Genomic DNA, 69784 nt, shown 5'->3' with positions numbered 1-69784 from the left:
TGGGTGTGCATGTGGAGAAGCTTCCATGGATGACAATCCTGCAATGGCCTTCGTGCTGCGTGTCCAAGTTTATCAGTGTCAGAAACATCTTCCCGTCTCCAGTCACGGGAGAGATTCATTGCACCATCTTTAAAATAATCCTTTCCTCTGGCCAAACCAGCCACGTTGATTCCCATGCACTTCAAGCCATCAGTTCCACCCAGCCTAGGACCCGTGAGTAGAGCTCACCTAAGATGCTGGAGATGGGCTCTGCCCCATATAGAGGAGGACAATCAAGATTTAACACCTATGAGTGACTTCTAGGGGGATGGCTGGAGGTCACGGGGAGCTTGAACATGCCCAGGGAGATCAGTTGTGACCATGGAGGGACACCAGGACACAGATCCCCATGTTGGCTCTTGACTGGTGCAGACCCAGCCCAGCTCACCCCAAAGGGATACACAGGACCAGCACGAGAACCATCCAGCCTTACCTTGAGGTAGCTACAGGTCTCCTGGTTGGAAGGTGGAGATGATTTCAGGGCTCTGCTGAGACTATTCTGGGGATAAGGTATAGAAAAGATTCATGCAGGAGCTGAGAGGCACCAGCAGCTATTTAGGACCAAAAGGAAAATAAAAAAAAAAAAAGTGAATCATTCTGTTTCTAGCACTTTCTGTCTGAGACACCTGTAGCCTAACCTTGCGCTAATCCTTCCCCAGAAAGGAAAGGTTTTCAGCCAGCCCATGAGGCCTGCAGGGCTGTGGGGTATTGGTGAAGCCTACTGCTGAGCAGAACCCTCCAAATCGCCCCGACTCTGATGGTAGGGCTCCCAAAGTTGTCAGCAACCCGAATATTGGGGCCGTGCTGACCGAAATCAGAGATCGAAGAGAGTCAAGCCTTGGTTCTGCTGCACAGCCCCGTTCCCTTTGTCAGGACTTCGGGGTGAATCAGCCGAATTTGGCTGCTGCTTCTAAATTAGTCTCTGCTCCTTAAATTGGAGCATGCGGTGTTCTGCTCGGTTCTTAATTGGAACCTGGGTGCTCAGGAAATATCAGTGCCTGGGTAAGAGTTTAGGGACAAATCCAACTGGGTAAGCGTGCCAGGGACTCGAGACCTTGGACTCTAAATCGATGGCAAGGAGGGAGCCGGGCTGCTTGGTCTGGGGAAAGTTGATGTGGAAATCAAAGAAAAGATGAGCAGAAAGGGCTCAGAAATCTGTGCAGTGACCACTCCTTCATCAGGCGAACACCGGGAGCGATGCTGACTTTGAATGAAGCGTACGGGGAAAAGCTGCGGAAGGAAATGCCATTTAAAAGCTGAAATTAAATACTTTGACCTGCCAGGACAGGATGTTTCAAATGATACTTAATTTCCCAGGTTAGGATGTCTATAATGCTTCAGAGTAAGTTAATAAGTTACTAGATTTTAGTCTAATTCTGTATTCCCTGGTTTTATTTCATAGGAGGTTTTGAAAAGCTCTAGTTTAGGAAGAAAAAGCAAGACTGAAGGTTTTCCTTCCTGGGCCAGACCCATGGAATTTCGGTGCTGGGGACCTGCAGTCCTACGATGGCTCCTAAAGCCTATTAGATTCTGGTTTTATAGTTTGGAAGAAGCCAGAAGAGTCCTCAGATGCAGACACTACATGCAGGGGTACGTCAGAGTTTGGGTAAACAACCCAGCCAGGCACCCCCAGCATGAAATCCCAGAGCCACAGGGAGCACCAAACCATCAGCCACTTCTGGGAGATCTGGGCTCCCCCAGGATCTCAAGGAGATGGAGCTATGCTGGCCGGGGTCCTGAAGGGGCAATGAGTGCCCGTGGTGAGGTGGGCAGCCAGGCAGACCCAATCACACCCATCTCACTTGCTTGAGCCTCAACTATTCACCTCCATGAGAAGTTGAAGTCAGATGGAGACGTCTGGGCTGTCGTTACTACACCATTTCTGTCTTTTTTATCTGATTTTACATCTCTTTGAACGTCTGCTTGCATCCTTCAAGCCTGGTCCGTGCCCTCCCTGTGAGGTCACTCTGTGTTTGGCTGGTTTACTTTCAGGCACACCAGGATATCTTTGTGCTTGTGATTGCACACAAGGTCTCTTCACAAACACAGGAGGATCCCTAGCACCAAAACTTCCAAGCCTCAAAGCTTGCAGCCCCAAATCTGACTTGTTTCTGGCTGCCCAAGTGGCACCTATGGGTGCGACTCCCACTTGGCTACCCCAGGATGGGCCCATTGGGTTCATTCTTTGAGCCAGTTGGAGACAGTATCCTAGGAAATAAAGCCAAACTGGCAGCTCTACCTCCCACAGCAGGGCAGAGTGCCTGCAGTTGCCATAGCAGTGGGCAGCACCCTCTCCCTGCAGCCCTCCTGGCAGCCTGCTTGATTTTTGGCTATCGTTTTCCAAGCTGCTTTGAATGCAACCAAAAAACGAGTTGGAGGGAGGAACAAAGCAAAATGCACCGAGTTGGATTCCCCTTGCTTCTCCCCTTGGCATGGGGCACATGGTGGGGGGGATATGGAGAAGGTAACTGGGCAAACTGGCATGACTGGGTGGTCATAAGATTTGCTGCATCCCTCAGGGCGTGGTGTGGTGATACAACACCTCTGTGACTTGGTTGCTCAGCATTGGAGGTGAGATGGAATGCTTTCACTCATGGGATGGGCTGGGGAATGGATCCTGGTCCCCCTCTCTTTATATACACCCCCTGAAAGTGATCAGATCCCCACTACGGGGTAAAGATGCCTTTTTGGGGAGCGTGTTTGCCTTCCCCTCCTGAATGCCTGGATGTCATTTCTGCAGCCACTGGGTCCTTCATGGAGGGCTTCCACTCATGAATCAGTGCTGGGACCCACTCCGAGCAACACGGTCATAAGTAAACTTCATTAAAAGAGGAAATAAAACAGTAAGGTAGAAACGCTCGGGCTGGTTGACACAAAGAACAACTGGGAAAGGATCTAAAGATGCGATGAGATCGGGCAGTAGAAGGGCAGATAAAATACAGTGTTGATAAATGCAAAGTCATGCACATGAGGAAAACAACCTTAACTACCTACATACCACGATGGGCTCCAAATTAGCTATTACTGCTCAGGGAAGAGCTCTTGGAGCTAATGTGGGTAGTTCTCTGGAAATGTCAGCTCAATGTTTGGCTGCTGTCAAAAAGGCAAATCGGACGTTAGCAATGATTAAGAGAGGAACGGGGGAGAAATCAGAGCATGTCATTACAGTCCTGTGTCAATCCATAGAGTGCCCATGTTCGATATTCCCATCAGTTATGCTCTGAGCTGAACGAGGAGAGGCATTGATACCTGCAATGATACCCGTAAAGGGACATATGAGGATCTCTGAAGGCTCCAAGCAGAGCGGGGAAGAAGGGAAATGGTCCTTTTTTCTTTTTCCTAAGAGCTGGATGAGGCAAAACCCCAAATCGGGGACAAAACAGTGTTTTGTTGTGTTTAGGAGCTCCCTAATCTGGGATGTGGAGACCCAACGTGTTTGGAAAAGACAGAGTAGACCCTGAAGGGTGGTTACATGGGATGGCCGATGCATCCTCAGCTCTATTAGTCATGATGCTAGAGGGAAGAGGAGTCAATTCAGCATGGGCGATGCCCTGTTATTGTTTATAGTCCACATGTAGGCATCTGCTTCTGGGAAGTGGGACGTGCTGAGTGTCCCAGAGGCCTCATGAGATTCAGTGGGGCAGTCGGTGCTGGAAACCCCTCTGCAGCCAAACCTGGAAATCCTTACAGCCCTCTGTACCTCTGAGCAGGTGTCCAAGGGGCATCCCTCTGTTCCAGGCATTGGGAGAGCTGTTTGTCTCCTCCTCTCCCCTTGCTTCACCCATCTCTGCTTCAAGAAGGCTCTCAGGACATGGGGAAAAAAAAAACAAAAAAAAAACAACAGAGAGAAGGCACCACGGGCTCTCCGGATGAGGGCTTTGGGGAGAGGGTGTTTGCTGTTAGCACTTTGGTTAATGCCTCCACGCTCCCTTGTCTTGCGGTGGCAAACAATAAAGCTCAAGGTGAGCATCACCTCTGCCCTATCTCTTAGATTCGCCTCTCTCCTGTCCATCCATCACACGCTTGCTCTCCTGCAGCCGATTGCAGCCGACCTGCATCAGCTATTGATTTATTGACAGAGGCCGGGTCTGGAAGATTCAGGGAAGCAGCTCCCCACAGAAACGCTTTTCAGAAGTAGAGATTTGATTTTTTATTTATTCTTCTCTTCAATGTATGGATTTAACAAGCTCTAGGCAACAAAGAACTTACTCCTCCAGCACGCAGGCTCTCACACTCCCTCCATCTCCTCCCTTTCTCTGGCAATAAAGTCATCTTTAAGGGATTACTCTTTAAGGGCACCAGCCCTGGGCGTACACAGAGCATCCCCTCAGCACTGGCCTTGTTCAAAGAGGAAAATATCGGTCTCTGGCTGCTATGTGCTGATGGTGAGACAAAAATTGCCTTTCTGGGGGAAGGAGGGGCAGCACTGAGCTCCTTGCCCTCCCAGCATGCGTTCCCAAAGCATCATCCAACCTTCAATCCAAGCACGGTTCTACTGATAGACCCCCAAAAGTCCTCCCCAGCCCGAATCTGTGCCTCTCTTCTGCCCCCGTTGTGGGGGCTGGGGGCTGGCACTGGGCCCAACAACCCCTCGTCCACCCCAAAACAGCCTTTTTTTTTTTGACCCGAATCTCTGCTTTCACTCCAAATACACCACCTGCACTTCGGTTTGTGGAAGATGTTCCTCTCTCTGTGCACTTTTCAGGCAAGTGAGAACCTCACTGTCAAAGTGCAGCTTTTCCCATCCCCTGTCCCCACCACCACCTTAAGGAGGTGACCCCAACCCTGCTGCCCCCTGGCTCCAGAGGGGGATTTATTGCACCCACCCCTTCCAGATCTCTTGTTTTGAATAGTTAATGATGGGTGATTTCATTTGCGACCGCATTAACCATCTGATTACTCTCCTGCGGAAGACTAATTTACAGACAATGGAGACAGATGCTTCCCAAACCATCAGCCAAAAGGCCTAATTCCTGCACAGCCAACTTTTTTAATTTACTTCCTTGCTGATTAAAAATAAATGCTCTAAGCCATTGCAGGTGCTGTGCCGCCGGTGCTGGAGGTGCACTGAAGGAAGGGAAGCTCTCTGTGGCAGCTCCCGCAGCACCAAGGGTGGGATTCACCCTCATGGAGAGCAGCTTCTTGAATTCAGGCTCAGGGCGATGCTCAGGAGCTGCTCCTGAAGTGGAACGGATGGGGACTTCCACTGTGATGAATGCTGTCATCCATTTAGGATCAGATGTGCTTCCATCCCACTACACCATCCAAATCTTTCCTTGCTGGAGGTGGGACCCAGCTGCTCCGGGCCTGGGATGGACACGGTTCCCACCGCGATCCCTACAACTCCCACTGGGAAAACTCATCCTGCAGCCCTCGTCCCCACATCCTGCACTGCTGCACCAAGGTCAGCAGCGTTCTGCAAGGGCGTCTGCAGCCGTACTTCACTCTGCCTCCCCCAGCTCCTCCAGGCTGCATTGCTCGTAAGGGCTTAATGATCGCTCTTAGATAACTTCATTGGCTGAGAGGCACTGGATGGTTTTGCTGCATAGCAGCCACAGGTGGAGCTCAGCGTGGGTGAGAAGGGGCCTATGGCATGGTCAGCACCCTGAGGGGTGGCTGGGGGCAATATGGGCAGGAGTGTATTCCCTTGCATGGGAATGAAGCAGGGGATGTGCACTCTTGGCTGGGTTAAGGTGCAGCTTGCAGCTCTCCAATGCTTTCCGCTCACAGAGACACGATTTCAATCGTTCCTCCCATTCTCTAGCAAGGAGGTGGCGATGGGATGGAGCTGGAGCTGCAGTGGGTGCTCTGAGCACAAGAGCAGCTCAGAGCTGAGATTTCCTCCGTGGTCCACGGGTTGGAGAGCCAACAGAATGAGGATTTTCCCCACGTGGCGACGCCGCATCGCATCGGATGGTCTCATCCAGACCACGGGGTCCAACCCCACTGCTGCAGCTCTCGGAGGACCAGGCTGGTGGGAGAGCAGCCCATTGCCATGGAAACGGTACATCCTGTGGCGATGAGCATCCCAGCGTGGGGTTTTTTTTTTTTTCTTCTTTTTTTTTTTCTTTTTCCTTTTTTTTTTTTTTTTCCCCTTCCTCTCTCTTCTGCGAGACCTCGGCATTGATCCGGGAACGTGCTCTTCGCATGTATGATCCATGCAAACACCGTGTTCCTATTGATCAGGCTCCTTTGCTGCTCGGGGTCTGTGCTGGCAGCAGAAACAAAGGCCAGAGGAAGGAGGGGAGAAAATTACCCAGCGCCGTACGGAGCAAATAGCACCGGCAGCGTTGGCAGGGGCTCTCCAGAGCCGTCCCCTCGTCCCTTCCCACTCCTATTTGCTCCTCGTTCATCTCTTCTCCCTCTTCCCTTTCTCTTCTCGCAGGGCCAGCACCCACACCGAATGCCCTTGGCTGCGTTCTGCCCTTGTGCCATCGCCACAGCCGTGTGCCCATGCCCGAGATGAGACCTGGGCACACTTTTAAGGGACCCAAAGAGGGTTTGTGTGGGGCAGCACTGGGCTTGGGGGAGTGCGAGCCCTAATCTCCCAGAGCAAACAGGTCTCTGTGCCAACGAGGTCACTGTTATCCGCTCCTCAACCTTATCCCTGCATGGGACCCCAGCATGGAGAAAGGGGACACAGTGTGTGTGTGGGGGTCCCAAACCACCCCCCCCCATCATCTGAGATCCGTGTGAGCCTTCATCATTACAGCAGCGAGTCAATAACAATTAGACCTAACAGCCACTCAGCAGAATTGACGCAAATTATTTTAATTTTATGTTTCTATTGACGAGCCTCTCCAGGTTGGCACCTTCCCCCCACCGCCTCCTGGGTCCCATCCTGGTGGCACTCACACGAGGATGGACAGAGGGGGACAACAGTGCAAGGACCTGCATCTAAAGCTGCATCTGCAGGAGATGGGCTGTGTGCACGCGTGTGCTTCCGTGTGCTTGTATGCACTTGCATTTTCCTGCATGTACATTCGTGTTTCTCTGCCCTTCCCAAGCAGATGGTTTGCAGTTGGAGATCCGCCTCAGGCACAACCCGGGGGCAGAAGCTGCTGTTGGGCTTTATTTGCTGGGGGCTTTTTTTTTCACAAGGAGGAGGGCAATCTCGTCTTCCTTTTTTTCATGTCTTATGTGCAGATTTCTGGCTCACTCTGTGTGCATGCACCACGTCAGATTTTGCTGCTAGAGGTACTTATTTCTCCTGCTGCCCTAAAGAACTGTCATGAGATTGCTATCATATCCATCGACGTATTCATGTTCATATTTTTCCTCCCCACTCACTGAGCAGAAAAGCCAAGAGCACGTCCAGCTCCACATCCATAGGGATGCAGAGCTCTGGGAGCAAGGGGTGACCTCCAGCTGTGGGTCCCAGGGGAGGGGGTCTCAGCTCTTTTCCTCCCTTTACCTCTCAGATTCTGCAGCCCCTCTCAGAGCTGGCACCGCAGCGCAGTAAATCGCCCCATCCCTGCTGACCAGCGTCTTTTCTCCGCTCCTGTCATTAGGGCGATGCAGCCCATTCAGCTCGTGACAGGTGCTCAATTGCTCTTAAGTGGCTCCCGGATAATTGGGGAGGTCTTTAGCTACTTGTAACTTCCAATAACAAACAATAGAGAGGGGGAAAAATATCCACGCTGAGCACTTAACCGGTGGCCTCACTGTCGAAACCGCATTAGGGCTCTCCTCCACGCCATGGGCCACAGCTCGTGTGACACCATGACACCCAACGAGCCAGTGCCACCCCCTCGCCATCACTCCAAGTGGGGGCTGATAGAGACTTGAAGCCCACGTTGGGGTGTTAGGAGATAGGGGCTGCGTGGGGACATGGAATGGGGACATCCTCCTGTGTATTTTGGGGTGGAGAAAATGCGGGGCCCTTCCGAACTGCAGATCCCCAAAAATAAACTCTTGAAAACACACCTCTAAGCTGCTTGTCCCGCCCAAGCAGAATCCATCCTTTGTGTCAGGGAGGTGTGGTTCATGTGGTGGGGACCCTGAGTAGCAAAACCATGCTCTGCCTTCAGAAAAGCTCCACTCAGTACCACCCAACTCAGGTCCAGAGGTCGAGAACTCATTGTTTGTGCCCCAGCTCCATTTCCTCGTTAGGATCCAGCTCTGGGGGACCATGCAGAGGAACAGCTCCAACCGAGGCACTGCAGAGCTGCGCCGTGTACAGAGCGTTCACAAGAGCTCTGCTGCTTTCCATGCCTCTAGAGCATCTCTCTGGCAAACTTAAGTCACTCCATCTATCCAAAGCTCTTAAATGACTGAGTGAGGAGGTGAGGAGGCATTCTGGGGCATGCTGGGCTCATCCAGGGCCACGTGGGGCAGGCTGGGTTTAGTGCTGCCCATCCCATGGTCAACCTTGACCTTGGCCAACAGTGATCAAAATCCCCATGGGTGAGAATCTCCGTGCCCACATCCCAGTTTTTGTGAATGCCCCCAGAAATGGGGACTCTCGGCCATAAATAGGCATTGATTCCCCAACAGAAGAAAAGGGCAACAAATATTATTCCCGATGAATAATTCAAGCAGCTCTAAGGCACGCGTTGAGCGTTCATTACCCTCCACGAGAATCTGGGGGATACGGCTTGAAAGGCCCTATAAAAGGGAGCAGGGGAAGATTTATTTTTAAGGTTCAGCAAATCCCGATAACCCCTGGTGGGAGGGGTCGTGCCCAACACTGTGTGGGTTTCTGGATGGCTGTCGTGCTGCTGAGCCCCCACCGCCGCCCTCTCGACTCTCTGATGCTTTGTTAAAAAAAGAAAGCACTTACCGTGCTGTTGGGGGATCGGTCCATTCTCCTTTCTTCCACGCCGAAGCTTTCAGGGATGAAAGCGCTCTAAAGTGCTGGGAGCTGAGCACTGAATAATCCCCCTCCTGCAGCTCCCTGCCCGCTCAGGAGGCGGTGGGAGGGTCACTGTGGTCTGTGGCACGAGATGAGGACAAACTCGAGTTCCTCGCCGCGTGGTGAGGGTCACAGATCTTGGTGACAGTTTGGGAAAAGGTATTTGTGTACCGAAACTCACTGAGGTTGGAAAAGATCTTCAAGATCACCAAGTTCAACCATCAGCACGACCTACCGAGACCCATCTCTAAGCCCTGTCCCTTAGTGTCACCTACACATCTCATTTCCATCGCTTCCATTGGCAGCTTGGCTGCCTTCTCCATGAAGAAGTCCTTCCTAACATTCAGAACGTGAAACAAAACTGGCACGAAGACAGAGCCCTGGGGGGGACACCACTGAGAACACCACTGGGGACAGCACTGGGGACAACCATGGAGGACCAGCAGCCAACTGGATTGAACCCATTCGCTGTGACTCACTGACTGTGACCATCCAGATGTGATGGGTGATCCAGGGGTGATGGGTGATGCTGGGGGTACTGAGCCCTTCGGTGATGTGACCTACCCGGCAAAGTGGGGAACACAGCCAAAACTACGCTGCTCGGGCAAGGTATGCTTGAAGCGAGCATCTTTCTGCCTCCCCCAGTGTTTTCCATCACATCCCCCCATTTTCTCTGCCAATAAAGCCTGCCTCAGAGATTGAGCCCGTGATCGATGCCGGCAGGATCCATCTCCCATCGCCTGAGCAGGACTGGGTGGGTTGGATGGTGAGCACAGCCTCCTCGAGAGGACCATTCATCCTGCGTATCGGACACAGGCCGTCAGAAGGGACAGATGGCTCTCTGGAGGTGGCAAAGCTTCTCTGCCAGCCATCGATGTGATGGGGATTGGGCTGGATTTAGCACCTCATTTTTGGGCAGCAGAAGGCCGCAGCTTGGCCGGGGGAGGCTGACCTGACTGAGCAGTTCTCAGCTCAAAAGCCCCGCTGCACAGAGCGGGCTCAGCTCATCGAGTTTTCAGCCCTGGTAAGCACTCCTGCCCTTTGAAACAGCACTGCACCAGTGGTTGAAATAGGTGTGCATGGGGGTCTATGCTTCTACAGTGCAGGATGCAGTCTGAACTATGGACCAGGAGGAGCCCCATGCAGAATGGACATCTCCTCCACGCTTCACCCTTTGGTTACCCAAAGATGCATGGTTTTCTGCCCAGGGTCTGTAGAAGTCAAGAGGAGATTCCCCATGGCTTCCCACGTGCAGGGGATGTGAGGGGCTTAGGAGCAGTGCAGGGGACTGCTGCACATCCATCCCTCTGCAGCTCTCAGTTGTGTCAGAGCAGGGAAGGAGCCCAGTGGTGACTGGGAGCCCAAGTGATGGAGAACCCATCTCCAGCGCTAGATAACTGCTGATGATTAATTACCCTTCCTATTAATAGCATTCATCCTTAGCTTGAATCCAAGGGCCTCATTAGGTCTTTATCTACAAGCAGAAACCCTCCTCTATGTAGGCATTTAGGGGATGGCCCCATCCTTCCCCTTTGCCATGCCCCGAAGCTCAGCTGGAGGGCTGCAGGGACCCCTGATTGAGCTTTTGTGGCCAAAGCCACAACCACAAAGGCAACATGGGACACCCCCCCACTCCCAGACCGGGTCCCACACAGCACAGGATGCTCCCACCCCCTCACCCAGCGCTGCATGATCAACTGAAAGGTGGAAAAAGGTAATTAATCTACAGAGAAAAAAGTGTTAATACCTCTAAGACACCGGGGACACTGGCTGTCAGCTTCCACCAATTAGTCACCTAAAACCCTGCCTGTATGATCTCTGTGGTACAGCTGAGTTGATTACTCTAATTAATTTTGCATTGATCTGCATGGATCTGCAGCACCGGGGCCTATCACAGGTGGAGGAGGAGATGGATGTGAGGAGGAGGGAGCACGGCTGCTCTGCTTCCAGCAGCCCTGACCGCTCGTCCTGCTCCCTGCTCCTGGATCCAGGCAGGGACTGGGGGCATCCCAAACCACATCCTGCTTTTTGGGGGGTACTTTTTGCTGTCTCACACCCAGCAAAGCCCCACGTGCCCCAAAATCCCATGCACCCCAAAGCCACAAAGCTGCTCCGAGCATCCCACAAAACCCCATTCCTTGAGAGGACCCACTCGTAGCACTGTCCGTGCTGCCCCACTTTATGTTTTCTTTTCCTCCTTTGGAATTGTTTTCCCTTCCCAAGGCCTTGCAGGATGTGGGGACGCTGGCTGCAGTGCTGGAGGTTTTGCCACCTAATTTCCCATCTCCGTGCCGCTCCGGGTACCGGTACTCATCCTCCATCCCAATGCCCAGCCCTACAGCCCCGCTGCAGGGCCTGCACCAGGATACCAGTCACTCCCATCCCTCCATCCCATCCCTTGGATGTGATTTTTGCTTTTTACCACGGAGGCAGCAACGAGTTTTTGCAGGAATGCGTCCGCTCTCAGCAGCACTTTGATCTGCTCTTATCATTCCTCATGCACTCACAGATGCGTGCATCTCCCCACCATGTGCACACACACACACACACACACACACGCAGACAAACACCTCTTCCTTCCTGGACTCGTGGACCAAAATCTCTCCCAAAACCTGGGGTTAGACCCAGGTGGTGCAGCTCAAGGTTTTTTCATCCTAAAAGAGGAAAATTGAGGCGTGGAGAGCTTTAACCCCTTCTGGATGGGATTGAATGAGAGTGGAGCATCCTCCTCACCCAGCCCTGACACACGAAGGGTTAAGCACTTCCTTCATAACCATAATTTCCTGGGATTAATATTAAAAATCTTTCTAATGGCTCCCTCTTGTTTACTAAATAGCCAGCACAGAGATAAGTTATCAACCACAGCTATAATTCGTTATTAATCAAATATTCAAATCAGTGCTGCAGTCGGCCACAATAGGATGCACACATAATTCTCCCGCTCTGGTAATAATTAATCTTTTTCCCCCTCTTTTCTTCCCTTTCACTTCGGACTCTTGCAAATATCTTTTGGTGTTAAGAGGTCCCCGGGGAGACCTGCCTCTAAATGAGGTGTAAAAATCTAAGCCGCACAAAAAATAGCATGCGGCTGGGATCGATATCCTCTTCACAGCTACATCGATTAACAACAATATTCTTCATTTATTAATTATGAAGGGGAATTTTCCATCCTTGCATCTCTTTCTGTGCTCGCTGTCCGGGCAGGTTGGCAACCCCCCCCCCCCCCCCTTTGTATGTTGGGTGCTGGTTGGGTGGGAGATGGACGGCGTTGGGTTGTTGGGGGATGGATTGGTGCAGGGGGCGGGAGGTGGGATGAGTCCCCACGTCACGAGTGGGCAGTGGAGCAGGGGAGGGAAGAGGCAGAGCTCAGAGCTGCGCCTGACAGCTCCGTTTCCAGCAAAGCCCCTTTCATTTGAAGCCCGTCCAGTTCCTACAATGGTCTTTTGTTGGGCTCTAGAGGAAACGTGCAGAGCCCTGAGGGAGCTTGGACCCTCTGGGTGTTTTCCTCCCCGGAGTTGGGCAGACGATGCTCTGAGCTGGAGGATTCCCACGGCGCAGAGCATCTCCTGTTGGAAAACCCTCTCTCCATCTCCCATTGGGAAACCCTTCCTCCTCCATCGGCACGGAGGGATTTTTTCTCCTCTCTTCCCCATTGTAGTCCGATGGGAGCTGACTCCTGCTGCTTTCCGAGGCCCTCGTGTTCTGCTGCTTTGCTCCTGGAGATGCTCCCTGAGCAAAACCCCTCTGCAAGCAGCAATGGACGCTGCCTCCCCCAGCACTCATGCTTGGATGGGGCTGGGGGTCTCCAACCCTCCCCCGTGTGCCCTCACGCACAGCTGCTGCACACCGTGCTCCGAGGTGCGTGATCGTTACTTAAAGTGAAAATTACCACCGAGCTCTATTAGACTTTAAAATAAAAATTAGAGATTTTTAACATAGATTTTCCCTAACGAGGGGCATGACGGATGGGCGTATCGGAGAGCGCGTGAGCCGAGTGCTGCTAAGTGAAATGGAATGGTGTTCGGCCGCATCCCACTCCCCGCCCCACTGCTCTCCCCCCTCTGTCATCCACACCACTGCCATCCACCCGGAGCAGCCCTAAGATGTGGGCCAGGACACAGCTTCCCCGCCAGCTTAGTGTGAGTAAAGACATTTCCTCCCTCTCCACACATATTTCCCCTATATCCAAGAGAGCACAGGAGCAGGAGCAGGTTTAGATGGCAAATCCCCGTGAAGAACTCAGCATGGCTGAAGAACTGTACTTTTTTTCTCCAGATGACCAAAACCCAAAAACGTTTTGATAGCGATAAGAGGTCACAGCTGGGAATGTAGGACAGCAGCCCTTTTTAGGTTGGGTTCTCTTGCCCAAAGCATTGGTGAACCAACTTTTGGGGCTCTCAACAACATAGCATTTTCACGGGGAATGAGGACATGAGGGCTCTGTCATTTCTCTAAGATCCGATTGATGCTTTTTCCAGCTTCATTAAGCATGCTACTTTTACCTGGTGCAATGCGATGCTGCCCCTCTGTCAGGAGCAAAGGGGCTGGGATGCGCTTAGAGCAGCCACTCTCAACGTGAAGTTCTGCTTAATTTCTGCTTTATCTCTCCACGCACCTTATCAGCCATTCCCAGTTATCTGCCTTCCCGATCCCTCCCCTTGTCAGCAATCATGAGGATGCTGAATGCAAAGATCCTTTTCCATCAAAACCTCAGCACAGGCGATGTTGATACGGCTCTCCCCGTCCCCTCCCCGTGGGCTCAGAGCTCCCAGCCCTATCTCCTGCAATGTCACTGAGTGCTGCACCCACCCATGCACTGCTGGGGGGGGGGGGTTCCTCCACCCCATGCTCACCCCTAATTCAGCCCCATGAGCTGCACAAGTAGGGTCACTCAGCCTGGTCTCACCATGGTATGTCCTCAGGTGAATGAGGGACGTCCTCAGCCTCCCAGTGTCACCACGACCCCATCCCTCCCATCTCCATCCTTGGGAACCTCACAACTTGAAGGGACCCCCCTACACCTCCTGTTGTCCCAAAGGAGCCACGTGGTCCAAACCTGAGGGATGAACCCACGACGAAGCAATTCCACAAAGGGATGTTGACTTTCCCCTCTTCCTCCAGCTGGAAGTGCCACCGACATCTCCAGCTGCAAGGTCCCCGCTGTCTCCTCCAGGGTGAGACCAAAGCAGGGTGACCCCGCTCTTAGAAACGATGTGGGACCAGGATGTGTCTGTGGGGCAACGGTGTTGGGGGAGAGGAGGCGGCAGTGGTGTGAGGGGAGAGGAGGCAGCTCGGGGGGCTCCGACGTGAGGTTAGCACTGAATCCGCAAAAATCACCGTACCTTGAAAAGTGCTCAATACGCCTATTGATCAGTCCTTCCGCCTCGATCAGTTTGCTGGTGTGTGCTGCCGCAGTGCTGCTTTCGGGAAGGGAGGGAGAGGCAGAGGAAGGAGGCGAGAGAACGCCTGTGTTGAGGGTGCTTGGGATATCTCCATCCCGAATCTGCATTCTCCTTGGGGCCACCTCTTGCCATCCGTTGGCCTCTGGGCCACCTTGCCTCCTGCAGGACACGGGCTGAGCTGCAGCCTCCCTTGTTGGCTCGAGGGAGGTTTTCAAGATAGGAGGGTGGAAGAGCAATCCAGAAGGCCTCCTCTCTGTTGGCCAGCAGCTTCCTTCCCAAAGCCTCCTCGGATGCCCACGGCCAGGTATCCATCCAGAGCTAAGGGCAGAAGGAAAGAGCTAAAAGAGAGGGATGTAGGGGTGGGCTGCTCCCTGGCTTGGAGCTCACAGAGGGCACCCAGGTGAGTGTGGGGAGCTCTGCAGAACCCATTGCTGCTCCTTAACACAGCCCTGCACGGGAGCAGGTATGGGGTTGGGGTGTCCTATGCTGCCTGAGGACCTGGGGACCCGTCAGGCGCCCAGAAGCATCCAGACAAAGAGTGATGTGATGGAGCAGAGAGAGAAAAGTGGGGCAGCCTCAGAGGGACCCTATAGACTTAGGCATGGGATGATGTGAATGCACATCCATGAGGCCAAAAAGCATTAGGTTTGCACACAGCCTGGGCAGGGCCACCTGTGTCCTGCACCTTCCTCATTACCTGAACACTCTCAGCAGCCTGAAGGCTTCTGCTTGGAGCTTGTTCATGGAAGAAGCTATGTTTCTGCTTGGAGGACTGCTAAAGCACTCTGGGCTCAAGAGTGGAGGGGGTAAAAACCCACCCCTAAAGGTCACAGAGTTAATTTCCAGCTCATGTCCCCCTCTCACACATCGCTGATTAATAATTGAAGAAAATGTATTTCTTTTTTCGGCTTGGCATAAATCAAAAATAAACACTGCATCCATATTCTGCCCCAGGGAGAGAACAGGCACGTGGGCTGAGAGATGCTGAGCCAGCCCCACAGCGACGTCCCCTGGCCCCTCTGAGCTGCCTCGGAGCTGGGGGAGGATGGGATGCCAGTGGGGGGATCTTTGGAAGAACCTGGTGTTGGTTTTGAGTTTTTCCTGTTGAAATTGGTGTTAGAATACTTCTTGAGGTGAGGCCTGAAAGGAGTAGGTGTCTTGCTCCCAGGTTCTCCATCTGCCCTCCTCCCAGGCCCTCCATCCCTCCTGCTCCCATTCTCAGTGCATCTCTCCTGGAGGGTTTTGCCTGGAGTATGCTCCCTTTCCACCCTTGTGTGCCCCCATCCGTGCCTGTTTCTCTCCACCTGCCCTGGCTCCCTGCTGCCTGTCCCCACAGCTGTCTGTAGGACCTGGCCCCCAGGATTTGGGATTTCTGTGACACTGATTTGCTGTGAAACTGCTCATCTCACACGTGGGCATCTGTGGGGTCTCAGTGTGTGCAGGTACAGCACTTTCGGTGCAAAAGGATGATTGAGTCTTCTTGCATCCGAGCAACAGAGCACAGTCTAAGTCTTAGAAATGAGACAGGGAGGGAGGGGGGGGAAGAGAATGAATCAGGACCACCTGAAGCCCTTTGTCACGAAGATGGAGTTGTGCAGCTACGACACTGAAGACAGACTCAGGTTGCAAAGGGACCTTGAGATGGAGGAGCTGCTGAAGAGCCATCACCATCACCTGCAGCACTCTTCCATCTGGGATGGGTCTGGGGTCTGCATGGCACAGAAACCCCCCCGGGGAGCCCATCTGCTGCAAGAAATCCCGAGGATGTGGCTGTCTCCGGGACAGGGCTGCTTTGATTTCTGGCAGCCACCTCCCTGCTCCCTCCCCTTTTGGTTAAATAAAGCTTTGGGCTGTGATGAAGCCCATTAAAGTCAGAGGCGAAGGTGTGGGATTGAAATGTAGGACAGCAGCCGCTGCAGAATGTGGTTGCGTGGGATCGATGACGAATCAATACCCAGCTCTGCTTTGTGGGCTCCCGCCAGCTCTGCCGGCCAGCGGCCCCGCTGCGTGCCCCGTGTCCCCACAACACTCACAATGGGGGACAGGGATGGGGGTCAGTGCTGGAACCAGTGGGGACTCTACGTGGTGGGGCAGAGAAGCGATGCTGGGGCGACGCTCTGGTTGTGCAGCTCCTCACTGCCCCTTTGTGCACTGCAGGATGGTTTTAGGGCTCATCCCCTCTTGGGTTCCCAACAACGGTACCGGGGTAGGACTGGAAGCAGTGCTGCATCCCACCAACGCGTGTCCAGCAGGAGGAAGAAGCATCCTTCAGCACATTGCCCACCACGGGGCGGCCCGGCGGGGACGTGCAGACACAAAGGGATCTATCAGAAATGATAGTTTAATTGGAGGGAGGTGAGCACAGCACTATTTAACCACCGCTGCGCATTGATGGATTGATCCCAGCCTAGTTACGCGTGGTTTGTGACATGATGAGGGCTCCCCACCACCCCCCCATGGGGTTTTGGCCACGCGTTGGGTGCTGCTGCCTGGGCCATGGGTGCCACCATCACACACCCCGTGCACCAACAGCTGCGGAGTGCCGACCCGTTGAGATGTCCCCTTCAATTCTGGGGGGGTCAGTGACCTCCTGTGGGAGAGGGGATGGAGGGGAATCTGCAGAACGGCCACGAAACGCTCGGTTTTGTCACCCCAGCGAGCACGGCAAAGCCGTGCCGTGATCAATCAGGGCTGAACATTAATTATGATTACACCCTGGGATCTGGATGGTGATTGATTCATCGGTTCCCAGCCCCTCGCAGCAGCAGCCGCCCCATAGGAGCTGCAGAGCAGTGCAGCAGCCGGGTGAGATTTGGAGACAGGGGCACGGAGGGTGCTCAGGAGAAGCGAGAGGACACTGCTGGGGAAGAGCCAGGTCCCTTCTCCCACAAAACCCAAGCACCCACTGGGGATATCACATCACAGCCTGCAACCATTGGGGACCCCCAGAACAGATCCCGGGGTGTGACTCTGTTTGCAGGAGTGGGGCAGGCAAAGCTGCTTTGTCGCAGGGGCTGTGCCCCCCCCCACCCCCCATCCCTCCCCTCTGCTGATTCCAATCGACTTGCTATTGAAATCAATGCTGGCCGTACCAAGCCCTGCTCTGATGGGGAGGAGGAATGGGCTGTGTGACCTCGGAGGGATTTTTTCCATCATTAGGCTCCTGAAGGAGATGCCTTAGGGCTGCACATGCTTGGTGCATCCAACAGCGCTTCCCAACCCGGATTCACTACCCAGGGTAAGGAAAGAAATCCTCCCTAGGCACCCCAACGTGGTCACTGAGCACACGGTGCAGTGGGGACGCAGGGATCTGGGACCCCTTCCTGCAGCAGCCTCCCCTTGTTTCAGCTTTAGGGCTGTCCTTCTAACCCCAGAGTTTGTCCTAAATTGAGGGGTCACCCATTGGGATCTCCCATGGTGGTCCTCCTTTGGAGTCTCCCATTGGGCATCTCCCACGCTGTTCTTGGTGCTCTTCCATTCCATTGGGGTCTTCCCTCGGAGGTCTCCCAGTGGGGGTCACCAATTGAGGGTCTTCCATTGGGATCTCCTATTGGGATCTCCCATTGGTGCTCTTCCAGAGGGGTTTTTCACTGGAGGTCTCCACGCACCGTTGCTGGAAAAATAAAAACACAGGCATTGTCATAAAGAGCAAATCCACGAGCAAACATCCGTTCAATTTGCTCATGTGCTCCTGGAGCCTGTCTACATGCTAATTTGGGGTACTAGGAGCAAGCTCACCCATCCCCTGTGGCAAAACCCCATAAAACGATGCCCAGGTGCTGAGCCAAGGTGCCAGGGCTGTGGGAAAACAAACCATTTCGAACAACCCGGTATTAATAGGATATTGATAAGCAGAGCAGGGCGGCAGAGGAGGGAAACAAGAGGGGGAGGAAAAAAACACTTCCTCGTGAATCTCCAGGGGAAATTTTTCCAAAGGTTAAAAAAAAAAAGAAAAAGAAAAAGAAAGAAGAAGAAGAAGGAAAAAAATAAAACCGCCACGCGGGAGAATTCGTTTATTTTGATGGTAATTTTTCTGGTTGCCATTTAAGGCGGACACGTGGGAAGTGCTGGGGTAATTGACATATGGAGCAAGGAGATGGCAGGACCCCCATCCCCCGGCCCCTCCGTGCAGGCTGTGAGCGGAGGGCCCGTGATTTATTTAGTATCCATGAATACTGAGTGAAATCAGAATAATGGGGCACTTAGCCGTGTTACTGAGAAATCGCTATTGTGATGCAATTTACTTCAATTAATTAAGCCCTTTTTGTTACCATTATTCCTTGTTTTACATTTTGTTTTAAATTTCAAACGATTGGGCGTCGTGGTGGGGAGCGGATCGCTCTGTGAGGCCGTAAATACCGACTGCACCTCTCACTCCGTCCCGGCCCCCAACACCGTCCCCCACCCCACAGCTCCGGGTTCGGTGTGAGAGCGGATTGAGCAAAGAGATTCTGCCCCAGCTCTGGTGGTGCGTGGAGAAGGATGTGTCAGCAGGAGGAGATTTTCCAGGTAGGAAGATGCACTTCACTGTGCGGGAGGATGTATCCTTCCCATGCTCGACCCACAATCATCCCAAGGAGACCTGGACCCAAGCTGGAGCACTCCCTCGTGCATGCTGAGACTCTGCTGTGGGGCACCCAACTTGTCTGTACCCATCATCACAGAGACCCCACAGTGCTGAGACCTCCCCGACACCCCCAGGGACCTGGAGAGTGCCGAGCACCCTCCTCCCCACCTTACCTCCCTCCCCACGCCTCACATCCAGCAGCAGAGCCGGGGATGCAAGCAGCACTTTGCCAACCGCTGCTTCCATTCAGTGTAGCAGAGCAGTGTGGAGTTTTACTTCCACCCCTACAGGGGACACTGTTCAACCTCCCGGGATTTCTGTCCCTGACGTGGCCGTATCACCGTGGTGTAACATGGGCTGAGAGCTATGAGAAAGGGGCAAAGAGTGGGGAAGGTCACACAACACAATCCTCACCGTGGGGTGCCCACTGTGCTCCCAGCAAAGGGCTCTGAGCAGGGCTGGTCAGCGGGAGGGAGAAAATACATTGGTGCCCCGTCCTCCCCCCACCAGGGAATAAATTCATACTGCCGTATCGATTCGATTCTTTTTCTCCTTTTGCCTGACTCCTACAGCCTCCTGGGGAAGGCAGATTAAGCCCTGAGCCCTTCTGATATTACTTTGAAATGCAGAAACCTGCGGAAAAAGGCACGGCATCTCCCCTCCCTTTGGAAAATGGCAAATACAGACACATGGGGACGGAGCAGCGCCCGCCTGCTCGTCCCTTCTCATCTCACTGCAGCACAGAGGTCCCCTCCTACCCACACTCGCTCGGGGTTTGAGGACTCACTTGATTTAACCGGTGTTAAACTGCAGCAGGGAGCTCCGGCGCGCGGGAGCCAGCCGCCTTAATATCGGATCAATTAATTATCAGCCCTGTTATGACGAAGGCTGCTGAAATGTGGGCTGAGAGATCTCAGAGTGCAAGCGAAGAGCTCTCATTTCCCTCGTCCCATAACCGCTGGAGGCAGGCCTGCCCTGTGATCTCGGTTACGCAGGCATAAATCTGGAGCAGCTCCGCTTATTTAATTGGTGTCACTGGGGAATTTCCAGCGATGCTGCATGCAGCCCTCTGGATGGGGGCCTTTCCCTTCTGCCAGAGACTGAGCTCCCCAGATCGCAACGATTGCTCAGCTGGGCAAAGGCTGCTGCTGGAGACAGAGCTATACAGTGGCATTTCAGGAGCCCTGGAGGGTCCTGGGTTTGAGGGAGTGGGGATGGAGGTAGCCCAGAGGAAGGTGTGGGGATGGAGCAGGGAGTGAAGCAGAAGGATGAGGGGACAGGGACTGGCTTTGGAAATGGACTCGATGTATTATTTTCCTTGGTCAGCAAGGGGCTGATCAGTGCATCCCCCAAGTGGTGGAGGTTTTGGCACAAGCTTCGACCCAGCTGTGAGGCGTCCAGGAGCCTCCAAGTCAACTCTTTGATCACTTGGATGTACTCAGGCTCTTCCTTGCTCTCAGCCATGTGCTTGGTTATGACCCCCAGAAACTTCCCTGTGCCCCTTTCTTTGACATCCTTGAGCTCACGTCAGAGTCCTAGAGCAGTCCAGACTCCTCCTTTACAGTTCTTCTCTCATCTTTGGTATCTCCCATCTTTGTAAAGCAAAGAAAGGCACTCCCATAACCAAACCTGAAGCTGCTCCTTTCCTTTTCAGAGCATTCTGCAGCTCTGGACACCTTCAGACTCTGCAACATTTAAGAGCCAGCTTTGCTCCCTGCAGTGTTGTCAAGGATTTGGCTTCTCCTGCCCCTTCCTGAAAGAGAGTCTGGGTTTTGTTTCTCTGCTGTCAGTTTAAAGATCTCATTTCAAAGCCTCGAGGAGCAGAGAATCACGGGATGGTTGGGTTGGAAAGGACCATAAAGCTCACAGAAACATAGAATGCTTGGGCCTGGATTGGATCAGTCGTTAAAATCACACAACTTTGGCACCTTTTTGTTTAAAATGGAGATTTGGAGGTGTCTCTTTGCCTGAGCTGTGGTCCTGAGCTTTCCCTCCTCCACATCTGCCTCAGGTGGGCGGTGCTGGGCATGCGTGCTCCCAGCAAAACTCGCTTTGAAGAACTGCATCACTGAGTCTGGGATGTGCCCAGCGGTGGCCCAAGGGATGCTCAGGGACGTGTGGCCGTGGTCACCTGCCTGCATTTTGAGGGAGTGACTTTTCCCCCTTCCCATCTGCAAAGAAAGTGATATTCTGACTCTTCATTTTTCCATCAATAAACTTTATTGCCATTTTCTTGCAAAGGTTTCAGCAATTAAAAAAAAATAAGAAGAAGAAAAAAAAAAGAAGAGGAAGAAGAAGACAAAGGGAGTTGATGTTTGACTGCTGGGCTATCACTTAAGTCCTTGTTCCTGTTTACTCAGGACTTATTAGAGCTCATTCAATGCCTATAGCATGGCTGGATCAATACCTGCTGGGAGCAAGAGAGATTCCGCTTGGCCACTGTAGCCCATGTTGCAGAATTGATCTGCTTGGCTGCTGCAATCTGAAAATCCATCTTTTTGCGCTCTCTCCCTCTCTCTCTGCAGCTGGGTTGCTAAGCAACAGGGGCTCCTTTGGGCGGCCATTGGTCAGCAGCATCTTCGGGTCCCGCGGTCCTGCGTGGTCACTTGGCCACTTCAGGCTGTGCCGCATCCTCCAGGACGGCTGCGGGCGGTGGGGAGGGACGGTGATGGGGGGAAGATCGATCCGGCCTCACATTTAACCTTTCTGTTACAAAAAAAAAAAAAAAAAATCTTTTAGAAAACTATATTGACCCATTCCTTATCGCTTGGTGCCACTGCAGCCTGCTCGGAGTAGGGCTTCGTTGCGTGTGCGCAGCTCCAGGCTCTTCCATCCTCCCCATGAGGTTCTGCTGCCTCTCCTTCCCTGGCTCTTCCCTCTCACCTTGGCCGGACACAAAGTTAGGGCTGAGCTAAAGGTGTGTTTGTAAACTGATTTCATTAAACTGGGGCAAAACCTTTGTGCGGATGTACTGAAATCAATGTAAACCCCATTTACATCGATTTCGCTTCGCTTTGGTAAAGGAATCGAATTATACAAACCAATACCAACCTGCTTTAAAATGATTTAAGGTTGTCTACACAAGACCAATTTTGGCTTGCAATTCTGCAGGTAGACAAGGTTCATCCCTTCTCTCCAATGAGGCAAACCCCTGTGCCACAACAGCTCTGTGCTCCCTTGGCATCGTCCCCAAAGCAGTGCCCAGGGCTCGCTCCAATCCCACCCACTGGAGGTGGGGAAGATGTTTTCCAGGTGCTGCCAAGCATTCCCTGTGTAGATATCGATCCTGCTCTCAACCCCTCCCTCTGCAGAGACGTGTATCTCTTCTCTGTGTGTCTTTCTCTACAGTCCCCAGGTGATGCTCTATCTCGATCCCAAAGGCTTAGCACGAGAGTGTTATAATCCCCAGTTTGTGATTATCTTATCTTTATTACACGGTGAAAGGACGGAGGGGTTAATACCAGCACACAAGTGCTCAGAAGTGGACACTTGAAGCCAAGGGCCAACACCGCTGTGAGGCACCCCCAGCACGTGGCCTCCCCTCCACAAGTACCAATCAGCTCTGCAAAAGCCATGTGTCCCCGAGGTCAGCAAAGCCAGCCACTTGCCTGAGCCCCACCATGGGTAATTCACACGCAGAGAGCTTCCCAGGAGGAGACCAAGCTCTGCTCTCAACTCTCCTCATCTCCAGTTAATCCCAGTCCCCCCATACTGGGATATCTGCGCTCTCAAGAGGTCAGTTCTCCTCAGGGTTCAACACAGAGCTCTGGGGCTCTCTGCTGCAGCCACTCAGAATTGTTTAGGGCTCTATAGCCCATTCTGGATGGATGGATGAACTGACGAGCCAACAGCACCCTGCCTGGCACCTGCATCACTGATGGAGCCCAGGAGGCACAACGGGGTGCCCTGGGCCAGTGTATCACTGTATGGGAACTGCTGAATCATGGCCTGAACCACTGACTGATCACCTGAGGTGAGCACTGAGGTGAAGGCAATGCACCTGTGTGACCAAAAGGAGTGGAGTCTGACTCCCCCTCTCCTAGACCCAATTTAAGGGCTGACCACCACTGGGGAAGGAGCATTTTCTGGAGATTGTTCCTTTGGAGTTTCCTACCGTGAGCCTAGGACACAGCGAGCACTTTCCTTTAGTTCAGTTCTCTCTTTCCATCTGTAAAATATCTCAGCTACAATACTATTTAGCATTATTCATTCTGTTAACCATATACCATACAGTCACCCACTGCTGTGCACAAGTTGGTTGACCTTATCTCCTCCAGCCAAGGAAGAAATATTGGAGAACAGACACGCTGTAATCTTATTTGAAGTATATTTATTACATTTCACAATTTCTTTGAGATAGATATTAAAATAAAATAAAATAAAATGGCAGTAGTTTCATCTCATGTAGAAGAGCCGAATGCAGCCCAGCCCAAGGCAGGCATGGTTACAAGCTCTTGTTCCAGCTTTCCTTGAGGAGATGAATGTCATCTCCCAAAAGGAGACAGCATCTTTGCCACGAAACACAGAATCACCACAGAACCTCACAGTGATCGTGCCAGCACAATGTTCCCTTCCCCAGCAATCATTTCTTCACAATTTTCATGTGCTTCACTGATTTTTCCCCTTTCCCATGGAGGAAAGTTGGCACTGAGCTTCAAGGAGGAGCACAACATCTGGAGAGCCCCGTGGTGTTGGCTCTGCTCTGTGAGGAACACCCTCAACCATTCTCCATCTGGGAGAAATCAGAAATACTTCAAAAGTTCTGAGAATCTGAAAAATGCTACTTCATCAAAATTCATTCCCAACTCTCCCCACCCACCCCGAAAAAAAAATAATACTAATCAGCTGTTCCATTAAATCTCCCTTTCCAAACGTTGCATTGGACAAATGAAAAGAGTGGGAGTCATCAGATCGCCCCACTTCAGCATTTCCCAAAGGAATCATTTCCTCTCCCAGCCCTGCGTGATTTCTATTTCACTTGAAAATTGTGATTAATTTACACTAAATGGACATTTGAAAAACTGCCCCTGCTGAATTTTTGCTACTATTTTAAAGCTCGTCAGGTCCACTTCCTCTGATCGACAGTGTCTGCAATTTCTTTTTATTTCTCACTACTTTTTTTTTTTTCCTTTTGGCTAATTGAGGAGGAGGAAGAAATTAAAACCCACAGAGCAAGGGGTTCATTACTTGTCGAATCCCAAACCTCTTCTACAGATTCCAGGGGGGATTTAAGCCGGCTCTGACCTGCGATACCTCCTCAAATTGGGGCAACGCTCCACTCTTCCCACGGGGGCTTTTTCCCCCTGATATTTTGCTTTATCCTCACATTAATGGCTGCTGAACGATCTCTTTGCCAAGCAGCACATCACCCCCTCGCAGGTCACCTGCCCCGGGTTCTGTGAGAACTGCCCACGCCAAGAGGACGGCTCAGGCAGACCATTAACTGATTTTTTGCTTTCACTTAGAGCCTGCAGCATTGACATGCCTGCTCAATATCTGACAAGCTATCCGCCGGCCCCGTCCGCTGCCGAGATCTGAGCAGCACTTTGGGAGAATATTCCTGTTCCTCGGCGTGATCCCATTGTTCAACGCGGTCCCAATGGGATCCGCGATGTGAGGGCGGCGGTGCTGATGGACAGCTCCTGCGGACCCCAAATCTCTGCCCTCGCGAGTCGGAGCGGTGAGGATGCTCGAGCCCTGCGGGGACACTGCTGTCCCCGATGTGGGCAGGACTCTGTCTTTCCAAGCACCACTTGGGCAGGAGGAACCCTTCACATCCGGACCCACCTGGGCTGCTGGGTTTGGCCTTGGGGCATGGATGTGGGGAAAAAGGAAGAGATATAGAGTCTCGCCCCGTTCCCAGCAAGACCCCTTTGTGGTTTTGTCATCTGAACACTCGCTTGCTGTTAGGATGCAGAATGAACGTCACCCTCGGCATCCCGTGCACATGGACACTTGGCACCTGGTGATGACCCTAAATCTTTTGGCAGTGATGTGGCCTCTCCTTCCCCCTGCCCTGGGGTTGTGTGGGGACACGGGCTGTGGGAATTCAGGGCCTCACACTTTGGTTTGCCCAAACATAGCACACGGGGTGCTGGGCTGAAAGAAAACTCATCTCCAGGAGTCAGCACTGATCTGCAGAGAGCAGGTGGGGAGGGGGCCCCTTCCTTGCTGGTCCCACACAGTCTGGGGGCCGTGGAGATGAACTCTTCACACTGAAGCACTGAATATCTCAAATCCGGAATTGCTGGGGAAGAACCGGCTTTGTTATCCTTGCTTGTTTTCCATTGAACACCCTCTGCAGACAGGGAGAGGCAGAAAGAGGAGGTGGAGGCAAGCGGGAGGGAGGGGAGATGGGAGAGAGTCAATTGACAAAGAGAGGTTATTAATTTTTCAGAAAAGAAAATGCATTCTACATTTTGAGGAGAAATATTGATACGTGGTTTAATGCTCTTTCATTTCTTTTGCTCTCCCGTCTTCGCTGTTGGGTTTTGCATTGTGCAGATCTGTGTTTGCAGAAGCCCCTGTGTCTGCTGCTCATTTCTTGTACATGAACCCCATCTCTGCAGGTGGAGGGTGACATGGGAGGACCAGAGGGGCACTCTGCATACACCCCCCCCTCTGGGTTTGACATCCTCTTGGCTGAGCCATGGGTTGAGTTGGGATTTCTTGCAGGACCCTAACACCTGAACATCTCTTTTCAAATTCACTTGGAAGCTGTGGTTATTTGGGGGAGAAATAGAAAACTGATGGGTGCTGGCAGAGCCATGGCAGAGCAGGGCTGCAATGCTGTGCTGGGTCTCCAGCCTCATTCCTCCTCCACTCCTCCTGCCCAGATCCCAAGGATCTCATGGCTGTTGCTCTGGATCAGAGCTGCTTTTCCATCCTCCTTTTGCAATTTGGTCTGTTCTGTCCTATTTCCAGTCCTTTCCATCTGCCCCTTGGCACTATTTACCTCACAGCTCCTGCCCCACAACCTCCCTGCAATCCCACCATGGCTGCAGTGCACTCTGTGGGTTTATGCAGCCTGTGAAACCCTTCCACATCCAGGCGACACCTCTCTGTTTGAGCACCACCCGAAAAAACCACTCAGAAGATGTCATGTCCGTGTGCATTCAGCCCTTTGCACAACATATAAATGGAGGGCAGGGAACAAAAACTTCATCCATTAACACCATGACAGGTATTTCCCTGTTCTTAGGCCTGGCCTAGGTGAGCAAAGCACTTAAGCACATGATTAATTTGAAGTCTAAGAGACTTAAGCACGTGCTTAAGCGTTCTGCAGCCCTGGACCTAACAACAGAGGTTTCTGCAGAGTGATCCATGCTCAGGACACGTTACGGGGTAGTTAGATGTATGGATTAAGGGTGCCATAAACAGTTGAGATATTCTGTTTAAACAATCATTTGTTGACAAGACTATTCTAAGCCCATCGAATCCCTAAGTGATAGATGTATGTTGTCTTTCTGAGTCTCATGCTGTATCAGCCATTGATTTTTTCAGCCTGGATGCTAAGGTAACCTTTACCTGAGAGCTTAAGCAGAAAGCAATGGGTGTATGCTCACCGTGTTTGCATTGCTGGAGCGAGGACAGAGCGAGGGCTCATCCTTGCATCCATCCACATAGCACCTCCCCACCTCCAAACCCGTTGAAGGAGCAGATCATCCGGCAGTGACATCTCTGCGTGGACACGGGGGGTGGCAGAGGACATTGGCCCCATCCTCAGTAGAACAAACCCTGCCCAGGGCTTTGCTTCAACCTCGCATCTGGAGGTGGTTTCTCATCCCCAGACACACCTCGAAGGGGAGCACCATTGCCTTGCACTGTGCCACCCAACAGTGGCTTTGAGAGATGTTTGTCCCCAGAGACCAACGGGGGCCCCGGTGGCTCCATCCCCACATGGGCATCGTGTTGGGATACCCTTCTTGGAGATCTGTTTTAATCACATTTATACGGTGTAACCAGGAGAAGGAATCTATCGACAGACTGTCTTCACATTTCTGTCAATTCTTCCGTAGACATCATTAAATCCAGGAGTGGATCTTAATTTAATGTGTTAGCTAACGGGTTATTTAATTAGTTTTCAATACCCCCCCCCACACACACACCCCCTCCTTAAATAAAGTAAAAAGGAGGGGGGGATGGGGAAATGGACTATGTATTAAAGGGAAAGGGAAAAAAAAGCATGATGATGAACACGTCCAGGTTTCCCGGATCTGCAGAGAAATCATCTCCTCGGCCCCTTCACCCCTTCTCTCTCACAAGAATGAGCCCTGTTGCGTTTCCCCTTCTCCCCACTGTGTTCAATAATAAATGAAAATGGTAAAAAGCAATTCATACACAGGCTAAGCGTCTGGATTTATTATCAAGACAATTACACCGAGGAGAATTCCCGGAAAATTACTCTTAGAAGTCTTTCTCTGCCACCCCCTCCTCGTTTGGATAAATACAGCTGCAATTACTGCTGTGGGAGAGAGGAGGGCACGTGGAGAGGGGCCAAAGCACCGTGCCCCATCCGGGCTCACTCTTGGGGTGACACTGCCGTGGGGTGGCTTTGTGCTGGGGGCAGCAGGGGACTTTGGGGTGCACGTTTCCCATACACAGCTCTGTGAGATGGGTATCGATTATGGCCAGCTCTGTGTGTGTGTGTGTGTGTGTGCACATGTGCAGTAGATGTGAGCTAGCAGGCACCCTTGGTTATTTTAGGTGAAAACTGCACCCACCCTGCAGGGACCCCGGGCCCCACCCCAAGGCACCCGGTGTCAGTGGGTCCCTGCCTGTCCTTGTCCTTGCTTTGGCTGCTGTTCCTGCCTTGCCTTCTTTCCCTCATACCCAGCTCTGCTTCAGTCATCCCCTGCCTCATTTCCCCTTATTGCCTTGTCCCTTTCCCTGCCTCACCCTCATCTCTCTCCCTGCCTTGTCCCCATCCCCACCTTGTACCCATTCCCATCCATATCTGCATTATATCTCCCATTTTTCCTCCTCCCCATCCCTGCCTTGTCCTGGTCCCTTCTATCCCCTGTCCATCCTCACCCCGTCCCTCCCTGTCCTTTTCCCTTCCGTCCCATGTCGCTCCTCCCCATCCCTGCCTGTCCCCTGTCCTTCTCACTCCATCCCTGCCTGTCCTTTGTCCCTTTTGTCCCATGTCCCTCCTCACCGCATCCCTGCCTGTCCCCCGCCCCTGCCCACTTCCCCCCCTCCTTTCCCCACCTCTGCCACATCCCCGGGGACCGGGGCCACCTGTTGCGGGCTCTGAGCCGCAGGCATCGAGGGCAGTGTCCCCCCCCTTTCCCCTTTTTCCCCATCTCGGTCCCCTCCGGTACTGCTGAGTGGGAACAGAGCCGGGGAGGGTGTGGGGTGGGCGCTGGGGGGGGGCTGCCGTACCTCAGTGCTGTGGGATTTGGGGTGAAAAATCTCCAAAATCGGGGGTTCGGAAAAGCAGAGTTTCTTCCCGAGCTGCTGCAAGGGGAAAAAAAAAACCCTGCCGCTAATGTTCACAACCAGGAGCCGTCTGTCTAAAGACACCCGGGCACATAGGAAATAAATACACTTTGTGTGGGTGCGTGCATATCACGTCGCGTATGTGTCCGTACACGTCGACGTTCCGGATAAATGAAGTGTACGGAGCGGCCGCGGTGTCCACGCGGAGCACTTCGCAGCGCGGAGGAGTTGAGCTCACCCACATCGGGGTATTTTCCACCGCACGGACACCCGAAGATATCCCCCAGCACTGTGTGCGTGTGCTCACAAACGGGGCCGGGGGGGGATGGGGAGGACTCGAGGGGGGGGGGGACCCGCAGCCCTTGGGGTGCGCGCCGGCGCTGCGGGTGACGATGGGCGATCAACGCGTGTTGGGCAAATCCCAATTTTTTGGGACGTGGCGGTGATTGCTCGGCCCCTGAACCTCTGCACTTCGCCCTTCTGCTTTATTTTTTTATTGGGGGGGGACATTTTTACTTATTTTTTCTTATTTTTTTAATTTATTATTATTATTATTATTATTTCCTGAGTTTTGCGGTCTCAAAAAGCACAAAGACCGAAATTGGGACCCCCCCCCCCCCGAGCTCCGACTGAAGGCAGAAATGGGGGCGGACCCGGACGGTCGGGATTGGGTTTGGGGGTGCGGGGGGGGTGGGGATAGCACCCCGCGGAGCGCCCGACATCGCCGCGTTTCTCATTTGGAAACTCTGAAATCCTCGTCGGGATTTGGGACGGGCCGAGCGTGGGAAAAGCGGAGAGGGGAGTGGGGTGGGGGAAAAGGGAAAAAGGAGAGGGGTATGTGGGGTGGGGGGGAGGAGGGGAAAAAAGGAGGGGGAAAAAAAGAAGAAGGGAGAAATAAATCGCACGTCGGAGAGGGGCGAAATCCAAACGCTGTCCTCCGCTTTTCCCCCGACGGGGCCGCGCCGCCCTAAGGGTGTAAAGTTCAGCGCTGCTCCGCCGTGAACTTCTGAAAACAAATCGGGGATTGAAGAGGTTCCCGGACGCCCCCGCTGACCCCCCAACTCCCCCCCACCCGGGGACACGGTGCGTGGGTCCAGAGCCCGGCCCCGTCCTGGAGCTCTGCGTGGAAATCTCCGCGTGTGTCATCGAAAAGAGAGAATGGGGGTCCCAAATCGACCCCCCCCTCCTTCCCGTCTCGTCCCCCACGGTGGGACATCGGCTGCGGCTCCGACCCCCGCCCCCCTCCGCCGTGGGAGAGCGGTTTGGGGGCAGCTCCGAAGTTTCGTAACGAGAACGAGAAAAGTGGGCAGAGGGCGGCGGGGGTTGGGGGGGGGCGGCTCTGCTCGCACTCCCGCGGGTTTCTTTCCCCCTTCGTTGAGGGTTTTTTCCCCGTTTCCGACGTGGCCCCACTGAGAAAAAAACGCATGGGGGGTTTTGGGCGTGAGGGGGGGGGGGGGGGACGACCCCCTAGGGCTGCCCCTCTCCCCTGAACCCTTTTGGTGTTGTTTCTGAGGAGAGAGGAAATTATTCACCGAAAGAAGGAACCCGAATTACGCCGATTTTCTGCGAGGAGGGAAAGGGAAAGGAAACGGGAGCAGCGCGGAAAGGGCCTGAACCTGCAGCTAAAAGAAACCGTCTCCAAGCGATAAAGACAGAAATAAATACGGAAATAAATTAATGACCATGCCGACGGCGCAAACGGGCACTGGGGGAGGGGTGGGGAGTGGGGGGTGGATGGGTTGGGGGGTGGTCCGGGGGGGTGAAGGGATTTGGGACGGAGAAAATGATCGAGGAGGAAAGGACTGGAGGTTCCCCTTACCCCACCGCCCCACTCCTCCCCGCAACGCCCGAAAGCCGAACGCAGAGCGGAGACACGGGGGGGGGGGGGGGGGGAGAGGGGGGGGGGTCTGAAAAATACAAACGGGAGAGGGTTGGAGGGAGAGCGTAGGAAGAGCTGCGCGGCCCCGGGCGGAATTGCGCGGCTTTTGCGCTGCTCCGCTTCGGGGCGGGACGGAGCTGAGCGCCCCGGAGTACATTTTCCCCATATTCCTGTTTAAGACCTCCGGAACCAGGAGGAACTTTTGAATTATTTATTCTTATTTTCTCTCTCTCTCTCTCTCTCTCTTTTTTTTTTTTTTAGGATTTTCCTGCCTCGTTTTGTTCGGGAAGCGAAAGCGTTCAAAATCCCCTTCAAGAAGCGGTATCAAAGTCTCTTTTTTTAAAAGCTATCGATTGCAAAAGTCTTATTTAAACCAACACATTTGAGTTTCTCACATTTTAAAACATCATCTGGGGCCCATTGTATGGAAAATCGATTAGCAGAAATTGCCACGCTCTTCGCCTCCCGCTTGATTGTTGTAAAATCGAGACATCCATAGGCAAGGGGTGGGCTGGGAAAGATTTGGGACCGGGATGAAAGGGCTCGCGGGGAATCTATAGGCACTGAATAATTCACCTGCCGGGCGATGGGGATGTTGTTTGGGAGCCTTAAAGAACTTTAAGGAAGTTGGTCGCCTATAGGGGAAGTGCGTTGCGGGGCATTGTTGCGGGGCCGCGCGGCACAGAAATCCCCTGCGCTGTACCTGCTCTCCGGATGCCATAAATCTCAGCCGCAGGTGCTCCTCCGCCTCTTATTTGGGGCCGCGTCGTTTTGCCTTTTCGGGCTCTTCCTAAGCGAAGTGAGAGGGGAGGGGTGGGGGGCTGGGGGTAGCGGGGTGGGGATGGGGGGAAGAAAGATGAAAATGGAGCGCAGAACAAAAATCGCCGAAGCGCAGCAGCGCTGAACCCGGGGGCTGCGGTGGGCACAGACCCCGAAGGGATCCGGAGAAGGAATCCGTGGGGGAGGGATGGGGGGGGGGGGGGAGGTGCGGGGAGCCCCACTCCACGCGTGGGGCAGCGGCGGGAGGGCGGAGCGCGATCCCATTTTGCGCACTTACCCCCGGCACCGGACGGCTCCTCCGGAGGAACGGAGGGAATTAAAGAGAGAGGAGAGGGAGCTCGGGAAGGGAAAAAAGAGAAAAAAATAAAAGGAGGAGAGGGAAGGGATCAATAGCATCCAGCTGTCGAATGGATGGGAAGAGGGGGAGAGGGACCGGCTCCGAGCTGGGGCACCGAGCCCCGCGCCCACCCTCGCGGCCTCGGGGCTCTCTCCCTGCTCGGGCCGGTGGGGACGGAGCAACGCCCGACGGGACCCCCCCGCCCCCCCCGGTACCCGCAGAGCGGTTCGGGCCCCTCGAGCGCTGCCCCAATGCCTCTCGCCCTAATGATATTGCATCGATCGGGGAAGAAGAAGAGCAGGGGGGAGGTGGGAAAGAAGGGGGGGGGGCGAGTGGGGGGGGGGGGGGGGCCGAGAAGCTACCGCATTACTCAATTATGTCGCACTAATTACTAAAAAGTCTCTCTCTCTTTCGCTCTCACTCTCTCTCCTTTTTTTTTCTCCTGTTGTTGTTTGCTGGGTGCAAAGCTCGGCGCGGGGCAGAGTCCAGCTCCTGCCACGGGGCCCCCGGTGCTGCAGGGGGGGGTTGGGGGGTGGGGGGGGGGGTTTGGAGAGGTGGGCGGTGCGGGGACCGTGCGGGACGTTGGGCAGCTGCAGGGATGGATCTGTCGATGGGCGCTCGATGGGGCGGTCGATGCACTATCGCCGTTATTACACTCAATGAAACCGTTTCAGACGAGGCTGTTTCATCCCTTGTTTGTTCCCTCCTCCTCCTCCGTGGACAATTTATCCTCCCCGTATCCCCCGTACTCCTTAGCTCTGCCCCTGGACCCCCCATCCCATCTTATCCCATCCCTTCCCAATTTTGCATCCCATTCTCTGTCTGGAAGTGCCCTCCATGTGACACCCCCGTGGTTTGTGACGACCCCTAGCACCCCACAGCCGGGCAGATTTGGAGCTCTGTGCAAGGAAGCCTTAAGATCAAACCCTAATATCAAGGGCACTCAGTGACCTTGTAGACCCCCATTCTGGCCAGGCCCAGCCCTGGACCCCCTTTTATAAGGGGGTTAATATAAGGGAGATAAAATGTGAAAAAAACTGTCCCCCCCCCCCATCCTCCTACCCCAGGGCTCCCTACCCACAGCTTACCCGGTGCCCACATCCCATGGGTTACCTGGGTTTTATGGGACAGTGGTCTTTGCACTTGTGGGGAAGAGGAGCAAGGGAGGTCTCATCCCAAACTCAGAGAAGAGAGTTTGCCTCCAGAGGGATGGGGTAAGATGAGATGAGACAAATGGGGTAAGATGGGATAGGATGGGGTGGGATGGGATAGGATGTGGTGGGATGAGGTGGGGTAGTACGGGATGGGATAGGATAGGATAAATGGGATGTGATGAGAATAATGGGATGGGATACAATTGGACGGGATGGAATCAGATGAGATGGGGCAGCATAGGGTGGGATGGATAAGGTGGGGTAAAACTGAAACAGATGGGATGAGATGGAGTGAGGTGGAATGGATGAGGTGGGATGGGATGTATGTGACCAGATATATGGGATCGGATGGATGGCACAGTACAGCATGGAATAGGATGGCTGGGATGGTTTGGGTTAAACTGCATTGTGTTGGATGGGATTTGCAGTGCTGGAGCCCCCAGGCCCACCCTGAAGCCCCCTGGTTGCCTGCAGTTTGGTGGCATCAGGATGGAGCACCCTGGCAGGGCCCACCAAGGGCAAGCTGTGGGTTCGAGGTTTTCAGCGTGGTTCAATAAAGCTCTGGAAACCATCATATCCCGGCCTGGAGGACTCAGCATGGCTGGAAATACCGGAGCTGGGGTTCTGTGTGGCACTGTGAGAGACACTGAAAGGTGTTGGGGAGGGCACCGAGTGGCAGCCGTGGCCTAAACGCCAGCTCACACCGTGCTGCCTTCCTGCTCCCTCCCATCCTCCTCCCTTTCTTTTCCCTCTTCTTCTCCATTCCTTTTCCCCTCTTCCTTTCCCTTTTTCCTTTATTTCCCTTTCCCCGTTTCCCCCTTCCCCACCGCCGCTGAGCTCCCTGTGCCACCCCATGTGTGTCCCTGTCACCTTCCCCACCCCCACCTCCAGCTCCAAAACAGTCCCAGGGGATCGGGGTGGGGGGGTAGGGTGGGAGGGAGGGGTTGGGGAGGTGGGGGGGTGAGTTATGGGGGGCGTACATAAGGACACACAGATGTGTTTGGGGGACACGGATGCAGGAAGTGGATGGGCAGTCAGAACTGGGGGGGAGCAGCAGGTTTGTGAGAGGGCATAGGGTGAGTATAGGGGGGGGGGACAAAGAAGGAAGGGGGGAAGAGGGGGGGGGCGTTGGGGGCAGTCACTTTGAGGGCACACACGAGGCTGGGGAGAGCCAGATGTGTGCTGGGGGGGGGGGTCAGTGAGCTGTGCAGTGCCACCAGCTGTGCGCTTGGAGATTTGAACTGGTGGTCACCCAGCTCGAAGGTGGGGGAGGGGGGTGTGGGGGGGGGGGTCACCCCAGTAGTGTGGGGGGCGTTACCCTATAGGGGGGGGAGGGGTCAACCCGGAGAGAGGGGGGCGGGGGTCATCGTAGTTTAGGGGTTACCCCTGGGGGGAGCGGTGCAGGCGCGGCCCTGCTGTTTCCCCCCCCCCCCCCCCCCCAAATTCCATCCCTCCCCGGTGCGGGGGGGTAAGGGGGTGGGGGGGTACGGGGGGAGGCGGGGCTGTGCTGACGTCACGCCGCGGCCCTGAGCGAGGCTGCCGGGAGCCGGCGCCGCAGCCGCCCCGAGCTCACGCCCCGCACCGCTCCGCACCGCACCGCACCGCTCCCGGCACCGCGCAGCACCGCACCGCGCTGGGGCGGGCGGGCGCGGCTCATCGTGATGATCTGAGAGCGGGGCGAGGGAGATCGATCCCCGAAACGCGGAGTCTGAATTAATCCGGGGAAAAGGGGAAGGGAGGGGGGGTGGAGGAGGAGGAGGAGGAGGAGGAGGAGGAGGAGGAAGAGGAGGAGGAGGAGGAGGAGGAGGAGGAGGGGGGTGGGGGAGGAAGGCAGCGAGCGAGCAGGCAGCGGCAGAGCCACCATGGAGCTGGCGATGGAGAACCTGGGCAGCCTGCACGGCGTCCCGCACTCGCAGCCCGCGGAGCTGCTGAGCCCCGCACACGGGCGGCAGAGCTCGCACCGCAACCTGGTCCCGCACGGCCGGCCGGCCATGGTGTCGGGCATGGCATCCATCCTGGAAGGGGGGATTACCGCGCCGAGCACAGCCTGGCGGCCCCGCTGCACCCGGCCATGAGCATGTCCTGCGAATCGCCGTCCGGGATGAGCCTGAGCAGCACCTACACCACGCTCACCCCCCTGCAGCACCTGCCGCCCATCTCCACCGTGTCCGAGAAGTTCCACCACCCACACCACCACCACCACCACCACCACCACCCGCACCAGCGCCTGGCCGGCAACGTGAGCGGCAGCTTCACCCTGATGCGGGACGAACGCAGCCTCGCCTCCATGGGCAACCTCTACAGCCACTACCCCAAGGACATGCCGGCTATGGGGCAGCCCCTCTCTCCTCTCCCCAACGGGCTGGGCAGCCTGCACAACGCTCAGCAACCTCTCACTCCGTACGGTCCCGGGGGCCACTTGCCCAACGACAAGATGCTGTCGCCCAACGGCTTCGATTCTCACGCCGCGATGCTGTCCCGGGGTGAGGAGCACCTGGCGCGGGGTTTGGGGGCACCCAGCTCGGCCATGATGCCCCCGCTCAACGGGATGCACCCGCACGGTCACCCGCACCCCCAAGCCGGAGGTTCGCTGCTGGCAGAAAGGGATCGCCAGGCCTCGGCCAGCGGATCTCAGAGCGGAGGATCGGGGCAGGTGGAGGAGATCAACACCAAAGAGGTGGCACAAAGGATCACGGCCGAGCTGAAACGCTACAGCATCCCGCAGGCGATCTTCGCGCAGAGGATCTTGTGCCGTTCGCAGGGGACCCTCTCGGATCTGCTGCGGAACCCAAAGCCCTGGAGTAAGCTCAAGTCGGGCCGGGAGACTTTCCGGAGGATGTGGAAATGGTTGCAGGAGCCCGAATTTCAGAGGATGTCCGCGCTCAGGCTCGCAGGTACGAGGGGGAGGTGGGGGGGGTGGGGTGGGGGGTCGTTACGCGCGTAGGGAAAGCTCGCACGCACCGGTGGGGTTGTGGGGCTGGGGGTGACGGAGCCGCGGTGAAGCCTTTAGGAGGAGAGAGGGGAAATCCTATCGAGGAAAAAGAAGGAAATCCTATAGAGGGAGAAGGGGGAAATCTTACAGGAGGAGAAGGAGGAATCCTACAGGAGGAGAAGGAGTAAAACCTAATGATTACAACTCCCCCCCCCCCCACCCGCCCCCAGCATGCTCCTGACGGCTATAGGAGCACAGAAGTGCCGCTCCCGTTGGGAATCGTTCCCGGTTGGACCCGTCACCTCTTCCTTCCCCCTCCTCCTTCCCCCCCCCACGACCCCTGAGAGCCGCCGACAGCCCCCGGGCACCGCGATGCGCCCCGTCCAGGGGCTCCCAGCACCGGGGAATCCGCGATGTATCCCGGGAGGGGTCCGAAAATCTGAGGGGGGGAGGGGGGGTTGTGCCCAGTGAGCCTGTGGTGGGGCTCAGCCCGGTGCTGGGCGAGAGAGGAGCGTCCGAGGGGAGAAAAAAGAGAAAAAAATAAAGGGGAAAAGGAATAAATAAAGGGAAAAATAAAGGGAAGGAGAAAAGGAGAATGATTGGGGGGGGGGGAAGGGAGAAAGGAGGAAAAAAGGGGAAAAAAAAGCGTTTCTTTGCGGGTCAGTGCGGGGTTCGAGGGGGATCTGTCTCTGCCCGGCGCTGGGCCGAGAGATGTGCCTTTGGTGGGGGATAAAAAAGAGGGAAAAGAAGGGGGAAAACAAAAAAGAAGAAAAGGGAAAAACGGAAAGAGAAAAGGAGGAGGGAGGAGGGGAAAGTAAGGGAAAAAGGGAGGGAAAAAGGAAAAACAGAAGGAAAAAGGGAAAGAAATTGAAAGAAAAATGGAAAGGGGGGAAAAGAGGGAAAAAGGGAAAAAAAAAAACCATTTTCGGCGCTGATGGGTGCGGAGCTCCGTGGGGGATCGTTCTGCTTCAGCCCGGCGCTGGGCCGAGAGACGGGAGAAAAGAAAGGGGAGAAAAAAGGAGAAAAAGAGGGAAGAAAGGAAGGAAAAAACGGGAGGAAGGAGGAGGGGAAAAAAGGGAGAAAAGGAGGGAAAAAAGAACATCAATAAAAAAGCGTTTTCTGCGCGGATCTGTGCGGGGCTCGGAGGGGTCACGGGAACTGTCGGTGCGCGGACGGAGCGGTCGGAGCGCAGCAGAAATGTCCCCGAGCCACGTCCCTGTGCTCCGTGGGGCGGCCGTGGGGTGACAATCGTGGGATGGGGGGGGGGGTGAAGGGGGTCTGCACCGACCTCCGCTCCCCGCGGGCGCTCCGCAGCCGTTATTTATGGAGGAGAGCGGCGTTCATATGTATTTAGCGTAATTCAGTTGCTCTTTAATTAGGACAGGGTAGTGGCATCTTTTAGTTCCAGTCGATGCCCTATTGAAAAGCAGTTAATAGAATGCAAATTGTTCCTGGCTTTACAAGGTTCTGGTAAATAAAGATTTAAACACTGCCGCCGTCGGCCGTTTAATGCCCCCCGTTGTTGGGGCTAATTGAGCCCAAATCTGAAATAATAACCGTGATACAAATGAAGGAATTTGGGGGGGGGGGAGGGTCTGGGGGTCCGTGCCCCACCGGTGCGGTGCGGCGGTGCCGTCGGGGTTCGGGTCCTGCCCCGGTCCCATTGCTCCGCTCCTTCCCGAGCTGTCGGGTTTTTGGGTTACGGATCCATCTCCTTAAAATGGTTTTGAATTCCCAGCGCCGAAAGGACGTGATTTCCGGAAACAGAACAACAAAACAAAGCCCGAACCAATCCTCGTTTCTTCGGGGTCGAATTCTTTCTTTTTTTTTTTTTTGCTTTCTGAGAAAACAAAACGAAACAGAAGGAAAAAACCGAACCGATGCTCCTTCCGATGGATTCACCTCCTCTCAGCTCCGACAAAACCCCGCAGGACAGGGCCGTGCCCCACGGGGTCGCCCCACCGAGGAGCCGGACCCCATCTCCGCACCTTCCCGGACCGGGGGGACCCCCCTCCCCACGTTGCCCCTCGCTTTGTTCCCAATCCCCGGCTCCGCTGCCGCTCCTGTGGGGCCCAGTTTCGTTTCGCTTCTTCCGCGTGGGTCGGGACACCCCAAAAAGCGGTCGGGGAAGGCTGATGGAGGTCGTGGCCCCCCCGGGACACGGAGCTGGGGGCGACCGTCGGCCGAGCTGGGCCCCACGGTCGTTTTCGGCCTCGATCCCCGACGGCGCGGCCGCACCTCGGCCCCTCCGACTGCGACAAACGCGGTTATCGGGGAGGGGGCTGCCCCATATCCCCCACTGCGGGCTCGGGGAGCCGTAGGGCCGCGACCCCCGCACGGTGAGAGGAGAAAATGGGTTCCAACCGGGTTCAGGAGTGCTCCCGATGTGTTATCCCGAGCCACTAAATCCGGGATCGATAAATACGCCGGGCCCCGAGAAATGGCAATTGCTGCTTTTCTCCTCTTTCCACTCCAATTCCCCCTCTCGCCGCCCCGTGCGCAGATGACCCATTAATTATTCAGGCAGCGGGGGGGGGGTTGGTTGGGGGGGCGGGGGGTCCGGTGCCGGAGGAGACAGCGGCTCCGTTCCCCCCGGGTTGCACCCCGAAATAGGTGTGGGTGTCCGTGGGGCAACATCTGGCGTGACCCGGCCCGTGGGATCCGTCTCAGTGCTCAAACAGCGGCATTGTCGTGCCCCTTCCTCACCCCCCTCACCCCTCCAGGACACACGCGGCGCGGAAAACTTCGCGTTCCCCCACTCCGTGGGGACCGTGCTCTCCGGATCCCGCCCCACGGCGCTGCTTTTTGGGGTCCCACACTCACTGCGACCGAAAAAAAGCAGAGACCCCACGGCACCGTGCAGCCATCGGCTCCGACCTCACGGGAACGGCTCCGGGCTCCCGTCCGCGCGTGTCCGCGGAGGGCAGAGGGTGCTCTCCCCCCCCCCCCGCACCCCCACGAGTGTCTCCCGGTGCCTGTGTCCCCCGGTGTCCGTGGGTGCCGGCTCTCGCTGTGCGCTCTCCCACCCCGCGTGCCCGTGGGTGCGCGGGACCCTCCTCCCCGCCACAGCTTTATCCCTGCACGCAGGACTCGCAAATCCTCCCGTGGATTTGACCCGAAAAAGCGAAATCATCGTTTGCGACCCTTCTGCATCGGCGCTGAACTCGGCCGAGAAATCAATGCCCCCCGTGCGTGAAATTCTGCCGCTTCCACGGGGGCTTTGAGCCGACCCACAGCTCCGTGGGGGTAGCGCGGTCCCGAGTGGAGCCGCTCACGGCCGTGTCCCCGCAGACGGAGCCGCCGTTCACTGCGGTCCGAGCACTCCTCCGCCGATTTTCGTTTTCTCCTTCGTATTTTGTTCCCCTTCTCTCTTGCTTTCCTATTTCTTTGTTTTCCTTTCCCGTTGTATTTTGTTTTTCGTTTTCCGTTCTCTCATTTCTTTAATTTCCTTTCTCTTTTCGTTTCCTTTTCGTTTTCTTTTCGCGTTTTCATCGTTTCTTTTGTCACTTCCTATTTTCCCTTTCCTTTCCTTTCCTTTCCTTTCCTTTCCTTTCCTTTCCTTTCCTTTCCTTTCCTTTCCTTTCCTTTCCTTTCCTTTCCTTTCCTTTCCTTTCCTTTCCTTTCCTTTCCTTTCCTTTCCTTTCCTTTCCTTTCCTTTCCTTTCCTTCCTTTCCTTTCTTCTTTCCTCTTTTCACTTCCTTATTTTCTCTGTCCTTTTCTTTTCTTTTCTTTTCTTTTCTTTTCTTTTCTTTTCTTTTCTTTTCTTTTCTTTTCTTTTCTTTTCTTTTCTTTTCTTTTCTTTTCTTTTCTTTTCTTTTCTTTTCTTTTCTTTTCTTTTCTTTTCCTTTCCTTTCTTTTCCTTTCTTTTCCTTTCTTTTCTTTTCCTTCCGCTTTCTCCCCCTCTCCCTCTCGGTTTTCAAACCCCACACCAATCGCTGTCTCTCCTCAAGGGGAAAAAATAAAACCCAAAACCACTGCAAAAACCCAAACCGAGCGAGCAGCAGCGCGGGGCCGGGCCAAAGCAAAGGGCCAGCGAGGGCACGAGAGCTTTGGCAACAGCAATAATTAATGCCGCTAATTAACACAGAGCTGCCGGAACAAGGCGCAAGAACACGCTGTGTAAAATCTCGCGAAATATCCCATTCCCGAAGCTCTGTTTCGATTCCAGCTCCGCTCCAACGACGTCGGACGGAGCAGCGCCGGAGCCCTCCGGAGGGGGGAATCGTTTCGCTGAAGTAAAAGGAGGGGAAAGGAGTGTTCCTGTTTCACGCTTGAAAAATAGTGATAGGAAAGGAGAAAGTAGGAAAGGGAGAAAAAAGAATTAAACAGATTTCTTCGTGGGAAACAAAAAAAAATAAAGAAAAAGAGAAAAGAAAAATGGAAAAAAAAAGGAAAAAAGAAGGGAAGAAAATGTAAAAAAGAAAAGGAGGAAGAAGGAAGAGGAATAAAGAAGAAAAAAGGGAAAAAGAAAAAAGGGAAAATAGAGAAAGAAAAAGTAAAAAAGAGAGAAGAAAGAGAGGTGTAAAAGAGGAAAAAGGGAAGAAAGAAGAAAAGGGGAAAAGAAAGAAAAGGGGAAAAGATAAAAGAGAAGAAAAAGGGGGAAAGAAAAAGAAGAAAGAAAATGTAAAAAAGGAAAAAAGAAAGGAAAAAGGAAAAAAGAAAGGAAAAACAAGAAAGAAAAAAGAAAAGAAAGGAAAAACAAGAAAGAAAAAAGAAAAGAAAGGAAAAGGAAGAAAGAAAAAAGAAAAGAAAGGAAAAGGAAGAAAAAAAAAAGAAAAGAAAGGAAAATAAAAAGAGAAGAGAGGAAAAATGAGAATAGAAGGAAAGAAGAGAATAAAAGGAAGAAAGAGAATAAAAGGAAAACAGGGAGGAAACAGGAAAAAACAGGAGAAAAAGAAAAAATAAGGGGAAGAAACATAAAAGAAAAAGAGGGAAAAAAAAAAAGAAGAAAGAAGATTTTTCTAAAAGGAGAGGAAAAAGGAAAAGAGAAATAAAAAGCGAAACCCACCACCGCTTTATTACTATTTATTCTCCCTGCCCTTTTCGCTCGGGGTTTCGCACGTTGACAGCCGGAGCTGCCCCTCCCGTCGGGACCGCGGCCGCCCCGCACCGCCCCGCACCGCCCCGCACCGCACCCGCGCTCCTTATCAGGGCCGGGGCCGCCTCGCTCCGCCCGCAGCTCCTTCTCTGTTTGCTCCTAATCTGCGCGTCAGAAGGGGCCAATAAAGCTCCGCCGGTTAAATATTAAATCCGCCTTCTCCCCTCTTTACCCCACGACGAAGCGAGCTCCGGCCCCCCACGCCCCTACAGAAAACCCCAAACCCCACTGCCCGCCCCCCCCCCCCCACACCCCTCCATCACCCCCCGGACCCTCAGCACTGCCCAAAACCGAACCCATTCTCACTTTGCCCCGCACCCACTTCCCTATGTCCATTCATTTTCTTTTTAGGGGGGTGGATTTGGGTCGGATTTGTTCATTTCTGGGCATACACCACCGGGGTGACTTTGGTTGTTTTCTCCCCACTGAAACTGTGGGGTGTGTGTGTGCGTGGGGGGGGGGGGAGATAACAGAGAAGAGAAAAACTCCCGCAGTTGTGACCTTTGAATCAATTCGAAAACCTCATTTAACTGATAAGTCTTGAAAGGCCCAGAACTGATTTGAAAATACATCTATTAAAATCCCATTGAGCGCCGCTGGGTGTGCGATGCGGATTTCCTGGCAATTGTGGGGGGGGGTGGGGGGGGGGGGGAGAGTGGGTTGAAACCCGTCCGAGTCATGGGGGGGATTCGACCTGAAGGGGAAAAAAAAGGAGAACGTGTAGGAATCATCATCGTCGTCATCGTACCGATGCAAGGATTCATTTTGCTGGTGGGGAAAGGGGGAGATTTACGGCGCGTTCCTGCGACTGCAGACAGAATATTGGATTTTTTTTTCTTTATTATTATGATTTATTATTTTTTTTCCTCTGGAAAACGAACCCAAGGGGCCGCCGTGGGGGCTCTGATTTGCGCCCACAAAATGAGGATCAGTGATGGGATTGGGGCTGCTGGCAGATCGGGGGTCTGTGGGTGGGAGCGGCCCTGGGGTTGTGTGGGGTTTGTGATGTCTGGGTTGGGAAGGAGCGGAGGATGGAGGGATGGATGGAGGTGGGAGGAGAGCAGAGTCCGGCCCCGCTGCCACCTCCTGCATTGGGTGCAGCGCTTGTTTGGCAGCCCTAAACTAGCTCAGGCACCAAAGATCCCATAAGGAAACCTCACTGGCACCTGAAGCTCCCATTGCAGAGCCTCAGTGTGGCTGTGATCAACGAGAGCTTCCCAGGACCCCGAAATTGTGGGACTTCAGGGTGTGCTGCATCTTGGCCCCATCCCAACCCCATCTCCCAGCTCAGAGCTGCACGCTGTGAACCCGCGGCCGTGGGCATCCCAACAAAGGAGGTTGGGATTCTGATCCACCCCACTCGCACTTTCTGGCTGCGCCTTCAAAACGAGGGAGCAGTTAAGAGCTCTCCTCCGACCCCCACTTGTGGCTCTCAGCACGGCTGCACGGGATTGCGTTGGGTTGAAAGGAGAGGATGGGGCATTATAAAGGGTGGGGGATCCCATCCTCAGCTCTGAAAGGTGGACACAGGCAGCTGGGATTTCAGGAGTGCTCTAGGGAGCTGTACCTAGAGCTGAACTCCCAGGTTGGTGTCGGTGTAGGTCGGGATGTCGGGAAATCCAGGCCTGGAGAGGTCTGCTGGGCCGTAGTGGGGCAGGTGGTGCACGGAGGGCTGAGCTCTGGGTGAGATGTGGCAGGGATGCTGCTGTCCCCCCCCCCCCCGCTTCCCCCGTGGGTACCACTTTGTGCCCCATTGCTCGGGCATCATTGATTTCTTTGCCTGCTTGCCCCCAGGGTTCAGCCTCCAAGCTCTGACCGAACCATGCCCCGATTCCCTCCAGCACTGCAATGGGAGGACACGGTGTCACTGTGAATTCAGGTGGCCACGGGGATGTGGCGATGCCCCCATCCTCCAGAAAGCAAAAAGAGGGACCTGCCCACCCCCCCCCCCCATCCCATCCCATCCCAAACCCTGGGGCCAATGGGTTTGGCTTTGTTCCCCATGCTCCATGCGGGAGGAACGCAAGTGGTGACTTTGACATGGGAGCATCCCTGCATCCACCCTGCCTCAGTTTCCCCGGGTGCACCGCGGTGACAACGGGACTTCCCGGAGTGCAGCAACGGAGCAGCGCCGGGTTATTCAAAGCAATGAACCCAGCATGCTTTGTAAGGGGGCAGGTCCTCAAGTGGGAAGATGATCTGCAGGGAGCGATGCCCCTGTGTGGGAAGTCACGCTACCCGTGGCCGATAAAGAGCAGATAATGAGCAAACTCTCTCCATTAGGGATAAAATTGCAAATGTATTCGGAGCCGCTGACGGGTGATGGTATCAGGGGCTGACGGAGATAGCGGTGCTGCTGCTCTGTGGCTGCTGCTGCTCGGCCCCACGGTGGAGCTCTGGGTGGACGCAGGGCAGAGGGATGGAGGTGGGGCGGTGCTGGGGGGCTGTGTTCCCAAAGCCCCCACGATGAGGCACCAGTGGGTTGGGATGGAGGGGCAGCGTTGTGTTCTGAGTGCCCTTCCTGCAACGAGGCTTCACTAAAAGGCTCTGAAAATAGACCCACCGATCAATGCCCGTCTGAGATCTTTAATTCTTTTTTTTTTTAATTACTATTATTATTATTTATTTATTTTCTGGGCCAGACTTGAGGGATCAGGCACCATTTCTCCCTTGGAAGGGTTCCCTCAGATCTCTCACAGCCCCGAGACTTTGGTGCAGCGAAACGTGGGATCCCCCACTGCTTCTGCTCCTCATTTTGCTCCAGGCACCTCCCATGTCCCAAACCAAAAGGTAAACTCATCATTACCACCACTGGGCTGTAAAAATAGGGCGTTTTTTCCCCCTAAACTCAAAGGTGGTCCCACATTGCATTGATGCATAACCCCATTGGAGAGCTGCCACTGACACAGGAGGTGCCGTGAGTGGTTCCATGTGCAGTTTGGGGCATTTCCTTCCCTTTCCCTTTCCCTTTCCCTTTCCCTTTCCCTTTCCCTTTCCCTTTCCCTTTCCCTTTCCCTTTCCCTTCCCCTTTCCTTTTCCCTTTCCCTTTCCCTTCCCCTCCCCCTTCCCTTTCCCCTTCCCCTTCCCTTTCCCCTTCCCCTTCCCTCCCCCCTCTTCCCCTTCCCCTTCCCCTTCCCCTCTTTCCCTTCTCTTTTCTCTTTCCTTCCCCCTTCTTTACACTTCCTTACTTGATCTTCATTTCCCATCTTTTCTCCCTTTTTTCCTTTCTCCAGAACGCACCCCCACTTCCCACGCAGACCCCATGCACCCACCACATCCCCCACCCACATCCCCCAGCCCCGTGGACGTCTCCATTCCAGCACTGCTGTGGGGCAGCCCCGCAGAGCCCCCCTCCGAGCCCCCCAGTCCCCTTCCCCTCCTCACATCCCACGGGCAGAGCCCAGCCAGGCACGTCACCATCAAACTGATGTGCCAGCAATATCCGACGCGGAGTTAAAGCCACTCGTGGGAGTTTCAATAAAATCGACCACACAGGATCAATGCTCTGCACCAGCCCCTCCTGCCCCCCACCCCCCACTCCCCACCCCCCCCCTACCAGCACACGACGCTGGGCCGGAGCACATCCAGTGCTGTGAAACACGGAGGGGCCCTGATTGCAAATCCATCCTGCGCTCACCATGATTAATTGCTTCGTTACCAGAAGCAGCAGCTCTGCGTGGGGGTCAGCGTTAAAGGGAACGGAGGAAGCTTCCTTCCGTGCTCTGAAGGAGGGAAGGTGGGAGCCCCCCACCCACCTCAGCCCCGGGGAGGGGGGGGGGGGAGGGGCATGGGGTCACACTCAAGGCTGCTCCCACTGGGTTCCGCTGGGACGTCAGTGTATGCGGTGATGATGGACACTTATGGGGCAGTGTGTGTGGTGACAATGAGCACTTATGGGGCAGTGCACGCAGGGACAAGGGGAACGTATGGGGCAGTGTGTGCAACGACAGTGAGCAGCAATGGGGCAGCGCATGCAGTGTCAATTGTCAGCAGTGGGGCGGTGCACGCTTAGACAATGGGCACCTGTGGGGCAGTGCGTGCGGTGACAATGGGCGCTTATGGGGCAGTACGTGGAGTAAGAATGGGCACCTATGGGTCCGTGTATGCAATGACAATGGGCAGCAATGGGGCTGTATATTTGGCGACAGTGGGCACCTGTGGGGCTGTGTGTGCAGTGACAACGGGCAGCAATGGGGCAGAGCGCGCAGAGTCAATGGGAAATCCTCGTCCCCCCTCCGCAGTGCTCCCCCCCCCCCACGTTGTGAATGGACCCCTCCAGCGGTGGGGGGCGGGGGGATGGGAGCGACCCCGGATTGGTCAGCGATGGGGGCGTGGCCACATGGGTCCCCGCCCCTCGTAGAGTGGGGCGGAAGTGCCCCGTGACGCCGCCGGGGGGCGCCATCGCGGCGGGGACGGTGCCGGGAGGGGCGGAAGGAACTATTTCCGCTTCCGGGGCGGGAAGACGCGGTGGGGGAGGGGGAGCGGCGGAGCCCCGAAATGGCGTTGGGGCGGTGGGCGATGCGTGGGCCGAGCCCTCAGCGCTCAGCTGTGTGCGTGTGGCGGTGCCACGCAGCCCCCGCGGGTCCGTCACGGCCGCTCGGTGGCACCGAAACCCTCCGCTGGAGATCCCGGTCTGTGTCACATCCCGCGCCGCGAGGTAAAGCCGTGCAGACACACAGTGGGTTGGAGGAGACCCCTCGGGGTCCCCGAGCCGGCCCGCCGGGCCCGCTGACCGCGTCCCTCAGTGCCAACACCTCCGGGGACGGTGACCCCACCGCTCCCGGGCAGCTGTGCCGGCGCATCTCCGCTCTGTGGGGGAGAAGCTGTTCCTCGTCCCCACTCTGACCCTCCCCTGCTGCGACCTGAGGCCGCCCCCCCCCGGCCTATCACCCCACCCCCCTCACCCCAAGCTCCTTTCCGTAGCCGTGAGGTCTCCCCTGAGCCCCCTCTTCTCAACCCCACTCCCTCACCCACGGGGCAGTGAGGCCTTCCCAGCTCCTCTGCCCCTCTCTGGACACACTGCATCACATCAGTGTCATTCTGGCCCAACGCTGAGCGCAGGGTGAGCATGCCACAAGGTCAGCTGTGCTCGGTGTAAGACATGGCCCTGCTTTACTCAGAGCTGCAGACCCCCGGGCTGAGAGCTCAGCCTCCTCCCTGGGAGCCCTTAAATGCCCCTCGAGCCGATTTGAGGGGAGAAATAGAGAAAAGCCAGTGGGTTTTTATTCACCCTCACCTCGCTTGCAGCCGGCTCTGAAAGCCCCTGGCTGTCTTTTGTGATTCCAACAAATCACCAGCACTTAAGCAAAGTGGGCAGAAAATTACAGGTTGTATTGCAAGTGAATGGAGAGGGAGAGCACGCTGGGGCTGAGAAAACAGAGGTTTGAGGGTATAATAGAGAAAGCAGTGTCTGGCAGGCTGCGGAAGCCTGCAAAGCCATCAGGTATTAGTTAAATGCTTCGTGGAGTTCACGCTGCGAGGCATAATCGCAGCTTCTGAACAGCGGCCGTTTGATTGTCTCTATTATGTCCCTTTAGAAATGATTCGGGAGATATTTTGCTTTGAGCTGTCAAGGTTAAGTCAAGGAAAGCGCTCTCCCTCTGACATTCGTCTCCGAGGAGGCAGAACCCTTCGGCAGAAGCCTTCAGGGGGAGGTGGGTGGGATGCCACTGCTCTCCGAGGTCTTTCCTCTCGCTGGAGTTGCTCCTTGGCTTTGCTCTGTGTGGTTTTTCTGCAGCCAGGTCAGCTCTGTCGGGGGTGAGATGCTGGATGGGTTGTGTGCCTGGTGTCCAAGAGGCATTGCCTCTGTGCCTGTCGTTGCCTCCTTGAGGCTCCTGCTTTTCTTGCCAGTCCCTGCTGACGGAGGTGTTGAGGTGTCAGAGGTGCACACGTTGCTCAGTGAGCTGGGAGGACAGGAGGAGCTGCACGGTGAGCACCCCCTGCACTCTGGGGAGCCCCAATCCCTAACCCCAGTGTTGGTCCTGGTGCTGCAGGAGGAGCCAGGGGGCAAACTCTGTGCTTGGACATTTGCTCCCTGTCCCCAAGCACTGGGGTCAGACCCAGAAAACCCACAACGGCGGGAAGGAGAACGTCATGAAGCCAAAGATGAGTCATTGGGAGTTCAAGACTCGGAAAAATAGGGGATGTGAAGCAAACAAAACCTCCCCATGCTGACCCGGGCAGGGCTCCAGGCTGTCCCCTGTCCTCAGCGCTGTCAGTGACGCCACTGTCACACCGAGGGGGGGGGGGGGAGCAGAAGGACCCTCCGCAGGGGGTGCGTGGCTGTAAATAGATCTGAGCAGCGTCACTATCGATTTGTGCTGTGCCGAGCTGTAATTAGATGGGGCTGGGGGAGGGGGGGAATGGGGAGAGGGGGGTGGTGTTGGGCTGCATCAGCAGGGAAAGAAATTAATAACTAAAGAAACGAGCACAGGAAACTTGGGATGCTGCAGAGCGGGGCATCGCCTCTGTGCTCAGCAGTGGTGCTGGAGCTGTGGGTCATGGTTGGATCAGCAAGACCCCGATGGGCAGCGCTCACCTCGGAGCTGTGGGTTATTAATGGGTGACTGGTTTGTAATAATTACTTGTAATAATTGAAGCAGGGAAGGAGAAATGTGGGTTTGCAAAGCCAGAATGCTGGCTGATGGGCTGGCCATCCAGCACTGATAGCAGGAGCGGGTGCTGTTGGGCCAGCTCTGTGGCTTTGCTGGGATCGTGGCAGGCACTTCCCACGGGGGCATGTCTGTGCAGGCACACACATCTCACACTGCTGCATCCCTGCTGTGTACCCGGAGTGTATCTACGAGGTGCACATGCCATCCACACAGGGGTGGGTGCCAGCATGCCAGGGGGACACGGGGAGGAGGGGGGGGAGGGGGCACTGGGAGGTGGGGGGACGTCTTCCAGTTCGTTATTGGGGGTGTTTGGGCAGGGATCTCTTTCAATTTGTAATTAATGTCTGAAAAAAAAAAAAAACCAAGTCGGATTTTCTATAAAAGGCTTTTTTGTTTTGTTTTGTTTTGTTTTGTTTTTGTTCTTTTTGCAAGCATCTGATGGTCATAGGGTAGGTTTCCACTCAACCCTTCTCTGCTGGCTGTTTGAGGATGGTAACCCCGGGACAGGCTGCCCCGTGGCCCCATGGGTGCTGCTTTGCAGCCTCTGGGCTCAGGGCATTTGGCAAACCCTTTTTTTGGGGGGGTAAGGGTGGGGGAAGGCCCCGTGCTTCAGTGGGAGTGAGCCCAGCAGGCAGGGAAGGGTGGTTAAATTCATTACCTGCTTTGCTGAGCTCTAGGTCTCCCCAGCTTTGGGTGGAGGGGGTGGCTGTCATCCTTCTCTGTGAGTTCAGGGTGGTGCAAAGAGGACCCATAGCACAGGGAAGATGGAAAACAGTCAAAGAGAGTCATTGCTCATTCTCTTGCTAGGAAGAAGTGGCTTCCAGCCCCCTGCCATTGGTGGCTGCCTGCTGCTCTGCCCTGCCAGTGGTTTGTAGGGCAGGCAGGAGGTCAGCAAGGCAATAACCAGCCATGAACCCATGGTGCTGCCCCGTTGCTGTTTTCAGTTTTGGCCTCTGGCTCCTCTGAGCAGTTCGAAGAGGCTCCTGGAATTGCCTGCAAGTGGACATCTGTCCTCCACCCACCTCTGGACAGTGAATGTCTCCAGTGACCTGTGTGCCCTCACTGCAAAATCCTTTCAAGAGGAGCCAAACTAAGAAACCCCATAGGCTGAAAACTGCTGCTGTTTTGAGCAAGGGTGGGATTTTCCTCAGACAGCCTTTAGTCGGTGCTTTTGTGACTCTTTTGTAAGCTTCCCAGGAAGAAAGAGTGTGTTCCCAGCCTTGTCCATGCCCTTCATAAACCCTGACCCTGCCAAGTCCTCGGGCACCCAATGTCCTGACACAAGGGAGGCTAAAAGGAAAGCTTTTAATTAGATACTGGTTCATCCTGACACACATGCCAGCAGCCAGTGGTGACGGCACACTAGCAGCCTCAGTAACTTGGGTTATCAGATCACTCTGGCTCCTCTTCAGCCTTTGGAGACAGGAAAACCCTTCCCAGAGGAAGTGGAAACGGGATCAGTCACCCAGTCCATGCCATGAGATGTCCACTGCGGTCCCCATTATCCCCATCTCCAGCTGTCCCCCGTGTTTCAGAGCCAGCAGCTGGATGTGACAGCCAAGAAGTGGCCCCTGAGTCTTCTGCTGAGATCTGCAAAGGAGGCAGTGGAGGCCAGAGCTCAGCAAAGGAGGCAGGCTGATGGATAGCCCCCATGAATTAGGATCAGAGCAGCCCCAATAGCCAGGCTGTGGGAGCAGAGGCAGCGCAGGAGTTCCTCATCCTCCAGCCCCAGGATCAGCAGCAGATGCTGAGAAATGAGATAACGAGTATCTGGAGGTGCTGGGCTTCCCTCAGGCTTTGCTCACGCTGCTGCTCGGGAGGACAAGGAGGGAGGCAGCCAAGGGAATGGAGGGCATAAATCCAACAGGTTCCCTGGAGGGAAGGAAGGAAGGGGCTGGTGTTGGGAGGCAGCCAGGCAGCCTGCAGGCTGGCCAGGATGGTCAGCACCGATTAATGGCCCTGTTGTCTCTTTTGAACATCTAGCTTGCAAACGCAAAGAGCAAGAGCAGCAGAAAGACAGGAGCCTGCAGCCCAAGAAGCAGCGGCTGGTCTTCACGGACCTCCAGCGCCGCACCCTGATCGCCATCTTCAAGGAGAACAAACGCCCGTCCAAGGAGATGCAGATGACCATCTCACAGCAGCTGGGCTTGGAGCTCAACACCGTCAGCAACTTCTTCATGAACGCCCGACGGAGGTGTATGAACCGCTGGCAGGAGGAGCCAGGCACCAACCCCGGGGTCCCCTCTTCTTCTACAAGCACTTTCTCCAAAGCATGATGTCCCCCAGTCCTCCCTTCCCCCTCCCGGTCATCCTCCTCATGACAAAGCCAACTCAGCCTCGTGCGCATGCCCCGTTTGGGGTGGGTGCTTCTGGGCACTGTGAGTCCCCCCACCCTGTGCTGGTGTCATGGGGCTGTGTCCTGCTGCCACCTCCACTCTGCTTGAGGAGCAGGGATGGGGGTTGCAGCTGGGCCGGCTCCTTCCCGTGGAGGGCTCTGAGGAAACGCCCATGGAGTGTGGGATGTGGGATGGAGGAGAGGGAATGGAGTTGCTTGGGGATACCTCACAAAGATTGTCTTTGTCCCGTCCCCCCCCGCCAGGGTCCAGTCTTTGGGGTTAGGAGCACCTTGTCCTCTGCTGTGCCCCCCATAACTTCTGCCTCCACCACAACCACCCTTAGAGCTCCCACAGTGTTGGGATAAAGATGGGGGAAATGCAGGAGGTGAAGTTGTGGGGCTGCTCTCTGGTACAACTCCAGCTTGCCAGGGTGAAAATTTCCATTATTCAAAGATGGTTAAGCAGGGAAAATGCTCTCTGGATGCCTGGAGGTGACCTCAGGTCTCCACTTGCTGAAGCTTTTTGCTCCCCTGAGGTCCAGCAAGTTTTCCCAAAGCAGCTGGACCCTCTTTGCCATTGACATGCGGGTGCTCCTCTCCCTTGAAGCTGTTGGAAACCCAGCCAAGGGCAGCCCCACAACCTCCCTCCATGAGCACCTTCCTCAACCCCCAGGAGCACCCACCCCACCACCAGACCCTCTGCACACCCCGACCCATCCCTGGGTCCCCCTGAGCGTCCCCAGCGGCACCGTGGCCGCTCCACCTCGAGCCCACGCAGGTCAAGAAGCACATTTTAGCTACAGAAATCGGGTATTTAAAAACATGAATTGTTTGAGAGGAGATGGGAGGAGAGACTTGGAGCGAAGAGTCACGTCTTTCCCGGCAGCCAGCTTGGGGCCGGGCTGGCTCCAGCATTCGCCACTTGATTCCTGGTTCAACTTTCGGGTTGAGGAATGAACTCAAACAAAGCAGTTTTGTTGGCTTTGTGTCTTGCCCCGTCCTCCCCTCCACACGCACTCGTGCCCTTATTCCGACCCCCTTTTGTCTTCGTCTCTGTTACCAAAGAAATTGCAAAACCAAAAACCAAACTGAACCCCTGGCGGGAGGCGGCGTCGGAGCGCAGTGGAGAAGGAAAACCCCCATGGACCTGGTGGCGAAATGCTGTGTGTGAGAAGGGGAGAACTCTCTGATGAGCTCGAAAGGGGAAGAAAAAAGAAACCCAAAAACAACCAAACCCCAACGGGACGACGACAGAAACCACAACCAAGCAAGCTCAACGCAAAGCCCGGCAGATACACCAAAAAAGGACCCACCGAAACAAAACCAAATGACAAGAGAATTTGTTTTTTATTATTATTTCGTTTACTTTTAATTTTTTTGTGCCAATTAACAACCTGCCTTAAACGCGCAGTTCTGGAGCAGTGGTACTAGCTTCAAAAACGATCGTTCTCTCCGAGCTCTTGATGGTGACTTGTGCCATATGAAAAGCAATCACGAGGTCAAACCCTTTGCATTCGGCCGTCGCCCTGACCCTGCAGGCTCCGTGCTGATCCGAGGGGCCCCGGCGTCTGGGAAGGGCTGAGGGGATGGAGGGGAAGGCCGGGTCCCCCCTGCCACCCCCATCACTTGGGGAGAAAGAGAAATCCTCCAAAGCCAACCCTCAAAACCCAAATAATAATAATAATAATAATAATGGGACACTTGAATTGATGCGGGTAAAATAGTACCGTCTGTGTTCTAGCGCTATGGTTTCTTCGATTCACTTTACTTTGAGAGCGATCTGTTGTCTGTAACAGGAAGGCACCTTGTTGAAAAGAAGGGAAAATGGAAAGGAAAAAAAAATAAGGAAAAAAAAAGTGTCTGCGTACACCCAAAAAAAAAAAAAAAAAAAAAAAAAGAAGAAAAAAAAGCACCCAAAGAAAAAAGAGAAAAGAAAGGATGGAAGAATGAAAGAGAGAATGTGAAAATAAAACCCTACAAGCAAAGCCCTGAGCCACCACCGCATGGTTTGGGGATGAATTTTGGGACTGATTTACCAAAGAGCCGATGGGGCGGGTGGGGAGGTGGGCACGGCCCCATGCAACGACCCGGACCACTGCCAGGGGGAGCGGATGGGCGAGAGGGAGGGAGAAGTGGAGGAGGAAGAAGGGCTGGGAGGGGGCACATGCCAACCAGAACCCAGAAAGAACAGCAAAGCAGAGCAAAGCAAAGTGAAGCTCATCCCCCCCGTACCCACCTCCCGCAGTCCGCTCCCCAACGCTGGCATTCCCCTGACGTTTCTTCTTGTCTTGTCGTGACATGGTGACGATGGGGGGTTGGCTTCCTGAACCCCATCGGGTCGTATTCAAGGGCTGAAAAGCCAGGAAAAAGGGGAAGGGGTGGGGAGGGGGGGGAGGGCCCTTGGTTTGGGAAGTGAGAAAAAAACAACACGCAGAAACAAAGTGAAATTAATATAAGGGAAGAAAGGAAACAAACAAACCAAAATATATATATACCAAAAAAAAAAGGAAAAAAAAGGAAAAAAACAAAAACAAAAACAAAGAGTCAATGCCACAGGCCCTCAAGGATGCAAAGACATTTCTAGTGAGAACCCGAGAATCAAGGCTACCTCACTTGAGTTTTCAATTTTTTGTGATTTGAAAATCACGTCTGATACCAAAGATTTTGTTGCCTTGTCTGGTCTGTGCTGGCAGCACCGCTTTCCCTGCGATTCCAACCCCCCTTCCCCCCCGTCCTCCCCCCCCTCCGAGAGTGAGAGAAGGCGAGCGAGCATCCCCGGGATGGCGGCGTGGTCGATGAGTGCCTTTTTCTTGTACCAAAGGTGTGTGGCCATTTCTTTGCTCCTCCGCTTCGTTTCGTTGCTGTTCGTTTTCCTTTTTCCTTTTTTGTCCTGAAGATTCACGGTTACCTCAGCTCTCTGGACGGATGGATCCTGGCAGCTCTCGGAGCCTTTGGGTGTTGAGATGGAGGAAACAAAGCCGAACCCTCGTCCTTTTGGAAGGGAAAGCATCGCCCTTCCCTCTCACTGCTGTTTCCCTTTCAGATGTCTCCAGCGTCCCCCAGTTGCCCCAGAGCACCGACCTGGCATCTTGGTGCCCTCTCGGGGTCAGCACCATGGCCAGCTCTCTTCTGGAACTCAGTTGTAGAGTGGCTTAGGTTGGAGGGGACCTTAGAGACATGGATTCCTCTATGGATGTTCCTTTGCTGATTCCACCGCGGATGTCCCTTCGGTGCTCAGCTCAGGTTGGAACTCATGTTTCCCTTTCTGATAGCGCAGAGTGGATGAGTGGCGTTTCTCACCGCCAACTTTCTCCAAACCTTTCTTCTTTTTGGAGATAAGAGCTCCAGCAGGAAAGGTTTCCAGGTTCACACAGAGGTTCTTTTGCTGTTGGGTGGGACGGGAGTGGCTCTGCTTTAGGTAGAGACAATGAGAGGGCCCTCAGGAGAAGATGCTCTTCCGCAGAAATCCCCCAAAGTTTGGGGAAATCTTGGGTCGAATTGTACTCTTTGTGTTGAGTAGACACTTCACCCCTTCTTTCTGGGTGAAGCTCTCCAGGAGCACTTAGCTCCCCTCCCCCGCCCCCAGGGCTCCATCCGATGCATCTTGTGGGAAACAGCTCCTTCAGAATTGGACCAAACGTGGCCAAAATGGCAAGCCCATTGGGACCCCCACCACGGGGACACCAGGAGCCATCCTCAGCCCCTGCGTCCCCCACCGAGAGCAGATCAGAGCATCCCATTGCTCGCCCCTCATCCCCATACCTTCCGCACTATTGCCTTGACCTATCCTGCCCCTTCTCCCAAACATGGCTTGAGATACCAAAGACGTTCTCTATGCAGGAGAAAGCCTTCTTTTCCACCCAGCACAGACCTTACAAGCTTTTGACAATGTTCTCTGAAATACCTCAAGATATTTAATGTATAGTTTATGTGATAAAAAAAAAAAGGAAAAAAAAAAAACAACAAAAACCACGAAAAAAATAATTAAAAAAATAATAATAATGACTTAGCTAGTTTTTGGAATTTGTGACTTGAAGCTTTATACTGTTAAATTATAATTTTGCAGAAGACGGCATGTTCTTATTTCTTTGACGCATTCAATGGGAGACGTATTGAATGTTAAGGAAATGGAAGCTGGGTAGGTTCATGATGAAAAAAAAAAGAGAGAAAGAGAGAGAGAGAGAGAGAGAAAGATGCAAAAGGGACCCTCGGAGTTTACAGATTTCGTATTTAAACGAGTCCTTTTAAAAAAAAGAAGAAAAAAAAGAAAAAAGAAAAAAAAAGGTGAAGGAATATCGACGACGATACCTTTGCGTTGAGACGTGTTACTTTCCTCCGAGTCATGTCGTACGAGAGTATTTATTATATGTGTTCTGTGTTCAGATGTAATTTAAAGAAGACCAAAAAAAGAAAAAAGACAAAAAAAAAAAAGACGAGATGAGAATTTGATTTATGCATGGAAGAAAAAAAATATACTCTTTCTTGAAGTGATGTAATAATTATTCGGGGAGGTGGGTGGGTGGGAGAGGGAGGGGACAAACTGTGCTTCTTTTGTCCATGGTTTTTGGGTTGATGAAGAGTTTTCTGCATGGATCACCACATTTATTTATTCTCTGAGTCACACAGTGATGGGAGGGAGAGCTGTCCTTTCTCCTTCTGTTGGTTCGTCCTCTTCTTTTCTCCTTTTTCTGCACACTCTTTTGCCCCAATGGGGGACGGTGTAGGGGCTGCAGGGGGGTTGTGGGGGCACACGACCCCACGCCCAGCAAACTGGGTACAGGGATGCGAGGCATGGGACCCCTGTGTGTGCCCACCCATGCCAAACCGACCCCGCCGGGTCCCACGCCTCTCAGGTTTGGGGATTTTAATTTGTGCTTCATTCAGATCTGTGTGTCAAAACCCAAGTGTCTTCACGCAGAAGAGAGACAGAGACAATCAGCCGCCGTCACCTGAGTTTGCAAAGCTCTGGGCTCCTCTTGTGCTCTGAGATGAGGGAAAAGGTCCCGATGCCCTCATCATCACTGCCCTCCTCCCCACGCTGTGACCGTTCTGGGCAATGGAAGCTTGTCACACTGAGGATGGTGACACTGAACCGGGCTGCCCAGAGGTGTGGATGCCCCATTGTTGGAAGTGTTCAAGATTGGGTTGGACAAAGCTTTGGGCAACCTCATCCGGTGAAGGATGTCTCTGCACATGGCAGTGAGTGGGACTGGTGGTCTTCAAAGGTCTCTCCCAACCCAAACCATTCTGTGATTGTATGATGGCCTCGGGTTGCTTTCCTTTGGGGTGGCCTTGAAGACTTGTCTCCATCCTTGCCTTTACTTTAAAATGCTGATTCTTCAGTCCTCTTCTGCCTCTTCACTTCTCCATCCTTCACCTCTGTCAGTAAATGTGGCTCCAAAGTTCAAGGAACACGATCTCAACTTCTTTGTGCCCCACCAACGCGGTCCCCAAAAATATAATAGCTTCTTCAATGCAGCATCCTGCAGTCTTCATCTTCCTCATGTCTATCCATCCAAACAACCCTCCTGGTATCTTCTGGGGAGCTCTGCGTCCCTCTGAGTCCCAGAAATTCCTGCAAGACCTTTCCCAGTAGGGAAATGTTGCTGCTTGGAGGTCCATCCCAGTGTTGCTCTTTGAATGCTCTGACCTCGATTCCAAGCACACGAAGGTGTCACCAAGCTTACACCCAACCCACAGCCACCAGTCCTGGGACCCTACAGAGTCCAACTGGTTCCCATCTTGGCACAAGAACCCAATGGTTTGGAACATCCCAGAGGAGCTGAGCGCTGAGTGCTGCTCTTGTCCTTCACCCACCAGCACCCACTGAACCAAAGGGGCTTTGCCCTATGCCGGATCTGGCCTCGCCTGCTGCCCACACCTACCAAAATGCCTTGAGGAGCAACTTGCAACGATACCAAAGATTTTTTTTTCCCCTGCAGGTAATGACAATCTGAGCTCTGTCCTAAAGACAATTCTCTCGACTAGGGTTGCCCCAAAAGGGCATTTTTGTGCTGTGGGGAGCAGGAGCAGAACTGGAGCCCAATGGGGCACCTCAAGAACAAGAGCAACTCCTGCCTGGTGGGGGCCATCAGGAAGCAAAGAGCCCAGGGCTCCATGCTGATGAAGGACGAGGGAGAGGAGGGTTCCTGGGACCTCCAGCCCCACAGTTCAGCCTGGTCACTGTGCTCTATCTCCACTGTGGAAGTTTTCAGGGATTTGGGTCATCCTGTTACTTGTGAAGCCTCAGGCCAGATCTCCCTGTAGGGCAAAAACAAATATTTGCAGTGGGGAGGTGATGTCTCCATCCCCACTGGGAGAGGAGAAGCAGAGAGCCAACAGAACCTCAAAGCTGAGCTTCAGGCATTGACATCCCATGATAACCCAGCCAGGAGCTGCGCTTTCCCAGCTCTAAGGACGTCTCCAATGGTGTGACACCAGCACTGGGCACTTCCCAGTGCTGAACCTGGGAGCATCAGGATGAGATCCTGCATACAACACCTCCCTTCCGACCAGAGCCAAAACCCATGGGTTCATCCATGGGTCAGTGCGAGGGGGCAATGGGGACACACGCTCCTTTTCCCTCATCTCAGAGCAGAAGAGGCACTGGAGCCAGGGCCGGGGCTGCGCGTATGGACGCTTCAGTTCCTTTTGCATTATTTCTTCACTTCTGAAGGAGAACAACAAGTCAGGCAGAACTCCCCCTGCCCAGGAGGAGCCCACAGCGTCGGGTTCCCCCGTCCACCCGCCCCACTGCAGCACTGCTCATCTTTCTGCATAGCAATAGGCACCACTCGCTCCCATCCCTCCATTTTCCAATGCCTTTTTCCTTCCGACTAAATTGGATTATTTTTAATTATTCTATTATTATTATTATTATTATTTTATGTTAGTTTTTTTTTCTTTTTTTTTGCTGCTGCTTCATGGTTCACCTCATGGGATAGGTTTTACCCTACGAAATGCAATTGCTACTCCTCTGTGTCTTGCAATTATATTTGTTTAAGCTGTTTACTAATGCTAAAAAGAAAAAAAAAAGAAAAAGATTAAAAAAAAAAAAGAAAAAGTTAATAATTAAAAATAATAATAAAAAATAAAAGAGTCTTATGTGTCAGGCACTTTATCCAAACCGTGCTGTGTGCTCTGGAGTTTGTTCCTTCTTCTTCACAATGACTCACGCAGGGGGAATTACCAGGAAGCAGAACTCCAGCCTGTCGACAGGTATTAAAAGAGGGAAAAAAATAATAATAATTAATAATATCTCTATTTGTTCATCCTCTACCGGTCATGAGTGTGTTGTATTTCTGCAGCTTTCTGTTTCTTCAATAAATTATTTTCTAGTCATTCACACCCGCATGTGTGTGTGTGTCCCGCGCTGGCACGGGGGCTTTTAATTATAAAAATGAGGATTGAAAATAAACAACAGAGTGATCCTGTCACCCAGTGGTCCTCCTGCTGTCCCCAGGCTGTAGCTCTGCAGCATCCCACCCACGGGCTGTGAGTGTCCCCCAAAACACGAGGAATGGGATCTCCTGGGATGGGGGGCATGGCACAAAGGGCACCGTGCTCCTGTGGCTTTGGGGACCACTGTGCAGAGATCATCAAGCAGAAAACACCCAAACGGGATTCCAATGCCCCCAAGAGGAGGAAACCAGCAGGACGCGGTCGGGTCAGCTGTGGGGGGAGGGCTGAGCTGGGGTTGTCTGTGGGGGATGGAGAGCTGCGGTGGCACAGGTGTCAGTGGTGGCGTGGGTCTTCTTGGTGGCGTGGGTCTTCTTGGTGGCGTGGGTGCCCTTGGTGCGTAGGCTCTCCCCACGGGTGATGAGGTCAGCGTAGCCCTCCTGGTGGGAGAAGGCGTAGCTGGAACGGTGGTGGAAGGATCCACGGGGGACGTGGGTGCGCAGCTCCACCGAGGGCTCTGGCTCCTGCCTGGCCTTCCAGCAGATCTTCTGCAAGGAGACGGGGCCCTGGTGACTTCCCTAGGGAATCTCATTCATCACGCCGCCAGCAATGCCCTTGCTGGTCCTGGATGCTGGTCCCAGAAGCAGATCCTCACCTGCTGGATGCTGGCATTGCCTGTGACAGCGTGGTATGAGCGCACGGCGAGCGAGGGGATGGTGTTGACCACCAGGGACAGCAGGATCACCAGCAGGATGTAGGGGTCAGTCAGAGCATTTTGGGTGGCGTCTGGGGGCCGCGTTCAAGCAGCAGAGGTGGAGAGGAGAGAGAACAGAGGTGAGAGGACAGCCCCACACTCACAAAAGTGACTCGAGACCAGAGTCAAAAATCAAGACAGCAAGATCAAGAAATGGTCAATCTGTCACGTGGGACAAGAAGAGCAGACCAAGGAATGCGATACTGCCAAGAGAAGACACAGACTACTGGGGGATCCCAGCCGGGACTGGCCTGGCACTGGGAGGAATCCACTGCAGGGATTTGGGGCACCTCACCTGGAAATCGGAAGACAGTGGGGGCGATCCTGAAGGCATCGATGCTTTGGGTCAGGAAGGAGAAGAGGCAGAAGAGCAGCACGCTGGCTGCGACCGCCAGGAAGGACAACGCCGTCCAGAACTTTGTGTCCAGGATGATCTGCATGGACATGCAACTCCTTGTGAAGGCCGGAGGATGTACTTCCATTTGGCCTGGGGAGATCACCCCCGCTGCACTGGGCAACGTTACAACGTGCCAGGGGTCCCTTTGCCCTACAACCCACGCTCCTCTTGGACTGTTGGCCTCCAATCCCTTGTCCATGCCAACAGCCTCCAGTGCACCACTCATCCCCAGCTCAGACACAGGGAAGAGCAGAGTGGTTCTCACCTCCACAAGGACTGACAGCAAAGCTGAGGTGGCCACCGTGATGGAGAAGGACTCGTAGTCCCCCACAGTCCTGCTGCCAACGTGGTCCTCGAAGGCCCAGAGCGCGATGTAGAAGCTGGTGAGCGACGTGCTGACACCGTGCAGGAGTGTCACGCTGAAAACGCGATAATTGAAGAGCTCGTCCTGCTGCCCAATGGTGTAGAGCTCAGGGAACTGCAGACTCTTCTTGGCACTCACGTCCTGCTGGGACACGGAGGGGTCAAGCACCGTCCTCACACCCTTGCCATGTTTGCCTTCCAGGCACAGGGGCTGGGTGCAGCCTGGTGGTCCCGTACCTGTTCCAGAAGACCCACAGAAAGCACGGGGTAGGCGGTGTAGAAAACATTGTAGAGAGCAAGGAACCAGCCTTCATAGAGAGGCTGCGGGGAGAATGAAGTGGCTGTGAGCTCGGAGGTGCTTTGGGAAGAGGCAGAAAAGATGCCCAGGCACTGGAGTGAGGCTCAAATCCCATGGAAATGACCATGGACCTGGTCTGAGGTCTGCATCAGCACTGGGTTGTCTGCAGCCACAGAGATGGGGCTGGAGCCACACACTGCTCTGATATCCTTTGTCCCTTAGGTACAAACTCCAATTTCAGGCAAAACCTTGTGGCATATTTCCCTTTGTATTTGTGACCGCTGCTCACAGGAGCCACCAGTGCCTTATCCAAGCCCAAGTGCTGTGGGACTGGGATAATTTCATCCAAGGAGCCCCCAGAAATCAGGCAGGGAGGAAAGAGAATCAAAAACCCACAGGACAGCAGCGTTCCCCACTGATACCCTCCCACTGCTCACCTGGGCCGTGAATCCGCTGTGGAAAGCGAACCAGACCTGGGTCATCAGGCCAGCAAAAGTCTTGTAGAAGAAGCAGCGGAGGAATTTGCAGATGCGGATGTAGCCCCAGCGGCCGTGGACGAGCAGCAGGCGCTGCAGGAAGCAGAACTGTGCCAGGGTGTAGTCGCTGCACTGCACGGCTTGCACGCCTTCCAGCCCGCTGATGCCCACCCCGATGTCGGCGGCTGCAGAGGGTGAGAGATGTGGGCAGTGAGGGTTTAGGAGAGCTCTTTTCTGCAGCGTTTGGTTTCCCAGCAGATTGAGCCCGGGGAAAAGCCCTCCTGTCTTGTTGGGTGGGCAAAGAGCACAGCCCTATGCTGGGGGCTGCTGGAGAGGCACGGAAGTCTTCAGGACATCCCCATTGCCCAAGCTGGAAGTCCACCCTGCCCCTCCGTTCCCAGCACAGCCACGTTGCAAACCAGATTGGGAACTGTGTTGGAAACTGGGCTGGGAGTTGTGTTGGGTATTAAGTTGGGAATTGGGTAAGGAGTTGGGCTGGAAATCGAGTTGAGTGTTCCTCTCCCAGCTCTCCGCCTCAGAGATGACATGGTGACCATGGCAGACGGGGCACCCTCACCCTCATCGGTTGGATGCTCCAGCCCAAACCCACCAGCACATCCCCCAGCCTCACTTTTGATCATGTTGACATCATTGGCCCCATCCCCGATGGCCAGCGTGGTGGCTTTCTTGTGCTTCTTCACCAGCTGCACGATGAGAGCTTTCTGCTTGGGGGTGACCCTGCAGCAGATGACGGCCTGGCAGCTGGTGGCCAGGTCCACAAAGGACTTCTCCAGCAGGCTGCCCTGCTCCTGTGGGTCTGCAGCCCCACGGCAGACCAGCTGCTGCCACAGCTGTCCCTTCTTCTGCAGCACCTCTCCTGTCTGGAGGATCGTGTCCTTCAGGGAGAGCACACAAGGTTGGAGTTTCACACCAGGCCCAGTCAAGAGGGATGGGGGCTGTGGGTCCTCCCTATGCAAGCAGGGAGGGGTGGGCTGGTCTGAGCTCTGCATCCCCTTTCATCAATTTCCCATCCCAAAATAGGGTTCCTGAGGCTTTCCCCACCCATTTTCGGGTACCTCTTGGTGCCATCCAATGCCTTGGAGCAGAACCAGCCCCACATGTCACCTTACCAGGAAGTCCCCACTGATGACGAGAGCTCTCTTCTTGTGGCACAAAGGCTCCGGGTGCTGCTGTGGGACACAGTCACTGCCACTGATGTTGTTGTTCCTCGCACAGTAAGCCTCGAGGATCTCGCTGTGTGAGGAGGGCATGTTGGTTGGGTTTGGCTATGACCCACTGGTTGGTCTTTGCCATCTCGAAGTCAGGTCCAGATGGGACTGGTACCCAATGGTGGGAGCAGGAGGGGCAGAGCGGGGCTGTGAGGACTCATGAGGTGGGAAATCAGCCCTGGTGCACGTGGTTTGGAGGCCAGAGAACCAGGCTAAGTGCTTTCGGGCCAAATCCTGCCAAGAAGAGAGCTGTAGGTGCAGAAATGAGTGGGGAAGACTGGAAAGGCATCAGTGGGTGAAGAGGGGGATGGACACTCAGGCTGGGATGGGGAAGGAGAAACATCTCCAGCTCTGCCCACCCTGCACTGGATCCTATGCCCTTGGGTGTCATAGAATCACTAAGGCCAGAAAAGATCTCTAAGATCATCTGCTTCGACTGCCCACCGACCCCTAACTCTGCCCACCAACCATGTCCCAAAGTGCCACAACTACGTATTTCTCAAACACCTCCACGAACAAACCCCCCATGGCCACGAACCAGGTCACGATTCCTCACCTCACTTCCTTCTCCTCCAGGATCTCCATGTCATCCGTGAGCAGCTTGCAGGCGTAGCCAACATTCATGGCAGTTTCTGCAACACGGGGGTGTCAGTGGGCTGCTGTGCCCCCCACCATCCCAGGGCAGCTCCGAGCCCCGGAGGCCAACACGTGCTGGGGGCTGTGCTTCAGCCCTATGCCATCCCACAGACAGCTTCCCCTGCCTCAGTTTCCCCACGGGTGACACGATCTGTGGGGTTGGCTCCACTGACCTTGTTTGTCTCCCGTCAGCATCCACACTTTGATGTTGCCCAGTGTCAGCAGCTGGATGGTCTCAGGGACCCCTTCTTGCAACTTGTCCTCGATGGCCGTGACCCCAAGCAGCTGGAGGGAAGGTGCCGTGACGTGGGGCAGGGGGTCAGGACAAGGTGGGGGTTAATCCTGGGGTCCCTGCAGCCTCCAGCTCCTTCCCATGGGTGGACATGTCACAGAATCACTCCGAGGAGTATCCCCACCTGCCCTCCCACCCTCCCACACTTCCCCCTTTGCCCCACAGAGCTGAACCCCACACTCCTCCCCTCTATAGTGCCAATGGGGAGCAGGGCAAGTGGTTCCTCCCACCCCTGGCCCCCTCCACCTCCAAGTCCTGCTCCATCTCCTCGTGCAGCCTGTCCAGCTCGCGTGCTCTGCCCTGCAGCAGGACGTTGGCTGCGCGATGCCTCCTGCCCCACTCGTCGTACTCCGCCTCGCTCAGCTCCTTGCTGGCCAAGCACAACGTCCTCAGGGTCTCCTCCGCAAAGCACTGCCAACATGAGACATCGTGTCCCCCTCACCTCGACTCCCATGGGGTCTGAGGTCTCCTCCGGGATCTGGCTGTCCCTCACCCTATGTCACCCCCAGGAATCATGGAATTTTCCCAGCTGGAAGGGACCCATCGGGATCATCAAGTCCAACTCTGGGCTCCTCGCAGGATCACCCAAAAATCAGACCCTATTTCAGAGCACCAAGGGAGGATTGGGGGCCCTCAATCCCAACCCCAAGTGTATTTGAGGCTCAGAGCTGGAGGACTGAAATACAGAGCCAAATCCTAAAGGCAGAATGGGGAGAGAGAAACACCGGGGCACCCAACCAAACCCCCCCGTGTCCCAGTTGCTGTGGGACTCACATCCAGAGCCCTCTCAGTGAAGTCCTGGTTGGGCCCCCGGCCCCGCAGCCTCTCCAGGATCACAGTGTCAGCCCCTTTGGTGTAGAGCCGGATCGTGCCCTGTGGGTCCCACACTGGGAGGGAGAAGGGGCAGAGCTGCTCTTTGCTGTCCCCACGCAGGGTGCCATCCTGGTGCCACCTCAACTCACCCAACACCGACATCCTCTTGCGATCGCTGTTGAAGTCCAGCATGGCCAGCACTTGGTACGTCCTCTTCACCCCCAGCTCGCTGATGGTGATGGTGTCTTGTGTTCGGGACAGGAAGACGTACCCCAAGCTCCTGGCTGCCAGCACCAGTGCTTCCTCATCGGGAGAAGCTGCCTGATAAACCAGTTGGTCTGTGCTTCCAAAGGAAGGGAGGATTGGGTTAAGAATAAGAGAGGATCATAGCCGTACGAGTGCTGTTTGTGTTCTCTGTCCTCACGTGCCAAACCCTATCCAACAGAGCACTCCCAGCCCCACATCAACCATCCCACAGCCCCCGAAGGACCCACTCTTTGGGGACCCCAACCCACCGCCCCTCTCCTCCACCATGACGGTGTGGCACAGGGCCAGCAGCCGCAGGAACTCGCGCAGCACCGGGTCGCCGTCCCGATGGGCAGCTTCCAGGAGCCCCACGTTGGTGGAGTCCAAAGTCTTCTCCCCACGGCAACTCTGGGTCAACCCCGAGCCCTGCAAGAGGTACATGGGCAGGATGCAGGAACCCGAGACACCAACCACAGAGCCACCCTACAAGGCTCTGACACGGTCCTGTTTGGCCCCGTGCTGTGTGGGAGAGGGGAATTACGCACTGGTGGCTGTTTGTCCTCTTGGCCCGTGCCCAAACCTGCCAAAATAAGGAACAATTCTGTTACTGCAGAGCTGGGAGTGTTGCTAGCAAGAGCTCCAAGCAGCTTTTTGCTAGAAGGAATCACTTCTGCTGGCAAGGAGAGACATTTTCAGCGCTCATCCAGTGCTAAAGCTCTGCCCCTCACTGCTCTCTGAACGTCACTAATTAAGCACCAAAAGGCAGCCAAGAGCTCGAGTGAGTGTAACAAGGAGAGGAGGAAGGAATTGGCAATTCTAGGGCTTCTAAGGGGAAAAAGCACTCAGAAGTGTTAAAAAGGCAAAGAGCATCACATGCACTCACCGTACGGATCCATCATAAAGGAAAGGATGACTTCTTCAGCTCCTCCTCTTGCACCACCAAGACCAACCCGCATGCCCCAAGTTTCCCAGCAAGCCAAGAAGAGAAAAGAACCGAAGCAGCCTCAACCCAAGGTCTACCCAACTCGGGAATCCACACAACTTGCCACCAGAAGTTACCATAGATGGTCCCGTTGACACAGCATTTCTTGAAGCTCATGATGTTCTGTGTCAAGGTGCCCGTCTTGTCCGAGAAGATGTACTCGACCTGGCCAAGCTGGTCGTTGAGGCTGGTGCTCCTGGCTTTCGCTGGCATGTCCTTGACAGCGTAGTACATTTCCAAATCCCAGTTGATAAAGAAGCTGTTCACCAGGTAGATGAATTCAAATCTAGAGTAGGAATGGAAGGAAGGAGATACTGCCCGCATCAGTTGGTCACCCTCAGCCTGCCCACCATTCCCGACGTCGGTGTGTGTGTCTTAGCATCTCCTTTCTGGCTTTTCTCTGAGATCACAGCACGTGTTGTCATGCAAAGGGAGCAGATGGGAGGGACTTGCTCGGGTGATGAGCCCCGTTTGTGGCAGCCCCACTTGGTGACTGCCACCCAAGGTGATGGCCAAGGGAAGGGAGATCGCGTGTGGTCTCTGTCGTTCTTACGTGATGTACATAGACATGGGTATGATGACGCTCAGGAGGATGGTGAAGCCCCAGAAGCTGAAGAAAGCTTGCTTGGCAGGAGTCGTGTGCTTGTAGAGAGCAGCAACGTAGCTGTGTTTCTCCTGGAACATCTTGGCCCAGAACCCGGAGGCGATGGCGAGGCAGAGCGATGTGACCAGCAGCACCACGAAGATCTGACAGGGGAAGGCAGGACAAGACACATCCCACAGAGCCTACCAGACCAAGACCAACCACTGCCCCTTCCAGCCTGTCTCACTGCGTCCCTGTGCATGAAGACAGTTCGAGACCACCACAGAAGCTCAAGTGCTATCCTGGGCTGAAGGATCACCGTGTACAATTCAGATGAACGTATCCCAACAAACATAGACTGAAACCCAACTTCCCCACCCTCCTGACCCTAACCCTAACCCTAACCCTAACCCTAACCCTAACCCTAACCCTAACCCTAACCCTAACCCTAACCCTAACCTTAACTCTAACCCTAGCCCTAACCCTAACCCTAACCCTGACCCTAACCCTAACCCTAACTCTAACCCTGACCCTGACCCTGACCCTAACCCTAACCCTGACCCTCCTGCAGACGAATGCCAACAGACAATTGGAGAAGTGATGATATTTGGCCATCAGGAACTGGACCAAGATCTGAGCGTCACCCAGAGAAGCAGTGTCTCACGAGGAAGCTTCTGAGCACCCCCCGGAGGTGTTTGTGGGGCACTTACTATGACCACCAGGCGGTCCATCATGCGGTCCAGCTTGGTTTTCTTCCGCTTGATCTTCCCACAGTTCCTCATAATTTTGGAATCAAATCCTGGGCGAGAAATGTTTTTGTAAGCAGAAGTGCTCCCCCCACCAATCCCAGCCCTCCTCTCCCCATGGCCAACGTGTGGCCAAGCTCTGTGCTGCACTGAGCATGAAGGGACGTGGTGTCAGGACACGATGCAGGTGAAGTATAGACCGGAATAAGTGGAACCAGCCCATCATCTCCCTGCCAGCAAGCCCAACACCAGCATTGGGATAAACTTTTACAGCAGGTCAGGACCCCCAGACCCACACCCCATAGCAGACCAGGGACCCCAAATCCCAGAACCACACCTCGTAGCAGATCAGGGACGCCAGACCTCAAACCCAAGACCCACAGCCCACAGCAGATCAGGGACTCCCAGATCAACACCCCATAGTGGACCAGGGACCCCAGTCCCACACATCAGGACCCTCAGCCCCACATCCTCCCAGTCCCCCACATGTCCCCATAGGGACGTCCTCCCCACGTTGCGTCAGCAGATAATGGGACCTCCTGATGTTGTGTTTCCTGCCCTTCCTGAGCTGGTGCTCACCTGCGTAGATGACCAAGCCATAACACGTGTCGGTGTTGCGGAGTTTGCAGCCCCGTAGGAGGATCCTTTCGCCATCGAGTGCATACGTCTCTCCTCTCCACTGCAGCACACCAGTGAAGCTGTGCATGCGGCTGTTGGGCTCCTCGCAGGTCACTCGCCCTGGAGCAGAGGACACAGTGCAGGTGTTGGCTATGGGAGAAAAGAGAGGTCCTTCTTTTCCTCCAGAGAAGAGGATTGACTGGGGAAAATGCAGATTTGTGCCATGTGTCTTCCAGCTGTGGGATGGGGGACTCAGGTTAAGGCTGAGCAGGAGCACCAGACCGCAGTGCCTGGTCCAGGAACCACCTTGCATAAAATACAGCCCCCTCCATTCCCAAAGCTGATGACACAGCATCCTATGGAGGACCAAAGGGGAAAAATCCAGGGTCTGAGCTCAAGTCTGGGTGCTGAGAGCTTGATTCTGGTAGGAAAACAGACATCGAGTCAGGGGAAAGGTGTGCAAACACAATGGCCCCCATCCTAATCCAGTAACCCCCATCCTGACCCACTGGTCCCCATCCTAACCCAATGGTCCCCATCCTGACCCAATGGTCCCCATCCTGACCCAATGGTCTCCATCCTAAATCAATAACCCCTATCCTAACCCAATGTCACCCATCAGAATCCAATGCCCCCCATCTTGACCCAGTGGCCCCCATCCTAACCCAACCCCAACCACACTGCTGGGGAAGGGTCTCCATGCAGATCCCTCAGTAGGGTTCACCTTCCATCAGGGAAAGTGTTGAGTGATGGCATTTGATGCCTCTGGGAACAGAGTGAGGCCAATGGGGGACCCCTCCTGGCTGCCCCGGTGCGACTGTGGGGTGAAGGCCACATCCTCACTCATTTTGGATTCTCACCATCAAAGGCAGCCAAGCTCTCCTCGCTCGTCAGCTCCTGGTGGGTGACCAGGAGGGCTTGTCTGAACTTTAGGTTTGTTTCTCTGTGAAAAAGAGTCAGTGATGGAAGAATGAAACAACCCTACAGGGCGAGAGCGCTGTGAGTTCTGCTATCGGCCCCATGGGACAGAAGCTGACATTAATTATTGGGTGATTACATGAGCAATGGTGATGAAAAGTGAGATAGGGAGCTATCGTGGCAGACATCAAGCAGGAAAAAAGCCACAGCCCCGAGACCCTGTCATTAAATCATCCCACAGATGAGTGGGAGGGATGGGCAGCTGGGAGGGAATGGAGATGAGGAGATAGACACGAGGTCATGAGCTGTTCCCCAAAACCATAGCCTCAACATTTTCTTGTCCCTCCTTTTTCAAAATGTGGGGGAGGGGGGGCAACAAAACGAAGGGCTTAGTCCATTTATGCAGCATTTGTAGGGTCAGCTGTTGGAGGAGTCCCACCTGCCATGACTTCCCATTTCTGCAGTGCCTGTAAGGTTGGCTGCTGGAGGCACCCCAGATGCCGTGGTTCCTGCAGGACCAGCAGCCTCCCTAGCACCCCTGATCCCCATTTCTGCTGCCCCCCCCCAAGGCCGGAGACCTCAGCCCCCAGCTGGGACATCCACCACTCCTCACCCATCGATGTCAGAGGTCTCCACGTAGCAGAGGCTGCTGGGCTCTGAGCTGCACAGCAGGAGCATGTCGGCCTGGAGGAGCCAAGGGAGGAGGAGAGCACCGAGTTGGGGCTGTCCTTGCTGACCCCCCCCCCCCCCTTGGCACACCGACCCCCAGCCCTGGAGTGTGGCTCACCGGGACGACGCTGTCCTTGCGCAGGCGGACGATGTCCCCAACGCAGACGTCGCGCCACTTCTGCCTGCAGAAGCTGAAGGGGAATTTGGAGAACGTGGGATGAGCACTGCATCCATCCCCGGGAGCGCCCTACGGCCCTCCTGGCTTCTTGTGTCAATGGGTTCAGGGGTGCTCAGCGCTTCAGATGAGCCATGCTGCTTCACAGCAAGCAGAACACGAGCCCTTCTCCCCAGAGGCCCTCACCTCTTCCCAGATAGGATCTCGCACGGCCTGCTGTTGATGTTTCTGTCACTCTGGTGCCGGCCCTGCACGGGATACAGGAAAAGAAGTGGATGTGGCACGCTGGGGCTTTCCTGTCCCATGAAAGCAACTCTTACTGCCATCATCTCTCCGCCCCAGGACAGGATCTGCTCGTTGAAGCAATCCAGAGATGCTCTCTGATGGATGAAGAGGCAGAAATCCGCCCCCCCCCCCCCCCCCCCCGAGATATTTCCTGGGGCCAAACTGCGAATGCAGCCCTTGATTGGGATGTTAAGGATATCACTCCTGAAGGAAGGAAACCATCTGGCCACGTCCTTCCAAAGGGAAAATGAGAAGGGATTTGGATCTTGCAGAGCTGATGGTGCCTCGGGTGCACTGAATGACGGCGTCTCCCAAACTTTCCAGCCCACCCCATGGCAATGGGGCCCGCTCCACTGACCACCCCCCAACCCACACTCACAATGTCATCGATCAGGTCCCGTAGGGCACGGATGGTGAGAAGGCAGCTCAGGGGGAAGAGCAGAGTGTACCACGGCATCGTGGAGATCTCAGGAATGGTCTGGGGAAGGAGGAGGGCACCTCACTGAACAACCTCCCATCCCACCATGGGACACCTCAGGTCCCCGCTCTCCCCCTTAGGAGTGCTCAGAGATGGCAGGAACCAAGATGAGCGTTTGTGGGGGGGAGGATTTTTGTCTAGCACTTTTCTACACAGTCTTAGCTTATGTCCAAACCCAACTGATTTAAAACAGTCATATGTTTCCCCAGGTTCATCCCCTCAGAGTTCCTGAAAGCCAACGAATACTACTGCAGTGCCCCTGATGAGTGCAAAAGGGGAACCCATGGCAGATACCCATTAAGGTCAGAGGTGGGAACCCAAATGTCCCTTTGGATGGTCCTCTGCTCCGAGCACCAGGAAACCCTCTTTGATAACAGCCCCTCACGCTCGTGCTTCTCCCCCACGTCCATCTCACCTGCAGGAGGATGACAAAGACAAAGTAGACGTTGGCCATGCGATGGAACTGCTCATAGAGGTTCAGGGGGAGGAAGGTCAGGACGCTGTACTTGGCTGTCTTAATGGCATTGCCCTGCGGGAAGTAAAGGTGAAAGCTGGCAGGGGGGCACAGCATCAGGACATCAACTGAGGGGTTATATTCCAAAATGTGCTTTGAAAATGCAGAGGATCCACTTCTGGGCACGTTCCCTTCTGTTAGGTCGAAGGACAGACCGCACTTCTGATCGCTACAGCTTATCTGATTCCCCCCCCCCCCCAAACAAAACACCCATTATTGAGCCCTGGATGGTTTGGTTCAACCACCAGCGTGGGTGCAGAGGGATGGCCCGACTCACCGTGTATTTCTTCTTGCTCAGACAGAAGGAAGACTTCTTCCTGAGCTGTGCGTGGTACGCTCGGTCGTTGGCCCGCACGTCCCAGGTGAAGGCTGGAAGAGCACACAGTCACCCACCAGCTGCCATCAGCCACCACCCCCCACCCTCCAGGGACACTGGGACCAGTGCTGGTGCTCATGGTGACCACTGCCAGCAAGATAGCCTTCCCTAATGCTGTTATTAAGGATGCTCGTTCCCCTCCTGCTCTCCCAGCGTGGGTACTGCCAAGCTGGGACGTCCCATCCACGAGCCCAACTCCTGCACCCGTCTGAAGGGCCGTCCTTACACCGATCCCTGCCTGAATAAAGGGAGATCCCAACCCGTGCTCATTGCACACCAACCTGGCTGCCTCTTTTTCTCCCGCTCGCAGCCCGGGGCCGTATCCTGCCCGTCCATTCCGCCACCTCTACCAGGACCTGGGGATGAGGACACAGATATCTGCAGTGCGGAGCGCAGTGGGACCCCCTGGGATGCCCTACAGCCCTACAGTGCAGGACAGATGGTACAGTTGTGTTCTTGACCTGGACACACTTGGATGTCACAGAAGTGGTGACACAATGGCATTTTTTTGGCCACCCTACATTTACTCCGGTGCGTTGGTGCATCCCCGGTGCCCTCAGGGATGGGATGGGGGTCCCTTTGAGCCCCCGTTTGCCCTGTGACCACTCAGAGATTCCTCTCCAGCGAAGTTATGGGAAACCATTGAAGGAGAACTCTCCCCACGCTGCCATCACGTCGAGGGAGCACCGCCCTCATCGATGTCACCATCCCCATCCGCTCGGTGACATTCCCTCAGGGACATTAGGGCAGATTCATTCATGTTCGTGCAGCGCCAACGTGTCAGAAGCCAGCGAGGCATAAAGCATTCATTCCCTCATCGTTTCATAATCTGGGGGAAGACGTCCACCTCCACCCCCATTTTTTGTCTCATTCCTCTGATCTCCTCTGCTCCCATCGCTCCCAGTGGCGATGCTGGGTGCCCCACACCCCTGGGTGCCAATGCCCACCTCCCCCCACACCAAGGCGACCCCAGAGGACAGCTCAGCCCCAAACCCAACCTGTGACAGCCACGTACCCCAACACGCACCCCAACCTGTGGCTGCTGTCACCCCCCCACGCTCTGCTCCCAGGTGATGCCATCGTTTGGCACAGCTTAACGAGCACAA

General features: G+C 54.6%; 2 protein-coding genes across 2 annotated transcripts; one reads left to right on the top strand and one right to left on the bottom strand.

The window, feature by feature from the left end:
* Positions 1-34283: 34283 nt before the first annotated feature.
* Positions 34284-50774, top strand: ONECUT3 (one cut homeobox 3). The gene is given in 3 exon segments (XM_065745925.1): positions 34284-34475; positions 34478-35347; positions 49081-50774. Coding segments are annotated over 3 exon segments (1323 nt in total). The 5' UTR covers positions 34284-34315; the 3' UTR covers positions 49374-50774.
* Positions 50775-57084: 6310 nt separating this feature from the next.
* On the bottom strand, positions 57085-69014 carry ATP8B3 (ATPase phospholipid transporting 8B3). Its single transcript, XM_065745863.1, has 27 exons — positions 68960-69014; positions 68580-68671; positions 68204-68317; positions 67690-67788; positions 67212-67273; positions 66969-67041; positions 66795-66865; positions 66124-66206; positions 65225-65383; positions 64610-64698; positions 63870-64063; positions 63394-63602; positions 62880-62914; positions 62604-62760; positions 62238-62426; positions 62050-62162; positions 61522-61686; positions 61157-61268; positions 60904-60979; positions 60249-60372; positions 59750-60014; positions 59080-59303; positions 58582-58665; positions 58247-58486; positions 57880-58018; positions 57486-57616; positions 57085-57378 (listed from the first exon to the last, which is right to left on the bottom strand). The coding sequence occupies exons 1-27, from the start codon at positions 69012-69014 to the stop codon at positions 57100-57102; spliced, it is 3633 nt and encodes a 1210-aa protein (XP_065601935.1). The 3' UTR covers positions 57085-57099.
* Between the last annotated feature and the right edge of the window lie 770 nt (positions 69015-69784).

Source organism: Cyrtonyx montezumae, unplaced genomic scaffold (genome assembly GCF_038088225.1).
Source record: "Cyrtonyx montezumae isolate F1298 unplaced genomic scaffold, pur_monq_1.0 scaffold_39, whole genome shotgun sequence".
Classification (NCBI taxonomy): domain Eukaryota; kingdom Metazoa; phylum Chordata; class Aves; order Galliformes; family Odontophoridae; genus Cyrtonyx; species Cyrtonyx montezumae.
This window is presented reverse-complemented; position numbering and strand designations above follow the sequence as displayed.

Excerpts from the sequence above, each read along its gene's own strand:
- ATP8B3 (XM_065745863.1), bottom strand. The coding sequence starts at position 69,014 with ATGGACGGGCAGGATACGGCCCCGGGCTGCGAGCGGGAGAAAAAGAGG. Across the intron at positions 65,384-66,123 it reads GAGCTTGGCTGCCTTTGATG|GGCGAGTGACCTGCGAGGAG; the intron begins GTGAGAATCCAA and ends CCTCTGCTCCAG. Across the intron at positions 61,687-62,049 it reads TCACTGAGAGGGCTCTGGAT|TGCTTTGCGGAGGAGACCCT; the intron begins GTGAGTCCCACA and ends TCATGTTGGCAG.